Below are 72,089 nucleotides of genomic sequence, written 5' to 3' on the forward strand. Positions count from 1 at the left end.
GAAGCGAGAAATAATGGAGGATGTCAAAACACAGATGAAGGGGTTTACGAAGGAATTGATGAACGAAATGAGACCGCTCATGCAAGCCGCCGCTCCAGCTGTGCGCCCCGCGCCGCCGCCACCACAGCCAGCCTACGTGCCACCGCCGCGCCGTTATGCACCACCACAGAGAAATGAATGGGACAGGGAAGGCAGGCCCATCTGTCGACAGTGTAACCAGCCGGGCCATATAGCTAGATGGTGTGCGAACGGCCAGCCGCCGTTAAACTGAGTTGTCCTGTCGCCGCGGTCCAGTCGACAGGAGGTGAATCATCTGTGCTACGAACCAGGGCCAATGATGTGTTTATTGGGCAATGTCCCACGGTTAATGTGCTAATGGGGAGCGTTCGATTACAAGGGCTGCTTGATACGGGGTCACAAGTCACTTTAATGCAACAGAGTTTATTTACTGAACACTTTTCCCAAACTGATTTAGGGACGGGGCCGCTCGTTTTTAAGTTACGGGCAGCAAACGGGCTGGATATACCCTACACTAATTATGCGGTATTTGATCTAGAATTGGAGGGAGTACGAATCCCGGGGAGGGGGGTCGTCATTGTTAAAGATGAACACTGTACGCAACCGCTCATTATTGGCATGAATGTAATAAGTGCATGCTGGCGTACTCTGTTCAAATGGCCTGGGAGGGTTGCTTTTCCCCCGCGCCAAGCAAATTCTCTATGGAGAGATGCGTTTGCTGCCTGCCAGCGCATTGAAACGGTGACGAATGATGATGGCTCCTTGGGCTATGTGTGGCCTGGTCGCCGTCAGAAGATACGAGTACCTGCTCAAAGTGAAGTGGTTGTATGGGGACGCACGCGCCGGGGCCCGCAAGGGACTGACTACGAGGCGTTGGTGGAGGCCTTGACGGACAGGCACCAGCTGGGGGTGGCGCGCGCCTTGGTCACTGTGCGGGGAGGGCGGGTTCCTATTCGCCTCTGTAATCCCTTTCCCTATAGTGTCACCGTGGGACGGTACCAGAAGCTGGGGAAATTGTATCCGGTCCAGGATGCTGATGTCCGGGGGGACCGGGACCTGAGTCTGTCCATGTCTGCGGATGGCCTGGTGGAGGTCGCCCTGGTGAGTGCCACGGAGGACGGACCCGTGCGCACTCTGTCCCAGGAGCTCCAGGGGCTCACCGATCGAATTGATCTACCCCAGGGGGAACAAGAGGAACTGCAGGCTATGCTGACGAAGTGGGAGAAGGTGTTTGCTGTACATGACGAGGATTTTGGACAGACGGAGGCAGTACAACACCAGATCCATACCGCTGACGCTGCGCCTATACGTGAGCGACACCGGCCGCTGCCGCCCGCCATGTATAAAGAGATGAAGATCTTGCTAAGTGACATGATGGACAAGGGAGTGATCACTGAGAGCTGTAGCCCGTGGGCCGCGCCGATCGTTCTGGTGAAGAAAAAAGATGGCAGCTGGAGGTTCTGTGTCGACTACCGTAAGCTGAATGCAGTAACGCACAAGGACGCGTTTCCCCTGCCGCGCATCGAAGAGACGTTGACGAGCTTGACTAAGGCCCAGTGGTTCTCGACTCTTGACTTAGCCAGTGGATATTGGCAGGTGAGCATGGATCCACGGGATCAAGAAAAAACTGCCTTTACGACCCCTTTGGGGTTATTTGAGTTTAAACGAATGCCCTTTGGGCTGTGTAATGCGCCAGCCACATTTCAGAGACTTATGCAACACTGTTTAAGTGGCCAAGTGGCCGAGTCTTTATTAGTTTATTTAGATGATATTATTATATACTCCCCTGATTTCTCTTCTCATCTACAGCACCTGGATCGCGTGTTCCAGCGGTTATGGAAACACGGGCTTAAACTGCGCCTGGACAAATGTAAGCTGCTACAACGTGAGGTGAAGTTTCTGGGCCACGTCGTGGACCGAGAAGGAGTGCGGCCGGACCCAGACAAATTGGTGGCAGTCCGGGGGTGGGCCACTCCAACGACGGTACGGGAGGTTCGTGCGTTCTTGGGCCTCGCAGGTTATTACCGCCGGTTTGTGGAGGGCTTTGCTGCCATTGCACGGCCACTAAATAACCTGTTAATTGGGATCTCCGTTGATAATAAGTCCTCACAGCAGCTGATTAGGTGGACCACTGAATGTCAAAATTCATTTAATGCGTTAAAGAGTGCCCTCACTCAAGCTCCTGTACTGGCGTATGCGGACTATGATCAACCTTTTGTGGTTTATACAGATGCGAGTAACCAAGGCCTGGGCGCTGTGTTGGCTCAAATGCAAGATGGGAGAGAACGAGTTATTGCTTATGCAAGCCGCAGTTTGCACCCCACTGAACAAAATGATGCTAATTATAGTTCCTTTAAACTAGAATTATTGGCTCTTAAATGGGCTGTCACGGAAAAGTTTAAGGATTATTTGGCTGGAGCTCATTTCACGATTTTCACAGACAATAACCCGGTGGCGCATCTCCAGACAGCTCGACTAGGAGCCATAGAGCAGCGTTGGGCGGCGCAACTGGCGTCGTTCACGTTCGATATCAAGTACCGCCCAGGAAAAAATAATGCTAACGCTGATGCCTTGTCCAGGTTCCCCGTACAGCCTACGACAGTTGCGGCGGTGGAGCTGACGCCTGCAGCCACGAACAGCCTTGGTGAGTGGCAGAGCGCGCAGAGACAGGACAAGGATATCCAAATGGTGATGCGGTGCGTAGAGAGGGGCACGCACCCCACCTTGACGGAGAAGAGGAATTGGACGAGAGGGGCGGTCCAGTTATTACGGCAGTGGACGAGGCTGCGCGTGGAAGGGGGGGTATTGTATCGTCATGTGACTGACCCTTATACCCAAGAAGAATACTTACAGATTGTTTGTCCCAATTCCAGGCAGGAGGAGACGTGGAGAGAGATGCATGTGGCCGCTGCGCACGCTGGTGTGGATAGGACTCTAGCACAGCTCCGCAGACGATTCTATTGGCACGGCATGGAGGGGGAGGCACGTCGCTATCATCAGGGGTGCGTTAATTGTGGCTTACAGAAAACTAGGATGGAGCCTAGGGCTCCTTTACAGCCGTTTGAAGTTTCCTACCCTCTAGAAGTGGTGGCGATTGATTTTCTCACGTTGGGGCGACCAGCAGACCCCTGTCAGAATATCCTTGTAGCAACTGATTTATTCACTAAATATAGTTGGGCTATTCCGACACGTGATCAAATTGCTCAGACCACTGTCCGTGCGCTATGGACCCATGTAATCCAGCCTTTCGGTTGTCCAGCTCGTTTTCACTCGGACAGGGGGGCCAACTTCGAGTCCGCCCTTATGCAACAATTATGTAATAATTATGGTATTACCAAGAGCCGTACGACGCCCTATTATCCGGCCGGAAATGGTGGCGCGGAACGATTTAATCAAACGTTACTTAATCTGTTGCGTTCTTTGGATGCTGACAAGCACGGCCGATGGCCTGAGCATCTCCCCGAACTGGTTCACGCTTATAATAACACTCCCCACAGTGCCACTGGCTATGCCCCAACGTTTCTGATGTTTGGTCGCCATCTGCGACGCCCCGTAGATGTAGAGCTAGGAGTGCAAGCTCAGCAAAATAGGCTTACTGTAGGAGACTGGGTCCATGATCACAGACGGAAACTAAATGACGCTTATCGTACTGCAGGGCATAGGATGGGAGGTATGGCCGAGCAGAGAAAGCGCATGTATGACAAACGGGCGGGTATCCCACCGTTGGTACCGGGTGAGCGAGTGTGGGTGAGGAATCGGAACAGACAAGGCCAAGGGAAGCTGGCTTCATGGTGGGACCCCGAGCCGTTTGTAGTAGTGGGCACGGTAGGAGATGCGGGGGTGGTGTATAGGATTCGGCCAGAGAAGGGAGGGCGGGATCGAACGGTGCACCGAAACGCTTTGAAAGTCTGTATAGCGCCTCGGGAGCTGGGTGGAAGCGTTGAGCCGGTGTCTCAACCACCAGCGACTGGACCAGTCTGGAGGCAGTGTTATGGGTTCTTCCCCACGGCTCTGCGCCGTTCGGGGAGAGTAAATTTGGGACAGCCACCACAGCGGTATAGTCCGGGTTAAGCTATAGCTGCAGGGACTGCCAGCGATTTAAGTAGGGGGGAGTGTGAGGGGGTGGAAGACAGCGTTATTCTTTTTTTCGTTAAAATGTATTTCTTTGGAAACTCTTGTGTTTTATTATTATTTCTGTTAAGTGAATGCTATTTTATATGTTTCCCTTATTATACATTTATTTATTTGCTTGTGTTTAATAACGTTATTTCTCCCTACATGAAACTCCCCTTCTGATATATGTGTGTGTGAAGAGCCTGATAGGTTAACCAGCGGCCGCTACTCGGCCAATGAGAAGAGACTGACGTCATGCCCGGCCAATGAGAGGCTAGTGTCGGGCAGGGGGCGGCCTTTATAAGTGGGACTCTGTCACTCTGTTACTGAACGTGAAAGGAGGAGGACGTGTGTGTGAGGCAGGTGAACAGGCAGAGGTGACCAGTGTTATGAGGGACTGAGGACAGACACAGGAGGGCATGAGCAGTGAGTCCTACCTAGAACTATTGATGATGAACTTGAGTGAGCTCCACAGTGCAACGCAGTGAGTCAGACAACATGGTGGCCCAGCAAAACCGGTGAAGTTCCCGCGGACCATCTATCCTGACCAGGCGAGCCGAGACGAGCCGCTCTATCCGAGCTGACTAGAGGGGTCGCAGTGGTGACAGTGGTGTCGTGCGCAATACCCGCACAGGCAGCCATTGGCTGCCTCCGTGTGAGTAGAGAATCTGTGCACCATTTGTCTCTTCAAGCCACTGACCTGAGTTATGCCAATAAGTTAAAGTATACAAGGATACTGGCCTATTTTCCTTGTTCGCAGATACGAAGGCCTGAGACGTAGATGTTACTGAAGAGTTGCTGTGTCCCTCTACACGTCTTCTACTCACCCTGCTTATTATCATAATTACTATTATTATTATACCTGCCTGCGCCTATTAGTATTATATATATAACACACGTCCTATTTGAGCTAATGATTTGCAATATTCATATTATTATATATACGCCTTAAATTGCTAAGTGGCGAATATTGCACCCGCACTTTAATTGTGCGGTGGGAATTGATAAAGGGAGGAAATTACCCGGGTTGTGATCTTATTGTTGGTTGTTTTTAGGTTTTTTAGTTAGAAGCGCTATTTAGGAGTGTTAGGGTTTTATTTGTGTTTTGAATGGTTTTATGGCGTATAGAAGCCCCTGTATTTTAGATAATAAAGAACTTGTTATACCTTTGGAAATACTGTGTCCGGCTCCTTCTCTCCTGGGTTTATATTGCTCTGAACACCTGGAAAACGTACCTGTGTGTCTTAAAAGGGTTATTATTATATATCTCCTTTTCCTCTTTTATAGAGGTGGCGTTGTCGGAAGTCTTATAATTATATATGGAAATGCTAATGATAATACTGAAATAATACACTTGAATCAAAAGGTGTGTACTATAATTATTTATTTGCAAATCCAAGAAAATAAGGTGTTGACAAAGAGTACCAGTTTATTCTGGTTGTTAATGTGAGTCTGGCCACTCTTACATATAGAGTGAAAGGTCAAGTTTTAGAAGTATTGACAGTGGTTAAATATCTGAAAACACAAATTGACATGAATCCAAAATACACTGATGATTGTGCTGTCAAACGATGAAACTATATGGCATCTATTAACAGGTTGTGGGGGCCCCTGCTTCATCTCTCTCTGAACTAAGGGGTCCTTGGCCTGAAAACGTTGAAGAGCCCTGGCATATGCCATTCATGCAGAAGGTTGGGATAGCGATCAGCAAGGGCTTGCGGTCGCAGCGGGTTCCTAACGCCAAATCAAATGGCTTCAGGTCTCTGAGCCAAGTCTCCTGAGGAGGCGTGTCCCAGACCTCTCCTGGACAGGTGTCACCGGACGTAAAAAACAACAACAGACAGAGCCATATGAATGTTTTTGGAGCATTAAAAATCAAGAAACCCGTTAAGACAAATACATGTGACGGCAGACTGCTTATTTTAATTGACAACAATGCAGTGGAGATTGTGCATACTGTATTACCACCCGATACACGTGTTATCTTTCTATTGAATGGCCTCCTTTTCAAAATTGTCATACCTTAGACATCAGCCAGTAGCCAGCTACTGGACTACCAGTATTCCTCAGTAGTCCGTTTTCACCCACTGATTTGGGTGATACAATACATAGGACGGTTGTATTTGGCGCATGCGCAATGGAACGAGACGAGATGACCAAGAGACGAGACCAAAAATATATAAAAAGTGATTTGTCTGAATTGTCTCAGATCCGATTTCAAAATGTAACTTGTGTTAACTGTTGGTCATAGTTAAGAAAATGTGAAGGGATATAACTTGAGGAAAAGCATTTATCCGACAGCAATAGATTACCCAGCATGCACCGCGCATATGCTGGCCAATCGAGTAGCTGGATTGATGTTGACATTTTTATAACATGTCCTACAATTGTGTTTGATAAAACCCTCATGTGGAAAAAATAACGCGATTTTATACTTTTAAATGGTGTACAATACAAGAGCCAAAGTTATATTTTGAGTGGATAAAGTAAGCAAAACGATAATATTTTATTTACTATTTTGAAGACTGACGTCACAGGGCTAGCATCACGTGGAAGCGATCACCAATAGTGACGATCTTCACAATGTACACAGAAGGGAGAGTATTTTTTGCAGGTCTTTCAGTCCGAGTGTATACAAACAGCATCTTAGTCACGAGCCCCGGGCTGCCTTAACCCAGTTGCTTTTTTGATACACTCAGACTGAACCACCCGGGACCAACCAGGAGGCTAAAACAAAGGCTCGTGGATTGTTGTTTAACTCGTTTCACAAGAGAAAAGAAGCGTCGCTTTCGTGGATATCTTCATATAGCGACTCCATTCAGGTAAGAGACAATAGGCATCATCTAGAATGACTCAATGGGGGTTTATTGTTAAAATGTTAGGCTGTTCTACAGTAGGTCTGTAATGTTTTTTCTTTACCTTGCAACACATGCTAACTCTCATGCTAACTGAAAGCTATTAAAGCTAACAACAACAACAGCTCCCTCCCTCAGCCAGGGACCCCTTCTTAGCTGAGAGAGAGATGAAGCAGGGACCCCTTAGCTGAGAGAGAGATGAAGCAGGGACCCCTTAGTTGAGAGAGAGATGAAGCAGGGACCCCTTAGCTGAGAGAGAGATGAAGCAGGGACCCCTTAGCTGAGAGAGAGAGATGAAGCAGGGACCCCTTAGCTGAGAGAGATGAAGCAGGGACCCCTTAGCTGAGAGAGATGAAGCAGGGACCCCTTAGCTGAGAGAGAGATGAAGCAGGGACCCCTTAGCTGAGAGAGAGATGAAGCAGGGACCCCTTAGCTGAGAGAGAGATGAAGCAGGGACCCCTTAGCTGAGAGAGATGAAGCAGGGACCCCTTAGCTGAGAGAGAGATGAAGCAGGGACCCCTTAGCTGAGAGAGATGAAGCAGGGACCCCTTAGCTGAGAGAGAGATGAAGCAGGGACCCCTTAGCTGAGAGAGATGAAGCAGGGACCCCTTAGCTGAGAGAGAGATGAAGCAGGGACCCCTTAGCTGAGAGAGAGATGAAGCAGTGACCCCTTAGCTGAGAGAGATGAAGCAGGGACCCCTTAGCTGAGAGAGAGATGAAGCAGGGACCCCTTAGCTGAGAGAGATGAAGCAGGGACCCCTTAGCTGAGAGAGATGAAGCAGGGACCCCCTTAGCTGAGAGAGAGATGAAGCAGGGACCCCTTAGCTGAGAGAGAGATGAAGCAGGGACCCCTTAGCTGAGAGAGATGAAGCAGGGACCCCTTAGCTGAGAGAGATAAAGCAGGGACCCCTTAGCTGAGAGAGAGATGAAGCAGGGACCCCTTAGCTGAGAGAGAGATGAAGCAGGGACCCCTTAGCTGAGAGAGATGAAGCAGGGACCCCTTAGCTGAGAGAGAGATGAAGCAGGGACCCCTTAGCTGAGAGAGAGATGAAGCAGGGACCCCTTAGCTGAGAGAGAGATGAAGCAGGGACCCCTTAGCTGAGAGAGAGATGAAGCAGGGACCCCTTAGCTGAGAGAGAGATGAAGCAGGGACCCCTTAGCTGAGAAAGATGAAGCAGGGACCCCTTAGCTGAGAGAGAGATGAAGCAGGGACCCCTTAGCTGAGAGAGATGAAGCAGGGACCCCTTAGCTGAGAGAGAGATGAAGCAGGGACCCCTTAGCTGAGAGAGATGAAGCAGGGACCCCTTAGCTGAGAGAGAGATGAAGCAGGGACCCCTTAGCTGAGAGAGAGATGAAGCAGTGACCCCTTAGCTGAGAGAGATGAAGCAGGGACCCCTTAGCTGAGAGAGAGATGAAGCAGGGACCCCTTAGCTGAGAGAGATGAAGCAGGGACCCCTTAGCTGAGAGAGATGAAGCAGGGACCCCTTCGCTGAGAGAGAGATGAAGCAGGGACCCCCTTAGCTGAGAGAGAGATGAAGCAGGGACCCCTTAGCTGAGAGAGAGATGAAGCAGGGACCCCTTAGCTGAGAGAGATGAAGCAGGGACCCCTTAGCTGAGAGAGATAAAGCAGGGACCCCTTAGCTGAGAGAGAGATGAAGCAGGGACCCCTTAGCTGAGAGAGAGATGAAGCAGGGACCCCTTAGCTGAGAGAGAGATGAAGCAGGGACCCCTTAGCTGAGAGAGATGAAGCAGGGACCCCTTAGCTGAGAGAGAGATGAAGCAGGGACCCCTTAGCTGAGGGAGAGATGAAGCAGGGACCCCTTAGCTGAGAGAGAGATGAAGCAGGGACCCCTTAGCTGAGAGAGAGATGAAGCAGGGACCCCTTAGCTGAGAAAGCACTGTTCTTTACTTCAACAGAGGTCCGGGACCCCTAGGGGGTCCCCGGAGTTACTACTGGGGGTCCTCCAAATCTTTGAGTGATATAAACTTTTTTTCTACTCCTTTTTTATATTAACTACTTGAACCCTAGTGTCCATATTCTGAGAACTGTAGCCCAAAATAGCAGATCTACAAGCTCACAACGCCTCAATCGGCTGTTTTTGGCAAAGACCTTTGGTGTAGAGGGGAAAAAGAGCAGACCAAGTACAGAGTGAAAGGTCAAGTTTATTAAGTATTGACAGTTCAAGTGGTTAAATATCTGAAAACACAAATTGACATGAAAATATACATATATACATATATGGAGATCCATCTACTGTATATAGTACATGCCTTTTATGCCCATACATCCTGTTAGATATGGGCTTGCTTAATATCGGATCTCCATATATGGACATAAAATGGTTTCTGTTAGAGTGGTTCCCATGACATCACAGCATACAATAATTTGTTATGCCCATAGGAGATCCCTATCTGAACCAGCCACACAGAGAGGGGCCATGTCTTGGCCATCTGGCCAGTGATATATATATCAATGACAACAGGGATCTTCATATATGGGCATAAAAGGGATTCTGGGTTATACCCATATATAGACTTTTACATAGGTTATGTCACCCGTGATATCACCTGTGATCAGGGGTGTCGCACCAAATTCTGGGCTCTGGGTACAAGGATTCACTGCGGGCCCCCCATGAATGTTCTAGGGGGAGGGGGTTTAACCCATTTAGACTGGGAACGCATTATTTTGCGCTTTAACAAAAATATCATAATATCTACACTATTACAGTATCTACAAGCTCACAGCGCAGCACCGAGTGCCGCGCTGCGAGCTTGTAGATCTGTTATTTTTTCGTGAAAATGGGACTTCTAAGGTTTTTTGAAAAAACTATGTTTCTATGTCAGTGGTGCTCAAATTGTTTTGATGTGAAGGACCTCCAAAATGATACGTTTTTGGCCACGGACCCCCATCTCAAAATATTAAGTTCCAGGGATCCCCCAGAAGCCAAATTTGAGTTACAAATGTTCGCTTAAAAAATACATACCGGTATATTCAAAGATTTGCAAACATATAAAATAGCAGATCTACAAGCTCGCAGCGCGGCACCGAGTGCCGCGCTGTGAGCTTGTACATCTGCTATTTTATAATAGCTAAACTATAAAATAATTAAGGCCCCTCCACCTTGGGCCCTAGTAACTCAGTCCCACTTTCCCCCCCCCCTTGTGACGCCCCTGCCTGTGATGCCACAGTGATTTGAAAAGTAAACTAAAAAAAAACTAAACTAAAACTGTGTACACACACGTCTACACAGAGACGAGCTGTGGCATTTTTCATGGTCAAATTTGCGACCGAAATTCAGAATGAATTCACACACTAGTCTGAATCTTCACACACGTTCTGTTTTTCTCCACAGCTGAATACCCCCACATGCCAGGAAGGGAAGGTCAACACTGCGACAACAGGACCATACCCGCCCGGCTGCCTGAAGCCCACCCTCGTGTTCCAGGAATTGCTACGTCCGAGCCCTCCGACGCGACCATATCCTGAATAATACGCTTGGATTAACAGAATTTGGTGTTGATTTGTGGACAACGTGGAGTATTTATCTGCTACTACGGACAATGAAAGAAAATGGACAGAACGTGATCACCAACGTCTACCGCTCTTGAGCCTCAAAGTTCCTTAAGGGGGGGTTCCCAAATTATTTTGAGGGGTCCTCAGATGATTGGCTTCAATGGCTTGATGTGCAACACTGTTTTCTCACTCAACCGTAAAAAAAAGGGGAAAAAAATGTATAGAGGTATATGCACATTTCTAAAGTGACAATTTAAGGAATTTTGAATACCTCTAAAATGACAAATTAAACATTGGCCAAATTGTCAAATATTCAGAAGAGTCAGAAATTGTGAAAATAGCAGATCTATCTACATGCTCACAACACCTTGCGTTGCGAGGTGTTGTGAGCTTGTAGATTTGCTATTCTGACAATAGAACTGTGTTATATAAAATGTAATGCCTCAATTCTTACTGCTTGTCAGGGTGGGGGTTCCCCAGTTAAAATGATTATTTTGGGGGTCACAGCCTGAAAAAGGTTGAGAACCACTGTTCTAACCAATCAGCGTAGCAAAACATCTGACGTCATCACAGTGCAGCCAGTCGGAAGCATGGCAAACACATCTTTTCGGCCGATGAACTCCGCTAGCACATATTCCTGTTCCTTTTTAATTGTTAATTGATTCCAACTCTGAAATAACTTCACGTATTGCTTGTTTTATCGTTACACTTGTCGTTGCATTGTGATGTTGCATTATGTTGCTTTATATATCTATTTTTGTCTGTCATGTGGATGAATACATGGAAAATATTTGGAAAATATGATATCATGATATATTTCCAAGCTGTATTACGATACACAATCTTATCAAGATTCTTTTTCATGTTGGTTTTTATGGTATTTATTTAGGGGAGACCTTGACATTTTAAAGTTTGAGAATGTTTTCCCTCTCTCTGCAGTTGTAGGATACGTTGTGTGATTATTGCCTTATTATCTGTCATCTGTTTCAAGAACAATAAATTCTAAGAATCTGTATCTTGTCTTTGTTGATTGTCTGAAGTGAAAAGTGATGTTTTTTACAGTAACACAGCCAGTTATAGTGTTGTAATAGTGTTATTATTACATAGTAATAGTGATACCTATCTTTCTGAACAGTTAATATAAGCAGGTAACTGGAGTGCACCTCATGGTAGAGCAAGGGTCTTCAGCCGGGGGTCCGGGACCCCTAGGGGGTCCTCAGAATTACTACAGGGGGTCTTCCAAATCTCTGAGTGATAGGGGGATCTTTTTTTTTTATATGAACCACTTGAACCCGAGTGTCCATATTCGGAGAACTTTAGCCAAACATAGCAGATCTACAAGCTCAGCTGTGAGCTTGTAGATCGGCTATATTCGGCAAAGAGGTTTGGTGTAGAGGGGAAAAAGAGCAGACTAAGTACAGAGTGAAAGGTCAGGTTTGTGAAGTATCGTCATTTCAAGTTGTTGAATATCTAAAAACACAAATTGACATGAATCCAAAATACACTGATGGTTGTTAATAAAAATCTAATTACAAATCAGTCAGACTTTTCTTTCTCTCTGTGAGTTTCATAAAGTTTAATGTATATGATAAGATGTCATTATACAGTATGAACTTCATTATAACTTCATAAAGCTCACATACAGTTAAATGGTAAATGGTGCATTTATATAGCACTTTTATCCAAAGCGCTTTACAGAGATTGTGCATTACATTCACCCATTCACACACACATTCATACACCGGTGGCGGAGGAAAACAAGCAAGGCACCAACCAGCTCACCGGGAGCAATGTGGGGTTCAGAGTCTTGCCCAAGGACTCTTCGACATTAACTCAGGGGGAGTCCGGATTCGAACTGGGAACCCTTCGGGAACCCTGTGTGCTCTAATAACGGTTTCTCTACCCCTGAGCTATGCCGCCCCAGTTCTGCAATACCCATTGTATCCTTCTGTCTGTCTGTGTTAGGGTTAGGGTTAGGGCTAGGGCTAGGGTTAGGGCTAGGGTTAGGGTTATGTTTAGGGTTAGGGTTAGGGTTAGGGTTAGGTTTAGGGTTAGGGTTAGAATTCACCAGGTTAGCATTCACCGGTTTCGGAGTAATGGGATGTAGGACCAATACCCTAACCCTAACCCTAACCCCTTCACACCGTTGCGATTTTATCATTTAGAGAAGACGAGACCCTCTGCAGCAGGTCTAGAGTGCATTTTACCCACCTGCCCCTCTGCCAATATGCTCATCCCCCACATCCAGCGGGTGGACTATAGAGTGAGTGGCCTGTTACAAGCGAGCAGCTGAGCCAATCTTGTGGGGGCCTAAACCTATGACAAAGGTCAGGGGTGGCAGAAGACGGAAGGAGGGATTTTGGAGCCTGTCTGGTCTTGTGGGCCAATTCTTCCCCAATCTCTCATTGACCTGTTGGCTGTCCTCAGTGATGATAATGATGATAAGGAAGAGGATGAGGTGGAGTTTGATGAGATGGAAGACATGACCAGTGAAATTGTTCTTTGATAACTTACGGACATTGATTCAAAATGGTCTGAGCGCATTCCACATACAGTAGGCTTTGTGTAGCCTGCAGTGGGTCGCTGGTTCAGATTTGCTGTGTGTCACTCCCCATCTCTCTCCCCGTTTCCTGTCAGTCTACAAAAAAGCCCAAAAACATGAACCCCATGGGACATGAGTTGGGAAACAATACTAAACAAGTGATGTGACCTTATAAATATTGTACAAAGAGAAATATAGATGTGATTTGAACATTTCTGGTCGTTTTTCGCTGTTTCTGTCCTGAAATAGGGTCAAGATGTGCTTTAATGTTAAAAATGATGCCGGAAATTAATTCCTTGTGTCAAAATCATATAGAAAAATGGGTTTATTTGTCCCTGTACGTTGTTTACTTCAAGAGGTATGGTATTTTTATGTCCATTGTATGGTTCAGATTGGGGATAGATGTAAGAAAAGTTTAAAAATGAACCCCATGGGACATTAGTTGACCACGGCAACAAGCAGAAATCATAACTAGACATAATAAGGGTCCTAAAAAAACTGGTTTCGAAAACAGGTCATTGGGGTGCTGGTAGACCCCTCTCTCCTGCCCTACTAATAGAGGGTATGCATGTGACACACTATTCTACCTGGAAGTTATGCATGAATTACTGAGTGGCAAAAAAAGGAGAGGAGCCATGAGGAGTCAGCAGGAGTGAGGACTGAGGAGTCCGAAGGAGTTTCCAGATGAGCGAATTCCAATGCTGCTTCGTGTTTTGTCTGGATGAGTGGCATATGATAGGTCTATTACACTATTACAACGCATTACAGTACATTTCTTGCTAAGCATTTGCAGGTTTGTAACAATAACATGAGAATCAGTGTTATCGGCATGTTCTAGGTTATATACATGACTATTATTAGGAGGAAAGATAATTTGTCCAGAGGCAGCACTGCACAGCTAGCAGTTACAAGATGACCGATATACACATACTGTACTGTCTGATACAGCAATACAGAGATGAATACATTACAGACAATTCCACCCAATATAAGAAGGAAACACGAGCAACACGATAGGTTAAGTTGACTTTTATTTAAGTTTCAGAGTACATTTACAAATAGAACATCATTCTGTGTGAATCACAACTTCATGTCCAGAAACCCCATAATAAACAAGTACTGTACATATACCCTGGCTGCCTGTACTTGTTAACTTATCATCCAGGTACCTTGGAATTCACAAACACACTTTAGTGCAAACAGAACACATTGAAATAAAATACAGTACATGACATAGGTCTGGACATTATTCTCTCAAACATCAAACTGCGTAAATATATGAAGCAGTCAGTATGTCACCGTGTATGTCACCGTGTCCAGTGATTCTCAACCGTTTCAGGGCACGACCCCCCAAAATAATAACCTTCTAACTTGGGACCCCCCCACCCTGCCGAGCTCTGACAAGCTCTAAGAGTTGAGACATTACGTTTTGTATAACACGGTTCTATTGTGAGAATAGCCCATCTACTACATGCTTCATGTACACATGAGTATTTGGGTCCCCATTCGGAATTAATGGGGGTACATTTATTGTAATTATTGCCTTAGGAATGCGACAAATACAAACTAATATTATTGAACTCAAGTCTCCATGGGGTGAGTAATCAATAGAAAAAAAGTATTTTTGCGGGTGAACTGCTCCTTTAAGGTTACAAGATACAATGAAGTAAGAAAAAGAAAAAGAGTACTGTTGTGTACAGTCAAAAAAAGCAAGGCACATTAAAGTGTCAAAAAGCTGTCACAATAAAAGAATAATCGATGCATAAAGTGTCCAAGAAACATTCAAGGCTCATAGGAGTCATGTCACACACAAAAAAGCAATACTCAAACAGGTATTGACACTAAGGCTAGGTCCTTTTCTCTTTGCACTCTATTCATGTGATCATTGACCCTGTTGTTTATTGACTAGAGTCTGTGCCATTTAATACTCTCATTATGCACTTTGCAATGATGTTCTCCTCTTCTTTTTTCTTTTTCTTTTTATTTAGGCTAAGCATTATTATTATTGTCTTGGTGCAAAAACCTTTGCATACTGTATGTGTATATATATATTTTTGGCACTACGTTGAAAAGTAGTTCCTAAGGTTTGTGCTGTCAGTGCTGGTCACAAATATATGTTTTACTTATTTTAAGCTTATTTAAATAAAGGTATAATAAATATAATTCGGTTCGATGTTGTGACAGATAATATACCACATTATGAATAAAACATGTCACAACCATTACATTACTGTACCACTGCTATGTTACAAACAATTTACCACATGCTATAAAATAAATAAAATGACCTCGCGAACTCATTATAAATTAGCCCTTGAACCATTTATTTTTTGATATTGTTGTTTGCAGTATAAACTACTTAATTCAAATACAATATAAGGTAAAGGTAAACCACTAAGGCTAATTGCCCACCTGCCCCCGGCAGGTAAATAAAACCTTTGGGCAGGTGAAGTTTGCTTTCAGGTTGCTGCTCATTTGAGAGGGGACGCAACAGTCTATAAACACAACATGAGATATCTGTCTTAACACCTGAACATGGCCAGAGTGCTCTGTCTTCTGGTCTGCGGAATGTAAAATAAGAGCACTGATTACCTATAATGTGCTATTTTTACTGTTGCTACAATTGAAAATGTAAAATAACAAGTGTGAAACCATAGTCATGTTTAATCATATAGCTATGTAGGTATTTGGTATTTGGATTTGTTAAGTATTGAGATATAGTATGACATTGTTATCGCACAGCAAATAAGTGTCCTTAGTCAGTGCAAATAAATCAAAATAAAACAAGCAACCCTCTCTGGGAAAGTACTTAGAGCTCAGAGTCAGTACAACCATTATGGGTCTTGTTGTATTGCTTGCGAGCGACCGGCACAAATGGACTTTCTTAGTCTCTCGCACATCCATCCTGGGTAGCAGAAACGGTTGTTTCCTCTCTTACTCCAGTAACCGAAGGTCTCAGGTTAGAGGGGATGGGAGGAGTTATTCAAGATGGCAACCAGCCTCCTAGCAGTACGCGCCATGGCAACTTCCTCCACCCCCCCCTGTGAGGAGTACGGACCCAGCGACAGAGCCCGCCTTCCTCACCAGTCTGATGTTATTTCCCCTGAGGGGATGTATAGTCTCTGCTGGGCCTTTTTCAACAGCACAGAGGTGTTCACAGTCCAGGTCAAGAACACCTCGATGTGGACTCCCAGGAAACGGAAAGAGGACACCCTCTCCACACAGTCCTTGTTGATGATCATCAGTGGTGGAATGTCCGTTTTAGCATGCAGCCCTGAGCCGAGACTGAGGGATGTCGACGTGTGAGGCCCCACTCTCACCCTCAGGATGCGACCTGACAAAACGCTCTTAATCCACATACACAACCCAGGTACCCCAGTCCACCAGTCTGTAAGGTGTTGAAAGCAGAGTCAAAGTCCACGAAGAGCATCCGCACATAGCTCCACCGGCTGCTCCAGGTGGGACAGTGAAGCATGGAGATCTGTTGGCGCACTGCGTCCTCCGTGGATCTGTGAAAAGGGGCACAATGTGTATGAATGACGCTGTCTCTCTCTTCCAAACAAAAAGTCTACTTTATATAAAGCTTCACCAGTGTAACAACACATTTACAATCTGACATTCATCATTAGGGTTGGGTATCGTCGGCGATACTTTAAATGGTTTCGATTCACTGACGTCGATACTATCGAGTATCGGTTCACGTAAAAACGAACGATACCTTGTTTCGATACTTTTGAATGCACCCCTTGCCGGTCGCATCTGTAACAGTTGGGCTACTGAAAGTTTAATGACTGCTTTAGTAGGCTACACTTGTTACTGTGAAAATAGCCGAGAATAGCCTATAATGTTTATTATTATGATAATGATCCAACGTCTCTAAAATAGCCCATCGAAAAAGGCAAATAATAATTATAATAATAATAATAAATAAAAAGTATATATATATCGAAAATGGTATAGAAAAAGGTATCGAATCGATTAAAAGGTGAACGATACCCATCCCTATTCATCATTACTCCAATAACCCCGTCACCTGGCCACAAATTGCAACTCCAGATTATTACTTTTATTTTTAATATGTTGAATTTAGGGTTGATATACCACTCATTGAACAGGATTTCTTGACAGAAAGCAGCTCATAACTACGGTGGATCTACAAGCTTTCATGTCAAGGACCCCCACAATTTAATGTACTTGGCCGCGGACCCCCCCCCCCCCACCACCCCCCCCTTCTGCTGCGAGCTCGCAGATCTACAAGCTTGCAGCACTCTGTGTGAAAAGATTGTTCCTTTAGATTAACAACTTGAACCCTCGCATCCCTATTCTGACAAGAACTTTGGCCTAAAATAGCAGATCTACAAGCTCTCAACGCCTCGCGCTGCGAGACATTGAGAGCTTGTAGATCAGCCATTTTTGGCAAATAGGTTTGGTGTAGCAGTCTGAAAAAACACATGAACACGATCCCAACATAAAGTAGACTGACAACAGTGCCAATAAATAATAGTCTCAAGAGTAGGTGTACTGTATATCTCTAAGTGGACATTGAACATTTGTGAACAGAGGATGTTCACAAATGTAAAAGTATAAATAAAGTAATGACTAGTTAGGGATACAGTATAGAATTATAGTACTTAAATAGGGTGTACAGTAACTGATATCATTACATATTGTACAGCAGGGGTCTTCAACGTTTTCAGGCCGGGGACCCCCAAACTGATGGGGAGATGGAGCAGGGACCCCCTAGCCCCTACCACCTCGTAGGGTGGGGGGGGGGGGGGGGGGGGGTCAGGGCTACGACATATTTTTTATTTTAAACATGTACAAGTTACAGCGAGCAGGGTGGGCCGTACCACTACCATTTCTCTACTACTTATTAACTGAGAACCAATGTCAATAATATCAACAATCTGTCAATTGCAGAGTAATCATGTATTCAAGCTATTCAAAATGGATATAATCATGATTTATTTTTTAACATAAATGTGAAAATAAAATCTTTTTTTTAAAAGAAATAATTTCGCCCCCTGCAGTACCTCCGCGGACCCCCTAGGGGTCGCGGACCCCCTGTTGAAGACCCCCAGTTGTACAGAGTATAGTACAAGGTTGTGATGTATATGCTAAGGGGTCCCTGCTTCATGTCTCTCTGCTAAGGGGTCCTCGCATCTCTCTCTCTCAGCTAAGGGGTCCCTGCTTCATCTCTCTCTCTCTCTCTCTCTCAGCTAAGTGGTCCCTGCTTCATCTCTCTCTATAAGCTAGGGGGTCCCTGGCCTGAAAACGTTGAAGACCCCTGGTTTAGCTCGTAGGTTTTAGCTTAGCAGATAGCCTAGTTTAGAGTTATGAATATATGTCCCTTTGCTACAGTACCTACACAATACACATCCTAACATTAGTGGTGGTGCTGGTGAAGAATAAGATGATGTAACGTATTTATTATCTTACCTGAATGGACTTTTCAATTGAAGAAAAGACGTAATCCGTGTGAGTTTGCAGCCTGTGTGTGTACATGTTTACATCTGACTGTCGCCAAAGAAAACTGAACGTCGCGTGATGATGACGAAGATCGTCACTATTGGTGGTCGCTTCCACGTGATGCTAGCCCTGTGACGTCAGTCTTCAAAATGGGAAATAAAATATTATCGTTTTGCTTACTTTATCCACTCAAAATATAACTTTGGCTCTTGTATTGTACACCATTTAAAAGTGTAAAATCGCGTTATTTTTTCCACATAGACAAGAGATGAGGGTTTTATCAAACACAATTGTAGGACATGTTATAAAAAATATCAACATCAATCCAGCCACTCGATTGGCCAGCATATGCGCGGTGCATGCTGGGTAATCTATTGCTGTCGGATAAATGCTTTTTCCCAAGTTATCCCTTCACATTTTCTTAACTAAGACCGAAATTTAACAGAAGTTACATTTTGAAATCGGATCTGAGACAATTCAGACAAACCACTTTTTATATATTTTTGGTCTGTCTCTTGGTCTCGTCTCGTTCCATTGCGCATGCGCCAAATACAACCGTCCTATGTTAACATTGTATCAGCGAAATCAGTGGGTGATAAGGGTCTACTGGAGTCTCCTGGTAGTCCAGTAGCTAGCTATTGGCCGATGTGTAAGGTATGACAATTTTGAAAAGGCGGCCATTCAATAGAAAGATAACACCTGTATCGGGTGGTATTACAGTTCTGTAGTCAGCATATAATTAACAACTCACCTACAGTGTTGGGGTCAAAAGAGAGCACACTTTCAAAGTTTGTATATTGTGTCGGTCACAAGAGCATGGTTTTCATATTGTATATTACGTTTTGCCTAAATCTTGCCTTTAATCCTTGTCTGTTGTTTTGTTTACTTTCGACCAGTGTCAAGATGGCTTCAATAGAAATCGGATATCCTCTAAAAACTGGCCAGTTTTCAAAGTAAGAGACACTTTTTTTATTTACCTCATGCTGCTCAACACTACTGGACGATTTCCTGTGTGTGTGTGTGTGTGTGTGTGTGTGTGTGTGTGTGTGTGTGCGCGCGCGCACGCACGTGCAGTGGTTTTCTGCACGGTGGAGTGAAGTCTTAAGGTGCACGCACATGCACATGCGTGCATCAAACTCACAGTCAATCAATGACAACCCATTCACAGTTCTGGTAAGCGGTTGGCGCCAAGCGTCAGAATGAACAGGAATGAGCGACCTGGCTGGATGGGGGACTGCTCCATGGTTCCAACTCCCGTTGGTCCCAACAGGTTCAAATTCACCAAGCCCAAGCATTTGGGCTTGTCGTTGAGCCTGTTATCGAGCATAGCCGCCCTTTATTTCATGTTTAAATAATCAAGACGAGTCGGTGAAGAACTAATCACCCACGCTGGCACAAACATGTCGGCCTAAAAGTGTATTGATACCTGACAACCAGGTCTGTTAGAAAAGTACTGTATTTAGAAGGCCCTGAAATGTGATGCAAGTGATATTATTTTTTAGTTAAAATAAATATGCATTTTCTATTTATAAAGAACTGAAAATACATGGAGATTCTCTAGTAATTATTACAGTACTATTTATCACTGCCTTAGGGTACCTCGGTCAATGAAGTCTCTCTCTCTCTCTTCCTCTCTCTCTCTCTCTCTCTCTTTCTCAGTCTTCATGTTCGCTGAGCACGTCTCCTGTGGTAAACAACTTTTATCATTTAAACATTTCGTCAAAATGCGATGACAGATTGACAGCTACTGCTAAATGTGTTTTCTTTAGTAGTCTGATTTTGAGTTTACTTCCTTGTGTCTTCACCGTTCACATGCGACCAAACGATATCATTTGCCAGGTGGTAGTACATGACATTTCTCACCTACCGCTGTGTCACGTGGCTGTAAGTGACATTCCTCATTTGGCTGTGTATCAAATTCCTGAAACTAGAGTCACTGATAGAGATGAGGAAGGAGGAGGTCAAATGACCCAGATAGTTTGTCAGGCCTGCCGTAGCCAGCTCCAGGAAGAAGCACAACATTACATTTAAGTACCCTAAGTACAAGCTGGTTGGGTACATAAACAAAGGTCAAGTTCACCAAGTATTTAGCTTTTAATCTATAGATCTGTAAACACACAGAAATGAATTAAACATGATATCAAACATAATAATTATGTAACAATATTAAATAATCATGGATCCAGTCACACACAATTTGAGAGGACCTGTGTTTTCATGCTATACTTTTTGGGTCATTAAAGTAGAATTTCAGACTAGATCTTTCTTTCTTTCTTTCTTTCTTTCTTTCTTTCTTTCTTTCTTTCTTTCTTTCCTTCTTTTATTTTTATTACCTTTAGTTGGTGTTCTTCTAGGCTTTTCCCAAAACGTTGTACATACATTCATTCACAGAACACACATAGCAAACAACAGCTGAATAAGTGAAACAAAGTACCATGACTGAAAGGGATGAGGTTTTTAATGGAAAAAATGTTTCAAATGCTTTTTCAACGGATTCTGGTACCTCAGAACATGCTTGAGAACATACTAAAGATTTACCTTTACACCTTCCAGAAAGGCTTCATTTTCAAGATGGCGCGTCCATGATGGTTGCTGGTAGCTTATAATGCTCATAACCTGGGATTTATATGTAAAAAATCATAACAATTATGCACTTGGTGACTAGTTTTAGATTGTTGGCATGGTGTTAGGTATGGGCATAAGGCCTTCAAAAAAGATAGCAAACAAGTTGGGCTCACCCCCTAGTCGTCTGTTTGCAATGAATCCAATATTAAATAGGTCAGTATATGGTTGAAACCCCAAATAATTGATGGAAGAGAATTTTCAATGGATTCTCTTACTAGTGAGTATGCTAAATCACATACTAAAAGCTGAGGGGAAAAAAAACTACTGGAAATGCATACTTTTCAAGATGGCACATATTCCCTCCCAATTTATATGCATTTTAAGCTCCCATGGACGCCATCGTGAAGATTATGCCTTTTCAGTGGTTTGTTTGTCTTAAGCTTTTAGGATGTTATTTAGCATACCTAATAGTAACAGAATCAATTGAAAAATCTCTTCCATCAATTATTTGGGGTTTCAACCATGTATAGACCTATTTAATAATAGATTAATTTCAAACAGACCACTAGGGGGCTAGCCCAAATTGTTGCCGATCGTTTTTGAAAACCTTATGTCCGTACCCAACACCATGCCAAAAGTCAAAAACGTGTCACCAAGTGCATAATTGTTATGATTTTTTACATATTAAATCCCAGTTTATAGGCATTTAAAGCTCCTGCAGCCACCGTGGACGCCAGTCACACGCCATCTTGAAAATGAAGCCTTTCTGAATGGAATATTTTCCTCTATTTTTAGTATGCTCTAAAGAATGTCCAGAGGTACCAGAATCAGTTGACAAAATATTAGCAAAATCTTTTCTATTCGAGATATAGCCATTTTAAGCTCCCCATAGTCAACTCGGACGCCATCTTGAAAATGGCGGCTTTCGGGGAGGTAGATTTTGGTAGATTTTGAGTATGTTATTTAGCACACCCAATACTATCAGAATCCATTGAAAAACCTTTTGTATAAATTTTTTGGGGGTTAAACCTTATAATGACTCACCTACATACAGACATGTGCGCCAATGGTTCCACAGTCTAGATGAGAACCTGACAGCACTGCGTGTGGGGTACGTTATAACAGCAATGATGTCATTAACTGACTCAGATGCCCTACACATAAACCTGTACATAAGGTTGCGTAGTACAGCAGAGCAGGTGGGAACCCCCACACTGACAAACATCTGGCTCGCACTGGAGCTTCTCGGAGCTCTTAACAGCAGCCTCATACAGTCATTATAGGCCACTGTGAGACATCTGATGCTGCCTTGTCTGTAGCGACACCAAAGCTGGGCAGTATACAGTGGTGTACAAAAGGATCTAAAAAGAGATATCTTCACAGGTACAGAGCGCATGCTAAATTTGCGACACAGCATGTTGGCTTGGGCATACAGCTTCCGCCGCTGTCTATAGATGTCCTTGTCATCTGACAGGTCATTGGAGATAATATGACCCAAATAAGTAATCTCGCTACATACATTTAGGGTAGAGCCAGCTAGATTGAAGTCAGGGAAGGTAGATTGTCTGTCTTCCCTACTTCTGTACTTCTGATAATCATGATTTGACTCTTTTTAGCATTCTATTTAATATCAAAATCAAGGCCATACTGTGAGCATACACTCAGAAGCTGTTGGAGACCCGCACTGTACGGACTAAATATGACCAAATCATCTGCATATATCAAGTGATTAATTAGTGAGTCGCCAATCCTACACCCAGTTCTACATGCATTTAACATCAGTGATAGATCATTCATATAAACATTAAAAAGAAAAGGGGACAGCATTCCTCCTTGACGGACTCCATTAGTTACATGAAAGGAAGGAGAGATTGACTTCCCCCATTTTACACTCATCGTCTGGTGAGCATAACAGAACACCAAAATTCTGACTAAGTAACTAGGGACCCCTCTTTGTGTCAATTTCAAAAACAACTTCTCGTGATTAATGCGATCAAACGCCCGAGAAGCATCAATAAAAGATACAAACATAGTAGAGTTCTGTCTACTGTATTTTTCTAGAATCTCTTTGAGAGCAAAAATACACAAATCAGTGCCATGTTTCCTTTTAAATCCAAATTGGTTATCAGCAGACGAAATCAACCTCTCAAGTCTGCTCAGTACAATTGACTCCAACACTTTGGACAAAACACTGGCCAAAGCAATTGGCCTATAATTATCTGAGCTGTTGAGCTTTCCCCACTTTATCTTTAATGACCGGCACTAACAGAACAGTGAGCATAGACTCTGGTAAAAACCCATGTACAAAAAATCCTGTAAAATCCATAGCAACCAAAGGACACAGTTTCTTACTGGCAAGTTTAAGATGTTTTGCTGTAATATTGTCCAGACCACAGGCCTTGTTATCCCCTAGCTTCAACAGAGCTTCGTGTACTTCAGCAGGGGTAACAATCACCTCATCATTAAAAATCTACCTTTTTAACTACAAACCGATTACTTTTTACACAGTTGAACAGATCAGAATACTGTTTCTGCCACAACTGTGAAATTTCATCAGACCCACTTACACCGTCTATATTTGATGGAAGGGATGTTTTGCAATTATTTATCATTTTAATTTCTTTCCAAAAGTCATTTACATTATTCTTTTGCAGTTTCTTTGCCAGTGAATCCGACCTCATTATATTCTCATTTCTTTTAATATACCGGAGGGCATATTTAAAATTGGCATTAGTCTGCTTTTTATCCTCAAACAGAGGGCCATGTCTAACCTTACCAGACTCCGCCCACAACCTAAAAGCACTTCTAGCCTCAGAGTGAAGTATGTGTACGTGATCATCATTCCATCCTGGCTTATAGTAGAGGAGCCTATCAATTTCCGTAATTTTGGAATGTTAATTTTTGGAGACATGTATATCTTGATTCTTGGGGTTCTCAGAATGCCAAAAAAACATGTCTCCAATTTTTATTTTGGGGTTTAGCATGTGTAATTAGCATAATTAGCCAATTCATTGCCCAAAACAGGAAATGGCAATAACTTTGCTTCTAGGTAACTTATAAAGGTGATCTAAGAGTCTAAGTCCATGCTTGTGAGGTCCATAAATTCATCTGTTACCATTGTGAAGTCATACAACCTTTCCTAATTATCATACATTATTCAAAAACGGGTGAAAATAAGTAAATTGCTGCATTTTTTAAGTTTTAGTCAACTTTGAAAGCTTCTCACAAACTCTAAGATGTATGTTTACAAGTCATCAATTATCATCATCCTAAAAATAAATCATGCAACCCTTTGTCTGTGTAATAATTATGTAATAATCACACCCAAACGAGAAATAGCTATATTTCTTTGCTTTAAGTTAATTAATAAAGATGATCTTACAGACAGTGTAAGTCTGTTTGCACGTCTAGAAAATATTCTCTTTCCATAGGATATCTAACCTTTCATTATTAGCGTAATTTGCATATATATTGTTACGACCCTGCAAGAGATTGGGCCGTAACTCGCCATGCCAAGCGAGCTGCTTGCCTTGTCTGCTGAGTGGGGGGCTGGGGTTCGCTTCCCGGTTTGGGAGCGAACTGCCTCACTCAGTCTGCAAAACGTTACAATATATATAGGCCTATATATATGGGTGGGTGACGTGACGTAACGTTTTCGCTGTCCTCGGTGTCAAACATGTATAAATAAAAAATATATTTGTCAAAAACCTTCTGAATATTGTGCAGGACATTAAGCTTTATGTGAACTTACTCAAGATTAAAACATTTCATTCCTCATTTCTTCAGAATCTTCAACCAAACATGGCAAAACTCATATGGTGTGACTGTCCTGACCTTGTTTCTCAAAGTGGGAACTTGAATAAAACTAAGAAAAAGAATTGCTAAAAATCATTTGAAAATGAATTTAGGCTAAAAAAAATGTCTATTTTGAGCCTATATCTTTTCAAAGTCAAAGCATAATGTTTTCAGTCATTTCTGATCAAAAACATTTTGTCCCCCAACCCAAAATCATTTGGTGTGACACTAGTTTGGAAAAATTAAACAGGCAATTATTTGGACACCTATTGGCTAGAGAGGTCCTTCTTCTGTAAGGCTATTCAGCACTCCCAGCACAACTGCAAGACAGGTGTCTGAGGTGAGTTATGATTTTAACATTTTCATGAAATGCCATCTTGTTGAAACGTTGACAAACTCACCATTCTGGATGTCTTTTGGTGTGACACCTTTTCTTTAAAAAAAGCTTAAGTTATTTGAAGTTTTGGTCATATTTCCATGTAGATCTAGGCTGCTTTGTTATAGCTAGCATGCTGTTAGCATGCTAATGTGTACATAGTAGCCTCAAGGTAAACCTAAATGGAGAAAACAGTAATATGGTGTGACACTTAATCATATGGTGTGACATGTCTGCTTGTCACACCATATGACTTGACTGTCACACCATATGATTTATACTGTATTTAACTACAGATATAACAACAAATAACAAAGTTCCATGTTTCTTTTGTACATTTAAACATTTGTTTTAAACATTTTTACATAAAATGTAATTTAGCTTCATTCAGTGATACTTCAAATTCATCAGACAGAGCAGAAACCCCTTCACAGAAACCTTAACATATTGTTTCAATCTAAACAATATTTTCTCTTTGTCTTAAACTATACATTCCATTTTCTTTTGTCAGCTGGAAAATGACAAGTGCTGAGAGAACGAGAAAGTACAGGGAGAAACTAAACAATGACCCAGCAAGGAGAGAGGAGCCAAAGGGGCGAGACTGCATTTTCTACGAAGAGCAGGAGGTTGTCTGTGGCATAGCTGAACCGCAACAAGGCAGCCGGTTTGCTACCCTCACCAAATACGACTGGCTGATGTACACTACAGTCTAAATGTATAATCTAATCTGATCTAATACTTTTGTACTTTCACTCACTGGACTGGACAGTGGACAGTGTTAAGGTAGGACCCGAGACAAAACTAGCGAAAATAGCTGATCTACAAGCTCTCAACACGTTGTGCTGCGAGAGCTTGTAGATCAGCTATTTTCGGAGTTGCGCAACCCAGCACTCTTTAGCTAGTGGAGATGTGGTGTAATGTCATGATTCCTAATTACATTTGTTCAACACAAAATGCTGTGTTCAAGTTCAGGAGACTTCGGAAAAAAGCAATTTACCTGAATGCTGAGTTCTGTTTCCACTAATTGGTGTTAATAAAATGTTGCCTTCAATGCCTTGGCTCCAAGTGTGGCTATGCGCCTTATTGTCCCTTTAGGGCCGGCAGAAGACTTAGGTGTGCGTAGCATTCCTGTGCACATCCTCATCATCCATCTACTACTACAATTCTTTCTTATCCCATGTTAAAGCCCTACAATAATATCCTGTTCAGAAATATTAAGGCCATGTTATCCTGGGTAATTGTTTAATCAATCAGTAAAGTTCAGTACTCACTAATAGGTAGGTTAAAACACAGTTTGCTTTGACACATGAAGATATGATCATACGGTGTGACACTAAATCATTTGGTGTGACATTCCAAATAGTGAGAAATCATACCTTTATTAATGATTAAACCAAAAAAATGTTTATGGATTACATAGAGAATATTATCAGGAAGAGTCACAAATATTTGTGTAATTTTAGAGAAAGTTTTGACAGAATACATTTAAAATATGTTGTAAGATCATGAACATGGGCCTCACACAGAGTGTCGATTATGAAAAAATATACAGATATAATTAATTTTCAAAAAACTATAGTGGATCACTGGTTAGTTATGATAAAGGACTTTGATAAAGTGAGTAACTTAAGAAAGATGTACTCCATTTTCATTTTATGAACAATTATTTTCATGTCACACCATATGACGATTTTAGGCACAAGTACAACAAACTGCTGAATAAAGTCTGATTCCAATAAAATATCTAAAAACAAAATGTATTTCCATAAGGTTGAGAGTGAGTAGAACAAAAGTAAATAACTTTTATGCCTGCAATTTAAAGTTTTTTTAAAAACACATTTTTTGGGGCGTCACGTCACTGACCCATATATCCCTCATATAAAATAAAGAACAATATGAGAAATGGTCACAGATTGATTGTTTGTTCTAATATTTACAGAAAGTTTTGTAAACACATTTAAATAGAAGGGTCTCCATCTTTGTTGTCATCATCATCAATCCCCAACAGATGTGCCTTGCTTACATTACAACACACCTATTCATCTGCCCCACACATGCATATCTGAGAGCAGTTACACGTTTGAGAGAACAATGTGACATGCAATGGGATTTCAGTTGGGTAATGGTGGCTGGAGCTGGGGGATCATGTGTTGTGACTAGCACCAGTTGATTTCCCTCAGCCTCCCATCCATATTCAATTGCTGGTGGTATCTGTGGGTTATGTACGTGGTCCTGACTCCTCATACCATACCATTGCCTGGTAATGGGCACGGGCAATGGCTTGATGTAATGCTCCTTGTGTAGGTTGCAGCTTCTCTGCTTCTAATTGTTTCTTTGTGAATAACCTCCACCTGAGCTCACCAACATCCACAAGATTTGTACCGGGATTGTATTTGTAGCTGGCAAACAAATGCTTCAATCTTTTTTTCTGTGTCAGAACTGAGCTTGTTTGCAGTACCTAGAGTAGCAAATGCAGATACCACCTCCACAGGACACGGGTGTAGGGCTTGCCAATAGGTTAACTTCCCCTTGCCAGCAAAATGGCCTGGCTGGTCAGCTCCAGAAATGGCATGTAACCCTGGTAAGGCTGAAGTCCTTGTTTTACCCAGTGCACTACTGGCTCCAGTGAGATGATACGTTTTTTGTTCCCCACACCGGTGATGAAATAGGTGTCCTTGTACAGCTGATGGTGACCCACACACAGCAGGCTGTGCAGGATTATCCTTGTGTCAGCCTCTTCCTGTGAGCTGTGGAGATGTTTTACATTGATAGAGTTTGAGTGGACATGTTGCCTTGACGTGATTATGAAAATGTTGGTTTTCCCCTGGAAGTGTTGGAGGGCTTTCTTAGCCAGATAGACAGTCAGCTCATCTTTGGTGTGGATACCTGACAGTTTTTCTGACACCTTCCCTATTGGTGTGTTGTCTTCCACATGATAAGTGGTAGGGGGCTTGCCACCCTGGCATCGCTTACATGTGGCCTCCCTCAGTGAAGATGCAATGTCATGGCGGTCAAATACTACATGGGTCTCACTATGTTCTTTGGTCTTCCTGTCCAGTGTGGCTATGAAGTGGTCAGCCCACTGGGAACATCTCTTGATCCATGATGGCTTTCCCATTTGCATTTGCTACTCTAGGTACTACAAAAAAGCTCAGTTCTGACACAGAAAACAAGATTGAAGCATTTGTTTGCCAGCTGTACGAGCCCGGTACAAATCTTGTGGATGTTGGTGAGCTCAGGTGGAGGTTATTCACAAAGAAACAATTAGAAGCCGAGAAGCTGCAACCTACACAAGGAGCATTACATCAAGCCATTGCCCGTGCCCATTACCAGGCAATGGTATGGTATGAGGAGTCAGGACCACGTACATAACCCACAGATACCACTAGCAACTGAATATGGATGGAGATCAATTGGTGCTAGTCACAACACATGATCCCCCAGCTCCAGCCACCATTACCCAACTGATCAAATGTGGCTGCAAAAAATCCCAGTGCATGTCACATTGTTCTTGTCGATCTCAACATTTTAACTGCTCTGAGATGTGCATGTGTGGGGCAGATGAATAGGTGTGTTGTAATGTAAGCAAGGCACATCTGTTGGGGATTGATGATGACAACGACGAAGTTGGAGACCCTTCTATTTAAATGTGTTTACAGAACTTTCTGAGAATAAACAATCAGATAATTCTGTGACCATTTCTCGTATTGTTCTTTATTTTATATCACTTCACTGCCCACGGCCGAGTCCCTCACGGCCCTCATACAAAGGCATGCTCCACGGGCCAGCCCGTCTGACACTAATGTAACGTTTTGCAGACTGAGTGAGGCAGTTCGCTCCCAAACCGGGAAGCGAACCCCAGCCCCCCACTCAGCAGACAAGGCAAGCAGCTCGCTTGGCATGGCGAGTTATGGCCCAATCTCTTGCAGGGTCGTAACAATATATATGCAAATTAAGCTAATAAGGAAAAGTTAGACTTACACTGTCTGTAAGATTATCGTTATTAATTAACTTAAAGCAAAGAAATATAGCTATTTCTCGTTTGGGTGTGATTATTACATAATTATTACACAGACAAAGGGTTGCATGATTTATTTTTAGGATGATGATAATTGATGACTTGTAAACATACATCTTAGAGTTTGTGAGAAACTTTCAAAGTTGACTAAAACTAAAGAAATGCAGCAATTTGCTTATTTTCGCCTAGTTTTTGCATCATTTATGCTAATTACGCTAACTAGGAAAGGTTGTATGACTTCACAATGGTAACAGATGAATTTCTGGACCTCACAAACATGGACTTAGACTCTTAAATCACCTTTATAAGTTACCTAGAAGCAAAGTTATTGCCAATTACTGTTTTTGGCAATTAATTGGCTAATTATGCTAATTACACAAGCTAAACCCAAAAAGAAAAATTGGAGACATGTTTTTTTGACATTCTGAGAACCCCAAGAATCAAGATATACATGTCTCCAAAAATTAACATTCCAAAATTACGACCAACAGAATCTGCTCGATTGGCTCCCCCACTATTAGCATTACATACTTTTGCTCTGTGTTTATGGAGTGGCTTGCTGGAACTACAGAGAGCCTCCACAATTCTCTCATTTGCAAATCCCGCCCCATTCTGCCCTGTTACTATGGTGCAGAGTTGTAGAAGAGAGAGTTACGTCACTTACGTCGACTCCCATAGTAAGCGTGGAAAGCTAGCTAGCTTAGTTTACTGGAGCCTGTTCTCATTCTTATCGAGCCTCTGCTGCTCTCCTGCCCGTCCGCCCCTAGCCTGACACTTCAGTCCGCACATCACCCCCCCCTGTTGGTGGGTGGTTTGTAGTGTGGACTGAAGCTGCACATATTTTAATCTATTTCAAACGCGCCTGAAGAGCGGGCGCATTGAATGGGCCAATCAGGGTTGTATGCTTGGGGCACGTGAACTCTATGCTCCGGTCCCAGCCCCCTCCAAACAGAGCTCTTGAGCTCACGTGAGACTCGCTTGTGGACTCTGATTGGTGTCCTCTGCCCACTTGAGAGTCTAGTGGACTCTGATTGGTCCGTGAAAACTGTCATGGCGGAGTCAGACTCGACTCGTATTATTAATAAACTATGAAATAGTGCCGTTTCCTCACGTTTTAATACCATTTTGCACTAACGTAAACATGCAGACATATAATATGTTATGAGAAATAACGTATTTTTGCAATGTCACGCCACGTCGCGCGTGTGTGTGTGTGTGTATGTGTGTGTGTGTGTGTGTGACGTCAATAGGCTTTAGCCCGCCCACACCGAAATAGAATCTGCCCTGGTAATCTCAGACTCTCCCGGAGTGAAACGTAGTGAACGTAGTGTGAGATGTCTGGCGCTCGCAGTCAGGCAAGTCCGCCCCCACTATAGCCGAGGTATTTTCAATCACTGGTAAGTAGACGAAATCACGTCTTTTTCACCCTTTTAACGCATTCACGGGCCTCTCCACGGTAGACAACGTTATTATTTCACGTAATCGGCTCAAGTTAATGTTTCTCGTAAGAAAAATTACCATAAATCTAATCTCTCGAGACAGCCTCAGAACGCTACGAAGAGAGACAGACCGATAGGTGTCGCCCTTTCTTCTTTGACGATGGGTTCCCAGATTGCCATAAATCTGATGGAAGCGCTGATGGAATGAAGCTCCTCTTCATCAACAATAGTGGAGGATAACACAATACCACTCAAAGTAATCGCAGTTATTGGTGTGCGTTCATAAAAATAATATAAGTCACTAATGTTATAGTTGTTAGCTTTGCTCCAGTAGTTTTATTTATGCATGTAATCTTTAATTTACGGTGCATGCATGGTATATTTATTTGTGTTTTATTGACAGCTCATGGTAGGCTAGTTTGACTTGTTCGCCCTGTAAAACAAGCGTGTTTATTCATGTGTTTGTTTACATCTCGTAGTTAAAATGGTTGAATTGAGCACTTGGCATGCTCTGTCTGTAGTGTGTCTGCAGGACTTGTAGGTTGAGTTACGAGTTTAGATTAGATGCCAATGCAACAAATGCAGCCCTGGATATTTAACAAACTTTTCTTATCAAACTTGGTAGCCCAGTGACAATACAAACTGGCTTAAGGGGAGTCTACTCTGCATGCAAATATTGTCATCTACAACTATTTCAAATAACAAAATATGGTTTCTAACAATCTAGTCTAAATCTAGTTTGCAATCATGGGTATACAAGTATAATGTATGGGTCACATACAGATTGTTTAATTAGATGTTAATTAATAGATGTCTGTGAGTGAGGTTCATTTTATGTTTGACATTCGATAGGGTCAGAGGTTAGTGCGTTTGGTGTTTTACAACTTAGTCTGGTATGATGTTTGATTACATTTAACCATTGTTTATGAAATGTTTGTGTTGGCTTTAAAAATAGAACCACACCCTGTGTAAAGTGAGAAAGTTGCCACAACAAAGAACATTTCTGCTCCACAAAGCCTGACATTCCAATGTCAATCCTACAATGCAAACCATAATCATACGTGACTTGTAATATTTGATTTCGGTATACATTTATTCACATCACATTACATTTCTGCTCCATACAACTTGTTTGTCAATATATAGACATTTGTGGGATGAGGCTATAAGATTAGGATGTTTGAAATTAGTCAAGAGTTTAAAGCTACCATTATATATATAAAAAAAAAATGGTGGTTTGCGTTACCTTTTTGTCCAGGAGCGGTGGAAAGGATGGCCGAGTGATGGACAGACTGGCCCAGAGACGCTGGTGCTGTGATGACAAAGGTCTTTAGTGGAGCACCAGAAACACTGGGGTGCTGCTGCTGCACTTGTTGTGATGAGGCTATGATTAGAATGGGATAGAATTTCTGCAATTAGTCATTGTTAAAGCTAACATTAACAGGGATGTTATGTATATGTATGGCGTGCGTGCACACAAAGATGCTGACTGCTTTACCTTTCTGTCCAGGAGTGGAGACCCTGGCGGAGCGGTGGACAGACTGGCTGAGAGACGCAGAGGCTGGGGCTGCGATGACAAAGGTCTTTAGTGGAGCACCAGAAACACTGGGTTGCTGCTGAACTTGGTGGTGTGATGAGGCTATAAGAATATTTGAAATTGGTCAAGAGTCATTGTTTTAAGCTACATAATAAACAAGGCAAAATATTCTTTGTTATTTGTTCCCCCCGACACGTTCTCTGCTTTACCCTTCTGTCCAGGAGTGGAGACCCTGGCGGCGCGATGGACAGACTGGCTGAGAGACGCAGAGGCGGGGGCTGCGATGACAAAGGTATGTTGTGGTGCACCAGAAACACTGGGGTGCTGCTGCTGCACTTGGTGTGATGAGGCTATGATTAGAATGGGATCGAATTTTTGCAATTAGTCATTGCTAAAGCTAACATTAACAAAGCAACGTTATTTTGCTACGTGCCACATTTGATTGGCATGTCCATATATTTATATAATGTTTAAGGCAGTTTAATTTATATCATTAATGCAGTTTATGCAACTTTATTTTAACTGCTTTGAGGTTACATGACAAAGACTACAAGTACACCTTTTTGTCCAGGAGTGATGGAGAGGCTGGCGGGGTACTGGCGTGATGGAGGCACTGGCACAACGGAGAGACTGGTGGAGCAAGAGAGAGGCTGGCTGGTTGATGTAGAGGCTGGTGCAGCATTGATAGAGCTGGGCACTGTAGCTACTGAAACGGTGAGTGGTTGAGTTGATGGGGAGATGAAGTAGCTGTATGATTAGAATGTTGTTAACTGGCACCTGGCAAAGATTTTCTGAATTATTTTTTTATACACACACATACCTACTGATTCCATCCTTGGTGCTGGGGTATTTGTTGGAGCTAAGTTCAGACCAAATTCCTGCATAACAACCATCCAGGTTTTTGATGGGAGCCTGCTTGTTGTAGGCATAGATGTTGCATGGCCTGGCTGATCTTTTTTTGCCTTCTTTGTCTGGCTTTTGCTCCCAAGGTGACTGCCAGACGACACTTTTCTTTCAGTCCTGACTTGCTTTGCAGCGATTCTAAGCCTCAGTCTGATGTATCTGTTGGTCATTTTTGTCTTTACATCGTGGCATAGGGGAAGCCTGCTCTCCAGGAGACTAGCCTCTCTCTGCAGCAAATCCACAGCATTTGGGAGTTCCATCAGCGAGGCACTGGTCTTGGTTCGGAACAGCTGTTCAGTTTGCTGAACTAGATCAAAGGCATCTTGCTGTGTGTGTGTAGGCGGGGGGGGGGGGGGGGGGTGTCTGGCCCGGCCCTGTTACAGATGTTGTCCAAAAATCATGCAGATCGGTACACTATCTCTGTAGCCATTAAACGAAACGGGTATTTCTTAGATTGATGCTCCAACATAATTATCATGCAAGCACCAGTTAAAGTTACTTTCCATCCCTCATATAGGTCTACTGTGTGCACAGTGCATCCCATAACCCACACACTGCACATCATTTCGGAGCTCATATCTTTGAACGGGTAAGGCCTAGTATATATATATATATATAGAGAGAGAGAGAGAGAGCTATATATATAGAGAGAGCTATATATATATATATATATATATATATATATATTGTGTGTGTGTGTGTGTGTGTGTGTGTGTGTGTGTGTGTGTGTGTGTGTGTGTGTGTGTGTGTGTGTGTGTGTAGAATAAATAAAATAGCTGTGCATGCATGTGCACACACATAGCCTCTCTCTATATATATTTATATATAGGCTAGAGAGGTGTATTACGTGTTCTTCATTTGTGTCTTACTTCATTACCAGACCCCAGACCTCTCTGCTCAGCAGTGCTGATGATTACCATTTATTTACATTACATGTTTAAGTATCAATTTAGATGACATTTCACTTGACGAGCAAACATGGCTTTAACATTGGAGGACACTGTCCTCAGGACAGAATGGACAATCATGTTACAAAAGACTTGCCTCTAAGTGTTATATTTAATATTTGAATTTTATATTTATCATCATTTTGTCACTTTACCTTAGATCAGGGGTCAGCAACCTTTTTGAAAAGTGCCATGTTTTCATTTTCTAGGTAGATATTGTGTCATGTCAACATACATTTTAATGACACCCCATCAACATTTCTGCCATATGTTGATTGTCAGGACATAGTTATAACGATCATTAGACTCAAAGCAATAATCCACCTATCCCTCCCTAGTCAAAGTTCAGAATTTAATTAATGTAGAATAATGTGCAGGATGTAATTTGCAGCAAATTTGGCGATTGAATTGATCACACTTTTTGATTTTAAAATATATCTTCCGCCCCTGTGCCAATGTTGTCTAACCCTGCCTTAAAATTTCAAATTCTAAAACTCCATTTGTTCCAGTTATATAAGTAATAATTCATGTACTGTTCTACTGTAATGATCACAGGGATGACACATTCAAGACCCAATTCAGCACGTGCAGGTCCTGTACCCTTCAAGCAATCCAGAAAGGTGTGCCTAGCTACCATGTATTCAATTTATATACTATATACATATTACACTGTACTGACTATTGACACCCATCTTGACAAGTGTGCATCCAACTGCTTGTACAGTACTGCCATCTACAGGTCAATATGGCAAACAGAATGTTTTAAACTGCTATCAATCATGTCAGCAATTGCTCCAACAAAACATTTGGTAAATAGTTCAGAGTATATAAGGAAACCACCAGCATCGAATGCAACATTTTATTCATTGTTAAAGACACACAATCACACACACACACACACACACACACACACACACACACACACACACACACACACACACACACACACACACACACACAAAACAAGCTCCTGATAGCGCCAGCAATCCAGCATTTCACCCTAGAAGGAAGAAAATAGACAATTTGAGTAGATCGCCATTGAATTTGTTATTGTGATATCAACAAACAATTAGTCAAGAGCTTTTTAACATTTCTAAATATGTCCCATTTTAGTTAATTACATCAGACCCCATTTTTATAGATATAGATGCATAGATAGTGTGAGAAACTTGGCATAACATCTTTATCTATTGCTTTTCTAGATCATATTATACCATTCAGATGTCCAAGTCGTTCCGAAAAGGGCATCCGTCCGTTCCCAAAGGACCAGCAGCGGCGAACCACCGAGGAGAAACCTGACAATAAAAACAAAGTTCAACCAGCTAAAACTTTGAGGCAGTTGTTTGTCAACTCCACATTTAGATAATTTAATTGTGAATCAAGGTTCAACATACAGCACATTAACTGTACAGTCTGGAGTGTATGGAAATTAAACACAAATGTGAATCTGCTGGCACATTTTAAGGATACTGCATACACACACACACACACACACGGAAAACTAAAATTAAAAGAGGATGCTGTGTCTACCCTCTTCACACATCGCCCTATGCCCAAGAGGAGGAAGGCGAACCATCACCTCCTGTCCATGTAGTGACTGGTGACCACACTTGTGTTAAAATGAACTTTGGTATGAACATGTCATAATGTAGTTAACATTTCTAATTTCAGTGACTGGAATGATAACATGGCATTGTTAGTGTTACAGGGGGAGTAGGCAGGGAGAAAGTGAGGATGCAGTCTGAGAGGGGGGCCTACCAGAAGCCAGTGAGCCAGGCAGCCAGCAGTTCTCACCAGTGACCCAAGGGAGGAGTTGGAACTGGAACAAGAGCACTGAGACAAGGGCATTAAAAGCAGCCATAAATAGGCAGAATAATAATAATAAATAAAATCTGTCATGAAAACTAAGCTGGATAGGGTTATCATAGAAGACCAGTTAAAGGCCCTTTAGGTGAAGAGGCAAAAGCAATGGGTAAAAGAAACTGAAAAGGCCATTCACCTCCGTTTTGCCACTGGCTCAATAGACTACAGGCTGCTACAGGCCATGATTTTGCCTCTGCCGCATATCCGAACACTGCAAAGGCGGCTTCAACACATCAAAATGGAACCAGGAGTGTTAAGAGCAGGTGTTCGGTTTGCTTGAGCTGAAGGTAGCCAGCCTGATGGAGAGGGAGTGAGTGCCGACGCTGGATGAGATGGCCAGGCGTGGAGCTTCACCTACGAACAGGGAGCTGCAACACTGCCCGGCCACACATGCCTGTATCTTCATGTTTGCAGGAAACACTACACGGTGGAAACAAGTTGTGGCTTACCACTACAGCAGCAATGACACCAATGGGAAGGTTTACAAACCACTCTTCCTTGACATCATCTATAGGGCAGCTTCCATAGGGCTGCATGAGAGTAATGTCACATTTGGAGTTGGCCCAGCACTGAATGTCTTCAGCAAGGTAACGAGTGCTGGCCTGAAATACATGGAGTATGAACAACAACCCTCCCCCTTTCTGAACAGCGTGGCTTACTGCAGCAGGTGGACCATTGGTTCGACCTCATGTCCTCTCGTCACCCAGTAATGGCACGGAGCAAGCACAAGATGGAGCGAACAGGCCATCAAGTTCCTGCACCAAATGATCCAGCTCTACAGTGGGCAGACAATTGGCCAAGAGGGTAACAGGAAGCCTGTGCAAACGGTGATGGCAACAAAAACAATATTGTCAATGCAGGAATAGATGCTAGACAGAGGACAGCAGGTTCACTGAAGACTGTATTGAAAACCTGTTCAGCTGCATCAGACAGAGGAATCCAGCCCCAACTCCAGTGAGTTTCAGCAGTGCCTAAGGTCTATATCGGTGGGACAATTTCTCACAACAGTCAAATCAGGAAGCTACTAGGATAACCACAACATATGCAAAGGAGACGATTCCCACTCCTGGCCTCAGAATAGGCCGCTGTTGGAGTGCTGCGCTCTCTACCACATTGTAAATAGGATAGTCAGACATTCTAAGATTTCTGATTAATGCCGAAAGTCAATAAAACACAATGACAGCCCTGAGGGAGAGCACAGTTTCTTGCTGAGATTAAGGATTTCAAGCCAGGTGCACTTTGCCGGCCATCGCAAGATGCCTTTGATCTAGATCAGCAAACTGAATAGCTGTTCCAAACTAAGACCAGTGCTCCCAAATGCTGTGGATTTGTCTTTTTATATATATATATATATATATATGTATATATATATATATATATATGTGGGTCAGTGACGTGACGCCCCAAAAAATGTGTTTTTAAAAAAACTTTAAATTGCAGGCATAAAAGTTATTTACTTTTGTTCTACTCACTCTCAACCTTATGGAAATACATTTTGTTTTTAGATATTTTATTGGAATCAGACTTTATTCAGCAGTTTGTTGTACTTGTGCCTAAAATCGTCATATGGTGTGACATGAAAATAATTGTTCATAAAATGAAAATGGAGTACATCTTTCTTAAGTTACTCACTTTATCAAAGTCCTTTATCATAACTAACCAGTGATCCACTATAGTTTTTTGAAAATTAATTATATCTGTATATTTTTTTCATAATCGACACTCTGTGTGAGGCCCATGTTCATGATCTTACAACATATTTTAAATGTATTCTGTCAAAACTTTCTCTAAAATTACACAAATATTTGTGACTCTTCCTGATAATATTCTCTATGTAATCCATAAACATTTTTTTGGTTTAATCATTAATAAAGGTATGATTTTTCACTATTTGGAATGTCACACCAAATGATTTAGTGTCACACCGTATGATCATATCTTCATGTGTCAAAGCAAACTGTGTTTTAACCTACCTATTAGTGAGTACTGAACTTTACTGATTGATTAAACAATTACCCAGGATAACATGGCCTTAATATTTCTGAACAGGATATTATTGTAGGGCTTTAACATGGGATAAGAAAGAATTGTAGTAGTAGATGGATGATGAGGATGTGCACAGGAATGCTACGCACACCTAAGTCTTCTGCCGGCCCACGGCAGAAGGATCTTAAAGAGACAATAAGGCGCATAGCCACACTTGGAGCCAAGGCAACATTTTATTAACACCAATTAGTGGAAACAGAACTCAGCATTCAGGTAAATTGCTTTTTTCCGAAGTCTCCTGAACTTGAACACAGCATTTTGTGTTGAACAAATGTAATTAGGAATCATGACATTACACCACATCTCCACTAGCTAAAGAGTGCTGGGTTGCGCAACTCCGAAAATAGCTGATCTACAAGCTCTCGCAGCACAACGTGTTGAGAGCTTGTAGATCAGCTATTTTCGCTAGTTTTGTCTCGGGTCCTACCTTAACACTGTCCACTGTCCAGTCCAGTGAGTGAAAGTACAAAAGTATTAGATCAGATTAGATTATACATTTAGACTGTATTGTACATCAGCCAGTCGTATTTGGTGAGGGTAGCAAACCGGCTGCCTTGTTGCGGTTCTGCTATGCCACAGACAACCTCCTGCTCTTCGTAGAAAATGCAGTCTCGCCCCTTTGGCTCCTCTCTCCTTGCTGGGTCATTGTTTAGTTTCTCCCTGTACTTTCTCGTTCTCTCAGCACTTGTCATTTTCCAGCTGACAAAAGAAAATGGAATGTATAGTTTAAGACAAAGAGAAAATATTGTTTAGATTGAAACAATATGTTAAGGTTTCTGTGAAGGGGTTTCTGCTCTGTCTGATGAATTTGAAGTATCACTGAATGAAGCTAAATTACATTTTATGTAAAAATGTTTAAAACAAATGTTTAAATGTACAAAAGAAACATGGAACTTTGTTATTTATTGTTATATCTGTAGTTAAATACAGTATAAATCATATGGTGTGACAATCAAGTCATATGGCGTGACAAGCAGACATGTCACACCATTATGATTAAGTGTCACACCATATTACGTTTTCTGCATTTAGGTTTACCTTGAGGCTACTATGTACACATTAGCATGCTAACAGCATGCTAGCTATAACAAAGCAACCTAGATCTACATGGAAATATGACCAAAACTTCAAATAACTTAAGCTTTTTTTAATGAAAAGGTGTCACACCAACAGACATCCAAAGTGGTGAGTTTGTCAAAGTTTCAACAAGATGGCATTTCATGAAAATGTTAAAATCATAACTCACCTCAGACACCTGTCTTGCAGTTGTGCTGGGAGTGCTGAATAGCCTTACAGAAGAAGGACCTCTCTAGCCAATAGGTGTCCAAATAATTGCCTGTTTAATTTGTCCAAACTAGTGTCACACCAAATGATTTTGGTTTGGGGGACAAAATGTTTTTGATCAGAAATGACTGAAAACATTATGCTTTGACTTTGAAAAGATATAGGCTCACAAATAGACATTTTTTTTTAGCCTAAATTCATTTTCAAATGATTTTTAGCAATTCTTTTTCTTAGTTTTATTCAAGTTCCCACTTTGAGAAACAAGGTCAGGACAGTCACACCATATGAGTTTTGCCATGTTTGGTTGAAAATTCTGAAGAAATGAGGAATGAAATGTTTTAATCTTGAGTAAGTTCACATAAAGCTTAATGTCCTGCACAATATTCAGAAGGTTTTTGACAAATATATTTTTTATTTATACATGTTTGACACCGAGGACAGCGAAAACGTTACGTCACGTCACCCACCCATATATATATATATATATATATACACAAAAATAAAAAGTACTGTCGTGTCAGAAAATCTTTGCCAGGTGCCAGTTACAACATTCTAATCTTACAGCTACTTCATTTCCCCATCAACTCAACCACTCCACCGTTTCAGTAGCTACAGTGCCCAGCTCTGTCAATGCATCAACCAGCCAGCCTCTCTCTTGCTCCACCAGTCTCTCCGTTGTGCCAGTGCCTCCATCACGCCAGTACCCCGCCAGCCTCTCCATCACTCCTGGACAAAAAGGTGTACTTCAAATTGTAGTCTTCGTCCTGCAACCTGAAAGCAGTTAAATCAGATTAATCAGCATTAAACAACATGACTAATTTCAAACATTCTATCCCATTTTAATCTTATAGCCTCTCACACTACCAACTGCAGCAGCACCCCAGTGATTGTGGTGCCCCCATAGACCGTAAAAGGCCATGATCACAAGCCCATCCTACAGCATATCCTGCTTTAACATAAATTTTAACATATATTGGACCATATTTTCACAAAACGCATATCATGGTGATAGAAACAAGGCTTTAAACTAGCGACAGGAACCATTAAGTATTTATGACAATGTTTATTAACACGTTGCAAGCCGCGGCAGAACCCTCTGAACAGAGGTAGCGCCGAAGAAATAAGCCATTTATTTACAAACATGTTTTAAAAAAACAAAGCCCACATGATAACAACACGTACTGGAGTGCTCGACACAGCGTACATATTCATCCTGCAGAGGTCGGCGATCTTACTTTGGCGAGGCGGAGGGGAGATCAATTCCATTCGTTTACGTGCGGCGAAGCAGGGAAAGGAGCGATAGAGAAGCGGCGCCCGAACGTGATTGAAACCGCGATCCACGAACAGAGACAAAGACCAGCCATCTTGTTTGAGCTTCTTGCTGAGTTTCAACACTGGGGAGAGGATGAGGCTCCTCCTGGCCAGCCATCCATCCAGAATGTGAGTCAACGGCGTGGCCTGCTGGATATTAGGAGTATCACACCCAGCACCAGAAAATGACTGTCAGAGCATATTAACCCTTTCAGATCGCTCCAAAAAGACACAGAGAAGAATTTCCGATGTTTTTTTTTTTTTTATTATAATTTATATCAAAAGTCCGGGAATAGACGGCGTGGCTGATGGGACCCAGTAGGAAGTCCGAGGGAGTACGGCCAGGCTTAGAAGGTGTTAAGGTAAGAAAATCAAAGGTCAAAGTTCAGGGGAAATTAATGGAATGCTAGGGAGAACATCCTTTGGTACCAGAAAAGTGCAACTAGTGGCCAATCATACAAACTTATAGTTCCATGTTTGCTTCATTTAAAATCCGGACAACTGGACCCCTGGGTGCCCCACAAAATACCTTTGTCATCGCAGCACCAGCCTCTGCATCTCCCAGTCAGTCTCTCCATCGCTCCGCCAGCGTCTCCACTCCTGGACAGAAAGGTAAAGCAGAGTGAGGTTTGTGTGTGTGTGTGTCCCTGTTAATGGTAGCTTTAACAATGACTATTTCAAACCTTAGCCTCATCGTCACACCACCAAGTGCAGCAGCACTCCACTGTTTCCAGGGGGTCGTCACAGCACCAGACTGTCTGGTGCTCTCCTTCACCGCACAAGTGTCTCCAATGCTCCTAAACAAATATAAGAATATGGGGTAAACAAGTTGTAGGGATGTGAGGAAATGTGAGGAGATCAACAAACATTGTATATAATATAAGAATACGCTACTGTACCTTGGCAGCAGAGGACCTGTGACACTGACATTTCAGCTCAACTGAACTCTTGGCATCTTGTTGCTGAGACGGGATGGCTTTTTTTCTCTGGGACGGCACTTTATAGGACAGATAAACACGATTTAGCCAAGTTATAAACCACTTTTTTCAAAGCAGAATTTGTCTACAGGGGGCTATTGTTCTGATTTAAGCCCATTGGAGATATATATATATATATATATATATATATATATATATATATATATATATATATATAATATATATCAAATATTACAAGTCACGTATGATTATGGTTTGCATTGTAGGATTGACATTGGAATGTCAGGCTTTGTGGAGCAGAAATGTTCTTTGTTGTGGCAACTTTCTCACTTTACACAGGGTGTGGTTCTATTTTTAAAGCCAACACAAACATTTCATAAACAATGGTTAAATGTAATCAGACTAAGTTGTAAAACACCAAACGCACTAACCTCTGACCCTATCGAATGTCAAACATAAAATGAACCTCACTCACAGACATCTATTAATTAACATCTAATTAAACGATCTGTATGTGACCCATACATTATACTTGTATACCCATGATTGCAAACTAGATTTAGACTAGATTGTTAGAAACCATATTTTGTTATTTGAAATAGTTGTAGATGACAATATTTGCATGCAGAGTAGACTCCCCTTAAGCCAGTTTGTATTGTCACTGGGCTACCAAGTTTGATAAGAAAAGTTTGTTAAATATCCAGGGCTGCATTTGTTGCATTGGCATCTAATCTAAACTCGTAACTCAACCTACAAGTCCTGCAGACACACTACAGACAGAGCATGCCAAGTGCTCAATTCAACCATTTTAACTACTAGATGTAAACAAACACATGAATAAACACGCTTGTTTTACAGGGCGAACAAGTCAAACTAGCCTACCATGAGCTGTCAATAAAACACAAATAAATATACCATGCATGCACCGTAAATTAAAGATTACATGCATAAATAAAACTACTGGAGCAAAGCTAACAACTATAACATTAGTGACTTATATTATTTTTATGAACGCACACCAATAACTGCGATTACTTTGAGTGGTATTGTGTTATCCTCCACTATTGTTGATGAAGAGGAGCTTCATTCCATCAGCGCTTCCATCAGATTTATGGCAATCTGGGAACCCATCGTCAAAGAAGAAAGGGCGACACCTATCGGTCTGTCTCTCTTCGTAGCGTTCTGAGGCCGTCTCGAGAGATTAGATTTATGGTCATTTTTCTTACGAGAAACATTAACTTGAGCCGATTACGTGAAATAATAACGTTGTCTACCGTGGAGAGGCCCGTGAATGCGTTAAAAGGGTGAAAAAGACGTGATTTCGTCTACTTACCAGTGATTGAAAATACCTCGGCTATAGTGGGGGCGGACGGGCAGGAGAGCAGCAGAGGCTCGATAAGAATGAGAACAGGCTCCATGCGACGCCACTTCCGGTCTGCGGCGAGTTCAAAGCGTGACGCCACTCTCTTATATATCGCTCTGCTATGGTGGTACAGATGACCCTGGGCAGATTGTTTTTATAGGTGCAGTGAATGGGGGGAGAGGGTATTTTAATTGCCTCATTATTGCAATTTAAAGTACCAAAGGAAAAACATCTAGGTGATATTAATAAAAAGGGAAGACAAAGGTACAGTAGTTACATTGCAAAACAGGGGATTTCCCCCGAAAATATATGTTTTAATTAGTTTAATCCTCTGGAGAGAGGAGAAATAGAAAGAGAAAGCGCAGTGCATCTTGGGTAGGAAAATGACAACCAGATTATAGTTCTACTCACATAATAGGCTGGCTGTTTTTTTAAATTTCCGCTGACTCTAATTAATACATTGATTTGGGGAGCTTCCAGACAGTGTGCGGACCTTCTCTTCTTTTCTACTGTTCTGTTTTTTGGTTCAGCACCTGTCGCAGTCTTTTTGGATGTTTATTGTTAAATGAATCAAGTAGGCTTAATAGGGAGAGAGAGAGAGAGAGAGGGAGAGAGAGAGAGAGAGAGAGAGAGAGAGAGAGAGAGAGAGAGAGAAAGAGATTCCTCAGTCCATCCATCGCTAATTGCTGCCAGAAATGTGTGAGTTTCGATTCTAAAAAAAAAGAAAGAAAAAAAGCTGCTGCTACTCAAAGATTTGTCATTTCAGATCATGACAAGTGACAAGCCAGTGAGACAATTACATGAGTTATATTTTGTTGTTGTCGGGTGGAAATCTTGTTGGGTCCAAAACCATTTGTATTGTATTTATCATTTTTCAAAATGATTTAAACTAGTGAAAACAGCCGATCTACAAGCACACAACGCCTCGCACCGCGAGGCGTTGTGTGCTTCCGCGAGGCGTTGTGTGCTTGTAGATCGGCTGTTTTCACTACTTTTGTGCGACGGCCTTGTATGATGAAGCAGGGCTTTGCTTTGCGAAAAGAATTACAAATTTGAAACTTGGAGATACAAGGTTTCTGCCCGACAGTGACGATTTACTTTGTTGGCCACCCCAGCCCCCAAAATGGATCCAAGGCCGACATTTTATTTTTTTATTTTTTTCCTAATGGACCGGCCGGGAATGAACCGGCCGTTCGGGAGTTGTCCCGCTTTTCCCAATGGCCAGCATGTCCCTGGTCCTGGGATCCTCTCTGTACTGAGTGCACAGCGTCTGCAGCACAGAGATAAACAGGCATGCACACACACACACACACATTCAGTAAACACACAGTAGATCAGTCGGTGGTTCTCAAACTTTTTTTCATCTCAAGGAACCCCACATTGATATGTATTGTATTTGTCTGCAGACCCTCATCAAGAAAAGGTCTTGTGCCAGGGACCCCGGAAGAGAATATCGTTGTCGGGTGGAAACCTTGTATGTCCAAAACATTCCTTTTTGTTATTATGTTTTAAAACGATTTCAAATAGTGAAAATAGCTGATACAAGGTTTCTGCCTGACAGTGACGATATGCATGTTAAATAATTCAACATATTCCAGACATTTTCAATATTTTTCAAAATCTTTCTAAAAATGGCAGATCTACAAGCTTGCAGTGACGTGCACGAAGTGACGTGCTGCAAGGAAACCCTCTGCTATTTTCAAATAACTGGCATATAAATATTATATTAACTAAATGAGCTAGGGACCCCCTGGAACTCCTGGGGTCCCCAGACCCCACTGTGAGAATTTATACAAATTACGTTTTCCTTTTAGATTGTATTCCTTCAATTTCCAAATGAATTGGATCCTGCTTCCACTGAATAACCAGCATCAGTCTTGAAAACCCTGAGCATTCATTCACCCATCCAGACAGAATGTCCTGCAATGCACCCACAGACCACTTGGTGGCAGTGTTTGTCTACCATGCTCTACTGCTGATTGAAACTGAAACTCTTGCTTGTGTTTTTTATACCTCAAATGTCACAGCACTGCACAAATGACGCCCGCGACCCATCCATAAACTGGAGCTGTAGCACGGTATAAATGTATTATAAACACTTAATGGGGAAATCTAAATTAGAGTCATCTACTGCCTGATGACACCCAGGGCCACCGCGTATCCTGACATTTTATTTCAATTAGAAGTCCTAATCGTGTAACAAAGCCAATGGACTGGATGTATCATTTCAGTTTTACAACAGGTGAAGTGATGAGACCATCGTGAATCTCATGATCTTTAATCCCCCAGGTTGATCTACATTGAGGCCACAGACACCCATGTAATGCCATTCTCATCTCCGCTGTATCCAGTGGTGTAAAGTAACTCAAATACTGTACTTTATTTATTTTTTTTAAATTGTTTTAATATACTTTACTGCAGTATTTCCAATTTCCAGTACATCTCAGAGGCAAATAGGCTATTGTACTTTTACTCCACTACAACTATTTGAAAACTTGGGAGTGGGACCCCTTGGGACCCCTTGGACCCAAAAGTCCAAGGGGTCCCAAAGGTGTCACCATCTAAATGTGTTAATACACCATCACAATCATTTTAAACATGACATCTTTGTAGTAGTCTCAGAAGTAATGTTCAGAAGAAGTAATTATGTTCTCCCAAATCTTTATATAGTAAGGTTATTCTCCTCAAAACTGGCTAACAGAACAAAGGCAGGGTGCAATGAGGAGCAGCGTTCTTGGTGACATCATCACCACCAACAAGTGCAACCTGATCTAAATAGCAACACCCACACTTTAAGCACTCAATGCATTTCCAATGGGAAATGAGAGGAAGAGAGACCCATTCAATCCCTCAGTATCTACTAGCATGGCCTCTTGGCAGAGAGTGTAGCGCTGGGGGGGGATCCCCCAAACTGTTCCATGCCAAGGACCCTGAAATAGCTCTAGCCTCTGGCCTCAGCCCCCCTGTTCCAAACTGGCTTTTTAAAAAGCCCCGCAAATCTACAAGCTAACAACGCGGTGCTTTGCATTGTTCTAAATGTTATGTTTACACCAATGACATGCCCTCAACAGGGACGCTCGGTTGAAATGGTTTAAATTGGACCGTGGCCCCCACTTTGAACAGCTGTGCTGTAGCATTAATCATTTTAACCCCGTTATCCACTTATATGTTAGCTATTCAAAAACAGCAGACCTACAAGCTCACAGCAAGCTTGCACATCTGCAAGATTTTTGAAGATTTTTGAAAAATATCGAAACTGCTTGGAAACTTTAGAAGAATGTTTAGATTTATTTAGCCTATTATAAATCTTCTCATCTAGTATCTAGTAGGCCTCATTATCTGTGAAAGTGGCAGATGGATAAACTCACAAAACAAATCACAATTCGTCACATTATGAGCTTAGATCTGTTAGATCTATTTTCTTCTTTTTTTCCACCACTTTTTTACAGCCTTTTTTACAGGTCATGGCTAGCCTGGGATCATGTTGGCGTTTCTGATCCGAGTCGGAGCAGAAATGTCTTTACGTCTGGCCGGAACCACGGTGCCGTGCATCTCCAAAATGATTCCCCTAGTTTACTGTAAAATTAAGTTAAATCGTTATCATCGTTTTGTTTCTTTTGGTATAATAATGGTTTGGATATGTCCATCTTTTATTCTAACTTGTAGTACGACTAGCATGAATAATCAAATTGATTCGCATTATGTGGGGAACAAAAATGATGCGACGCCAACCGGATACCACCACCTTCGTTTTTCTTTTCGAATACAAGGCTTTCTACCACCATGGAAAGTCTGGTGATGCAAGGCTGGGCGAAGGCTATTTGGTGGTCCTTGGCATGGCAGCATTTGGTGTTAACTGATTGATAGTAAAATATGTTATTGTTGTTTAACATGGTATAGATATCATTCTCAGTGTTAAAAGTCAATGCCATGATGTTTTGATCTGATAACTAATGCACGAGACGAGAATCTGCCCCACTCCAGGGACAGAAAGATTGACCAGCGAAATGTCAAAGTGTACAGGACACGGGATAATAAAAACGCCAAAACATTCTACAGCCTTGGCTTCTGAGTCCACGAGACTCAGTCACAACAACATCCCATCCATGTTATGTTTAATTGTCCAATCAGAATGTGACTAATGTATTCTGTAAACTCCATATATCTGTGAATCATTATGCTTTGTACTCAGAGAGCTACGATGGGTGATTTTGCTCTTACTTTGAACTCTGACTAAACTTCACCAAAAAACGCATATTCTCCGGTGTGGTCTCATTCATTGTGTGGAGTATTTTATTATGATTGGGGAAAACTGTTTATCCATATGGAATATGATCCAAAATTCCATCAAATGGCCCATTCGATTGCCGGATTAGCTCCGAGGAGATATTGGGGCTCAACTTTGTTGGACTCATTTTGTCTTCTCCGCTGCTAGAACCAGTTACGGATTTCTACTGATTTGACGTTTATGGATTCGATACAGCTGGACAGTTTGTTTTGGAATCCCACTTCGTTCATCTCTGCTAGTAACAACCAGCCGAGGATATTATCAGACGTTTCCCCTGACTCCCACGGAAAGGACTATCTCCCACACGTTTTTTCCTCCTGCGCGAGGAGAAATTACCTTGGGACGCCCCGAGCACAGGGAGGCAGAAAACACCTGCCGAAATCTAAACAACCTTTTTACAAACGGAACAATTGCACCATTTTTGAGCTTGAAGCCTCTCTCCAAAGCTTGGAGAATGAACTGATAACAGCCGTAACGGCTAAGATAGACAATGAGGAAATGAAACAGTTGTTTCTAGGTGCCCCACAATTGCACCATTTTTGCCCATATGGAGAAAGGAATTCGGATATGATGACTCTCTCCCACATCAACATATCGATAAAACCTCACAACGGTCTGAAGAAAGCCGAAATGGAGGCGGCCAGGTTTGGCTCTGGCACAACGTTCCACACCAGGAGCCGTTCACGGACGGTCTCTCTCCCCTCATCTCTCCGCACAAGAGACTTGAGAGGCGGGCTCCATTCTCACACGCTAAGTCCTAATTCACCACAATCCGGGGTTCAGACGTTTGTACCTGCTAAGTTAGAGACTAGCTATCTTTAGCCCAAGCTGCGTTTTTATTGTTTAATGTTTTGTAGTCTATTGTTTTTGTCGCTTTTTGTTACATGTTTTGAGGACATAGCAGCCGTTTGGCCACGGAGATTGCTTGTCTAAGGTTGGGTTTGTATCAGTACGAGACTTCAATATAGATTTCATTTTATGCTCTAGAACGGCTGTTTCAAGAAGTTCTGAGAAGAAATCTTTTTATTTGGGGCCAGAACATATTTTGTTCTGAAGGAATGTCTCTTCGGCCAGTACGATAACCCAATACGGCTGATTAGAGCCACTTAATCACATAAGAAATAGCGTGGTTATTTTAATTAGGAGATTTCACTTTATGCTCCAGAACAGAACGTTCTGACGGAAATCTTCATGCTTTACGCTTACACGTCTTTGTTTTCGTCTCAGTCTTATCTTATTTTATTTTATTTTATTTCCGTCTCAGGCGACTCTGAGATGTTGAATACAGGAGCTTTTTATCTCAGCGCTCCTAAGAACATTTTTAAGAAACATGACCATTCAAGCTAAAAAAGCCCCCTGCTCCGAGAAGCAGTGTTTTTATCGTGTAAAACCTGGACCCACACGGATGAAAGGTTACAATCTAAACCCAGAACCTCTTTTTAACCCGGACCTCAAGTCATTCTGGAAGATCATCGGGGACTCCCAGTTATCAACACTGCCTAAAACTTTTCCTGGAACATGTCAATGGATATGTGCGGAGCTGTGGAGAAATCGGACATTATTTGCCACTGGATGTTCGAACCTCATCAGGAAGGAACAGAGGACGCAAGCAATGTTTTCAAGATGCTGAAGGGCTTGACAGAGCCCCCCCCCCCCCCAGCCGAACCTGGCTGGCCTTTCACTCACAACGCGATGGGACGCGTTGTGAGCTTGTCGATCTGCTACGTGACTTTCATGGATTACAATGTCCCGAAAAGAACAAACACTCTTGACCCTTGGGACGCCCCGAGATAATGGTACTATATATTTTGTTTACTTTTGACTAAGAACGACTTCTGAAAAGAAAAAAAAAAGAAAAATCAAGTTCTGACTGACAAACCTGTGTGTTAAATGTTTTTGATAATCTATGTCTGTCTAATCCTCTCTAATCCCATTTTCCTCCCGTGGTTACATTTTGGCCTGTCTATTATGAAAGCAGGAAAATCAAACCAAGTATAAAGTGAGCGGTGCTACTTCTGTGTACAATAAGGTACAATATGTGCTTGGCTTATGCTGCTTGCTTGCTCAATGCCTGCTGCTTGCGTGAGCTGCTTACGCTGCTTATAGGCTGGCACGGCCTATGTGTTATTTTATTGTTTTATTTTGAAAAAAAATATGAGGGGATTGCTGGAATTGTTTTTTATTTCATTTTTCTTATTTTTACCTTGAGAGGCCACGAGCCGTTTCAGTTTCTGTGTGACCTTGCTCTCTCTTTCTCTCTCAAAAATGGGTTTCATTCGCTCTTGTTCTGTATAATCTACTGTTTACATTCTAATACAGGGCTTGATAACAATGTGCTGGGGTTATATTTGAATCTGTCTTATTTGAATCTGTCTTGGGTTTTTCTCCCTCTGTTGGTGTTCTAACTCACTTGCCTGGTTTGCAAAACTAGGAATTATTTACACATATGACTGTCTCTCTCTCTCTCTCTAAAAAGGGATCTCATTCACTCTTGTTATGACTACACTCGTACTGATAACAACCAACGCTTGGGTTTATTTGAATGTTGCTATGTGATGCCCCTAACGTCTTAATAATTTTTTTTTCCCATCAATGACAGGTGGGCTTTATTTTATTTTAGGGGACAGGACGGACTAATGACATGGCAGAACAGGTATAGTGGAACTAACTCCACTAACTCGCTACCAACTTAACTGACTGATTATCAGTGACTGACTGACTGACTGACTGACTGTTTTATTTCAATTTTATTTTAACCAGTTTTCTCCTGTCCTCCTGTTTTGTCGTGAAAAACACTATTTCCTGTGTAACAACTGAACCTTGTTCTTTCAAACCACACCTTATGGACATGAACCAAAAACATTTACTTTTACCATTCTTAACACATAAACTGCAGTATGGGTTAAGGATGGAAGAGGCCTAGCCCTGCTTTACTCAACCTTTAATTTCTCATGTTGGTTTATTTTTGGTAATACTTTATCCTCTTTACTTGAGTAAAAGCAGGCTGAGACGGTTCCAAAAACAATTTAGATGGCTGGGCTCCATTCAAACCCGTTCAGTCAAATTCCACAATTATTACAACCCTACTGGGCTTATACGGGATTACACATTATGGGGAAAAAAAAAAAAAATGACATTATGATTATGTTATGTATTTTTATTATTATTATTTTACTTCTTTAAAGTCTCTCTCTCTGGGACACTTTCAGTAGAGAGCCTTTCAGCAGGCCTCGCTAACTATTGTTTTGGGAAAACCTTATCTTGTTATGATACACTTCCCCCCTCACAGGCCTGGAAGCTCACTAACTCTGACAGTGAGCAGAATCACTGTCCATCCACAAGGTTTACTGTACCTCTGGACCATCTGTTTCTCATTTAACCATATTGCCTCCAAACATCAACAAAACAATTTTTGTCACACCCAATATTTTTGGCTGTGGCAAACGGGAGGGAATGTGTTTGGAGAATTAATATTTAGAATTAATATTTTTTCATTTAATTTTATTTCTTTCATATTTTCATTTTCTGAATTCATATTCCATTTTCTGATTTCATATTTACATATTTCATTAGGTTTTCATCTCATTTTATTCCAGAATATATATATATCTCATTTTGCTTAACCATGTTTAAATCTGTTTACCCCTAACAGAACAAACTTAATACAATTTGACACAAATGGTGTCCCGTGGTGATGTATATCTAAAACAAATCAAACCTTTCTATACATAAATACACACAATGGTCTTAACTTCCATGTAATTCTGATGTTTATTCTATTTTTCAGACTTATCTATTTGATAGACGGTCCATATCTCTTCCCATGATCTGTGAGGAAGGATCATTTTTCGTGAGTACGAGGATTCAAGTCACCTGAGTTCCTATATCATTTTTGTTAATATTTACAGTTGTCTTGTCCCAAAATGCAACTCTCTTCTTTTGATAAGATCTCATAGCCTCGTCCTGGAAATGTTAAATACTGTCATATTAAGTGTATAAAACCTTACTGAAGTGATGAGGACAGAGGTCCTATACCTTACTGTTGTGGAGTCAAAAAAGGTCCACCCTGGCTGGGACATATCGTGAAGGTCATAGGTCAAGCAAGGGAATGGACCATGACGCTCCACCACACTAATCAAATTTTCAAAATTCTACATTCGTCAATCTCAGGTGATGACTTCACCAAATAAATCTAAACTTCAAAAGAAAAAAGATATATCCTTCTCTTTCATTAAATGCACCCTTTGTAAGTGCACCCCACCAAATCCAGAGTGAGGCTGCGAAGAAACTTTGGAAAGATTCTAAATTTAGTGATAAAGTTTGTCATGGTGCGACAGGACAATGTTTGTTATTGATGGATCAAAGGTTTCCTTTTCCTATCAATATATTTTAAGGAACGTGTGATTTTCTCCTCTCTCTCATAAAAATATTCGAACTCATGTTATCTAAACTTAAACAGGCCCCAAATTAAACAGGCCTTATTTGAGAAAATATCCTTGGTTTAATCTCAGACTGCCCTTTGACGCACTCCCCCTAATGATTCCAAAATATACAGTTCTTTTGACTCTCCTCTTTAAAAAACTTAAAGCTATCGAAATGTTTTGACTTAAATTGTTCAATTATTATGTTCTGTTTCAAATACCTTAAAAAAAGTTTAACCCATGTTTTCTTCCCTTGTTGTTTATGCTGCCTTGACATTTAACACTTCAAATGCTATCTCAGGAGGGAATTGATAGTAAAATATGTTATTGTTGTTTAACATGGTATAGATATCATTCTCAGTGTTAAAAGTCAATGCCATGATGTTTTGATCTGATAACTAATGCACGAGACGAGAATCTGCCCCACTCCAGGGACAGAAAGATTGACCAGCGAAATGTCAAAGTGTACAGGACACGGGATAATAAAAACGCCAAAACATTCTACAGCCTTGGCTTCTGAGTCCACGAGACTCAGTCACAACAACATCCCATCCATGTTATGTTTAATTGTCCAATCAGAATGTGACTAATGTATTCTGTAAACTCCATATATCTGTGAATCATTATGCTTTGTACTCAGAGAGCTACGATGGGTGATTTTGCTCTTACTATTTTGCTCTGACTAAACTTCACCAAAAAACGCATATTCTCCGGTGTGGTCTCATTCATTGTGTGGAGTATTTTATTATGATTGGGGAAAACTGTTTATCCATATGGAATATGATCCAAAATTCCATCACTGATAAGGGGGAGACAGGGGGTGAGAAAGAGCTGCTGGTGAAAAATAAACATGAGAAGCTGAGAGAGAGAGAGAGAGAGAGAGAGAGAGAGAGAGAGAGAGAGAGAGAGAAAGAGAGAGAGAGATAAAGAGAGAGAGAGAGAGAGAGAGAGATGTCATGTACTGTCTGGTGTATACTCTTATTTTGTAGTGATGTCCCAGTGTTTCCTGTTTGCCTTGCATTGTCGCTACCTGTCTAACCTGTGATTAGAAAATGTGTACACCTTGTTTAAGCTGTAGCCAATCATGTGCTAGCTGTGCCTATTTAAACCTCCCTGTGTTCAATGTTCCATTGCCAGATAATAGTTGTGGTCATGCCATGACCACACCATGACCATGACCGTCATGGTGTGTTCCTGTCCTGCTTGTATTGTGAGTTTGTAAATAAATCATCATTGATCTAACTTGAGCTCCTGCCTGCCTGCCTGCCTGCCTGCCTGCCTGCGTCCTTCTGCACCTCAGTCCAACACTTGTCTCATACGTGATACTAGCTCCTCCTATCAGAGCACAGAGAGAGACGGTGGGTCTGAGGGGACTGAAAGACAGCCTATCAGAGGACAGAGAGAGACGGTGGGTCTGAGGGGACTGAAGGACAGCCTATCAGAGGACAGAGAGAGACGGTGGGTCTGAGGGGACTGAAGGACGGCCTATCAGAGGACAGAGAGAGACGGTGGGTCTGAGGGGACTGAAGGACGGCCTATCAGAGGACAGAGAGAGACGGTGGGTCTGAGGGGACTGAAGGACAGCCTATCAGAGGACAGAGAGAGACGGTAGGTCTGAGGGGACTGAAGGACAGCCTATCAGAGGACAGAGAGAGACGGTGGGTCTGAGGGGACTGAAGGACAGGTGGTGTGTTGTTCTGGACAGATGTTAGCCAGCAGGACAGGACAGATGTGTGTGTTTAGCGCTCTGTCTCCCAGCTGCTGGACAAATTCCTCCCCCCAACCCCATCTTCACTTAATGTGGCCGCAGGTTAATATTGAAATACTGATATAGTATTGATTTCAGCTGTTACAATGCCAACCATGCAAACATGACTCACTTTAATTACGTTTACAGTCTATATTAGTAGCTTAATGACATAGCAGCAATAGTTTTGTCCAATATATTTGTATTTAAGTTCACAAAGTTAACATAAGAACATATAAATGCATTTGAAATTAAATAACATTTTTACTTTTCAGGATTCCAATTAAAAAATATCTAAAATGTATTCCGGATTCCATTTCAAAAATAGCAAACATAGCAGATCTACAAGCACAAAACACGTGGCAAGTGCTCAAAACGTGTCGCACTGTGACGTGTTTTGAGCTTGTAGATCTACTATTTTTTTTGCTATGTTTGACTACATATGCTTTGTGGCCCTCTGGAGTGAATGTGAAAATATAGTGGCCCTTTCCATCATCAAAGTTGCCCACCCATGCGCTATAGTAGACTATAGGGCCACAACCCTTCCCTAAGTGATGTGATCTTGCAGCGTCCCTCGCACCCTGACTTGTTGCTGTATCAGTGTGCACTGGTGCTCAAACCTTTTCATGTCAAGGACGCCCCAAAATTATATACATTTGACCCCCCACCATCTCAAAATATTTTTTCCAGGATTTCCAGATGTTTTTTTCATGGTTTTAATGGCTTATAAAACAGCAGCACAGTGGGAAGGCAGACACTGTACCAACCATGATATGTTGTGTAATGTTCTTTTTAGATTAGCATGCACAGAGAGCTAACATGTAGGATGTTTTCCTCCTTCCCCCTCTATTTCTTCGTTCGAGTTGCGGAGACACGAGGAGGGAGGGAGGAAGGGAGGGTGGGTGTCGCACAGGCGGCATGCAGTGACACTTGACATTTTCTAATCTTGTTTGGGGCATCGCTCCAGTTGATCTCCTAACCCTAATGATAGCCTGTGTAGGAACGTGAACCTTTTAAAGGGATCCCTGGCTAATACGACAAATATGCCTTAATACATTATAATTGTCCTCTATAACTACAATGTAAAATTAAAAACACCTTAATTATTTTATTTCTTCTAGAAATAGCTAATCTTTCACTCAACAGGGGATATGCCCGTCGCAAGTTGATGAGGTCATAAATGTCATGTGTGATGTATCCCAATGGAATTTATGGCATACATGTGAAAATAAAAACAAACGTAATACTTCCTATGGTTAATATGAGCATCAAATCAATATTTCAAAAGTGTTTTTTGACTGGTTTATTTTTCTCCAATAATAATAACAATACAAAAATAAATACACATTTCTTCAATCTGATCCCAAAAATGTAACCTTTTCCAGAATTAATGTATACTATAAATAAATACAAAATCTAACAAATGGCATCAATTGAAGTGTTGCAACGTGTAATAAGTGATGAATCAAAAATAAAAGACTGCCATTGAATATTTTATAGCACCGCCATTAGGGTTGGGACTCGTTAGGATTTTAACGATTCCGAGTCCTTAGCGATTCCCTCTTAACGATTCCGGTTCCTAACGGTTCTCTTAACGGTTCCAATATATATATATATTCATATTTTCTGACACTGACGCTTCTGTATGTCCTATAGAAAAATAAAACATGAACGATTGAGACCATTTAACAGTAGTTGTTTACATAAGCCTAATGGGCGTACAAATAAATAATAATTTAGGTATAGTTGTTGTAATACACATTTATATTGTAATATAATCACAGTTCAGGGTCAATTTGTTTCTTACCAATAGGGCTACTTTTGTGTGATTGAAAATGTAGATATATTCATGTGGTGTGGTGTGGTGTGGTACTAAAGCTGCAGTGGAAAAGGGGCTATTGTGAAGTCAGGTTTCTAAACGTCGCGCCCATCTGTATGTTTAAGGCTTTAAGCGTTGGTTAAAATAGCTGATCTACAAGCTCACGTTGTCTTGTGGATGCGACGCGTTGTGAGCTTGCAGATCAGCTATTTTCGGCATGCAACACAGCGAAGTAGTCAGGCTTTACTTGCGTTGCAACTTGCAAGACGTAACAAGGAAGAAGAGAAGCACCCAGGCAGTCAGGCAGACGGCACAGAGGAGCGCCTCAGTCCGCTCACATATCAACTTTCGCTGCGGGTGTTATTTGGAGCATAATGTGAAATGTGAATGAAAAGAAAGACGCGAGGAGAGAAGACCGCGGACCGAACGAGCCGACGAGCGCCGCTCATGGACGTCAGAATGAACGCGCTTCCAGTGAGCTGAAGTAGCCTACAGCCAAACTTGGAAGACTTCTGTCTCTTCTGCACCATGCTGTTTGTTTATCACGCTGCTTGTTGGTGTGTTCAGTTGTCGTCGCTCTCACTCGCGCTGCTCAGTGACACGGACATTCCCAGCATTCTTTCTGTAGAGGTGGCCTGACGTCACCACAGCTGCTTGCAATGGAATGCACATTAAATGCGCGCTGATCAGACCCGTTAAGAGAATCGGACCGGCAAAAATGATTGACCCGGTTCTGGACCCGCCATCATGGAACCGGGTCCTAAAAAGAACCGGTTTCGGGTCCCAACCCTAACCGCCATGCGGCCGACTTAAAACACATTGTTTGATATTATTCCTTCAGATTATATCAAAAAAGCATGCAAATTGGTACACAGTATCTCTATATTGTTGTGATAAAGATGCATTTGTCCGATATTTCATATATTCTAACTTAATTGGCTAACATTGTCTTCAAAAGTTAGCAGGATTGTATCGTTTTGAACAAAAAGACTCAAATCATGAACGCAGTGTGCGATTTACGTGAAACTTTGCAGACACATTCCCATTAGGTCAAGGAACAAATGCAACACTTTTCACATTGGCCTGTTATAGCGGTACAAGCAGGTTGACTTTTGCAAAACTTATTTTTGGAACAAAATGCCTCAAATCATACATGCAGGGTCTGAATGCAATGAAAGGCCCAAGATGACATCGCACCCATTTCATATTGGCCTATTATAGCGCCACCAGGAGGCCACAATAACATACCTGACCTGGTGGAGACGTGATCGGAAGAGCATTGCTTCTAGTTTATTTGTGTCATCCCTTCACATTTCATTTGTTGGATTCACCAGCCGAAGACATGGGGAGACTATGTTTTGTACCTGTCTGTCCAGCCGTGTGTCTGTGTGTCCGTCCGTCCGTTACCTGCTAATCCCCGGCGCTGTTAGCCCGGCCTCTGCACACACACTCCCTGAATGCCAACTCAGAATCTTTGCAAAACATTTTTTGTCAGTACTCCTAATAATTTTGTCCAAAAATCATACAAATCTGTATTCAATATCTTTACAGTCATGTGATCGCCATGGATCTGTCCGATTTTCTATATTCCATCCTGAATGGCTAAGATTGCTTTCCAAAGTTTGCAGGATTAGTCCGTTATGAACACAAAGCGTGTGATTTCAGTGAAACTTTGCACACACATTCCCACTAGGTCAAGGAACAAATGCCATCCTTTTTACATTGGTCTGTTATAGCGCCAGCAGCAGGTCCACTTTTTCACAACGCGTCTCAAATCATGCATGGAGCGTCCGATCGCTGGGAAAGGCCGAAGAAGACATGGCACCCTTTTCACATTGGCCTATTCTAGTGCCACCAGGAGGCCACAATAACATAGCTGACCTGGTGGAGACCTGTGCTTGGAACAGCACTGCTTCTAGTTTAATTGAGATCCTGTCTGCCTACTGTCTCACTGTCGCTGTCAGTGTCGCTCCATTTCTCTGCCGCGCGCAGGGCAGTGTGTATTATGTACTGGAGTCTGGCCCTCTTTTTGTCACTCAGCCGCTCCATGCGCTGGCCCACAAAAGCCAGAAAATGTTCTGTGTCTGACAGCTCTCTCCTCTCCTCCCTCAGCTCCTGTATAAGGTTCTGCTCAAACACAGACTGCTCCGGTGGCTCTTGGTCCTGGCTGGTCTGCTCCTGACTGGATCCTATTTAGTAAGGTTCAACCAATTATTACATTTAGCTAAAATGGATTTTATTGCGACCGTCAGGTCGCATTTACTACCAAAACCTCCACCGGCTGTCTGTCAGTCAGTCAGTCTGTCCGTCATGTCACACTTTTCCCCAACTCATATCTCCGCCACCGTTGCCCCAAGACATGCCAAACTTTGCACACACACTCCTTGCCTGCCAATCCACAACCTCCACCTCTCACGTCATACGGGCAGCCATAGTTACACCTGGAATGTTGAATCTCCATATATGGAGATAACCTACGCACAAAGTCTGACCTCACCAGCCCATACTTGGGCATGGACGACTTATATCTCCATATACGGAGATGGCCATATATGGAGATACACAAACAAGCCCTATATAAAGGGGCAATTCTCACCAGGGAAGAGAGCATTCCTCGACTCAGACCCAGACTGACTGACTGACGAGTATCTTAAGATGGTTGGATGTGATGATAAGCTATAAGCTTAGTTGATCCTGGCGATAAGGTCTGAGTCGAGGAATGCTCTCTTCCCTGGTGAGAATTTCCCCTTTATATAGGGCTTGTTTGTGTATTGTATGACATCACGCCACATCATCAGCTGTGGACTCTGTATTGTCATCGTATCTCCATATATGGCCATCTCCGTATATGGAGATATAAGTCGTCCACAAACGAGTGGGCGCGCTTCCAGAAGATCAACAACAACAAGAAGCACCAAGACCGCAAAGCCATTGACAAGGCCCTGCAGCGAATGCATGCCACGCTGCTGCGCCACACTCTGCAACCCTAAATCTCACTGCTTCATTAGTTAGTCTACGCCATTCTGTTGCTCTGACTCTGCGCCTGTACAAATTCTCCTCTTCACTCTCCCACAAATTAGACACATCCTGCTCTCCTCTGTCTCTCTGCCTGCCTATATGTCTACTTTAACATGAACATTTGGTTTCACAAACTTGCACAACTGCGAGCCATATTAATGTGAGACACTCTGTCACACCTTGCAAGTGTTTAACTTATGTCTTTGCTGTCTTCTTTGCTACATGTCACTGCACTGTCAAGCTGACTCTTCTACAATAAATGCCATCTAAATGAATACGCCTGTCTGCTTTTTCATCACTCAGCCACTGTGCTCCCCACAACATAATCTGTGCTTGTCATATTTCAACACAACACCTATGTTACACATTTGCACCACCTACATAATGACATATCTCTGCCGACAGAAACACAACCATGTCACTGCTAAACCACACATTCTCTGGCCCAAACAATGCAATACATTTGCCACACACATCCCCCTACACGCAGGAACCAATGCCACTTACAGCCCTCTTTTACATGTGACCTGACGGTCGCTTACCTCCCGATTAGGGAGTCTTACTGGTAATATATTAGCAGTGAGGTAATATATCAATGACCATACATGAAGCTAGTTAACATTTGTTTGTTAGGTTTCTTTAGAACTTGATTATATTGTGTTTTTCTCTAGATAGATATCCATTTACATTGTTATATTGTTGTTAATGTACTGACCTATTATCTTGTTTATTATTGCGATGTTGTATCTGCTTATTGTAAGTCGCTTTGGATTAAAAGCGTCTGCTAAATGCCTAAACTGTAAACTGTAAACTGCAGTGAACGATCATGTCAAATATCTTACATATGTCACTATCTTACCACTTGCAGCTGGCGATGGCCCTGGAGCAGAGGACTGACCAGCCACTGCAATCCTGGTCCCTGTCCCAGGTTGGCTCCTGCCAGTGGGTCTGCTCTCATCGGCCGCTATAAAGTAAGTTTAAATAATATATTACATTAAGCTTTAGTTGTTTTTGTCTTATGTTAATGACTGTCTGAATATACCTACCACTTCCAGCACCTGATGACATCTGTCCAGCAACACTGGCTGGTGGTGTCCAGGCCTGATGGCGCCTGACTCCAGGGTGCCAGTTCTTCAGACTGGACTGACTGGCCACTAAGTACAGTAAGGTTTAATGTATTATAAAGAGCTTTAATTATTTTTCTGATGGATTTGAAAAAAATGATGACTTCTGAATATGTCTGATTATCTTACCAGTACCAGCACCTGATGGCAGCACAGGCACAGAGGGTGACGGTCTTGCCTGACTGCCCCCCCCCCCTCATCCTGCAGCCCCCTGTCCCTCTCCTTGGTAGGCTTCTGGTGTGACTGGCCGCTGTGAAGTAATGTTTAATCAATCGTACATTTTATTGTCCGTAAATTGTTCCTGTGTCCAATTTGTCTATGCTAATGACTTGTCTGAATGCCTTACCAGTTTCAGCAGCAGGGGACATATACGGGTGGCCAGTCGTCCTGTATCTAGCCGTTTGGAACCTCTGGCCTGCTGACACCAGCCCCTGGCTGTACCCTGCCCCTGGAGGGTAGTTGCCAGCATGTCTGCTGTGACTGGCCACTATTAAGTAAGGTTGAATCATGAATTATATAGAGCTTGAATTGTTTTTGGGATGATTTGAAAATGTCAAGGACATGACTGAATAGCTTACCCGTTCCAGCAGCTGAGGGCAGCACATGCATCTCTTCAACCACATTGCGTGGCCGCTGTCTTGGCTGACTGGCCCCTATTCCCTTCGCCTTCCCTCTCCCTCTCCCTCTCCCCGTCTCTGGTGGGCAGCTGGTGCCAGTGTAGCTGCTGTGACTGTCCACTGTGAAGTAAGGTTTAGTCATATATTTACCTTGAATTATTCTTGTGTCTAATTTGTAAATGCTAATGACTTGTCTGAATACTTTACCAGTGTCAGCAGTTGGAGACATCAAGTACTGATGTCCAACCCAACCTGTGTATCCAGGTGGGGTTGGAGATCTGTGTCCTGCTGGCAGAAGCCCCTGTCTGGACACGGTACCAGCACTGTGGCGAATGGCTGCTATGAAGTAAGGTTTCGTCATAAATAATGCGCTTGAATTGTTATTGTTAGGATTTTTAAACATCAATTACTAAACATCGATTACTTGTCTGAATAGCTTACCCCTGATAGCAGGCTGGTGACCAGGCTCCGTGGATGACAGCAGAGATGGACTCAACTCTATTAGGTAATGTTACACAAATGTCAGTAGACTTATCGGTTGGATTTATAAACCTTAAAGCACAACTACATTTTGGTGAAAGTCCAAAACATGGCAGGATATCTTTTGGAGGTTCGAAATTGGATAGATTGGTGGAATGTGTTTGGCGTTTGCTGGTGTTATAAGCAGTGTTGGGAAAGTTCACTTTAAAAAACGAACTAGTTCAAGTTCAAGTTCAGAACTTCATAGTTCATAATTCTATATTTTGAACTGAAGTTCATGGTTCCCCAAAATGAACTAACATAGTTCTTTTTTGTTCTTTTTTTAACCATATTTTTGTTATACTTTTAGCTATTCAAAAAAGAAATATATATACATATATATATATATATTTATATATATATATATATATATATATATATATATATATATATATATATATAGGTCTATAAATATATATAAATGTTTCGACGTTGCTTCATGCTATTATTTGTCAAAATTATTGACACAGCCCATATAGAACCACACACAGCAATAATTTCATCCAACTTAACATTGAGGTGCCCACAATATTTATGTGCCCACTGCCCAGTGCCCAGTCTTCCTGCACCCTTATTGTGAAGGGCTGAAGGCAGACGTTTCTAAACCTTGCGCACAGTATGTTTCCGCGTTGGTTAAAATAGCTGATCTACAAGCTCACGTTGTCTTGTGGATGCGACACGTTGTGAGCTTGCAGATCAGCTATTTTCGTCGTGCAACACACATAGGACAAAGTATAATCAGGCTTGCGAGATGTAACGAGGAGGAGATTCACGGTGCAGTTGCTGAGTGCAGACAGCACCGCATATCAACGTTCACGAGGAGCTGCGTGCAGTGCGTACTATTGGAGCATGTGAATGAAAAGAGAGACGAGAGGACAGACGACCGCCGCATGAACGGCCGACGAACGCCGACGAACGCCGTTCACGGGCGTCAGAATGACCGCGTTCGACAATATCGTTCATCTAGCGAAAACAATTACGTTCAGTTCACGTTCGCCCAAAATATGAACGTGTTCATGAACGATCGTTCTTTGAACGCGTTCGGGTACATCACTGGTTATAATTGTACATTTGAGACCTCGTTCTGTAAATGCGGAGAAATGCTATTCTTGATTCTCTAGCTACAAAGCAACTCTTTAAGATATCCCACAAATGTTTGGAGTTGGATCATGGCTATGTTACTACACAACCTAAACCTAGCAAAGTGTGATTTTGCTTGGATGACATATCACAATATCTTACCTGGTGCATTCAGGAAGCCAAACTGGACAAGCATCTGCTGATCGTCCGGCCCTGCTGCTGACTCTGCGTTTCTGCCACTGGTTCCACGGCAGCTGCTCTGTGTCTCTAAGTGGCCCCTGAAATGGGATGCTGCTGATTGGTCTCTGTAAGTTAGGCATCTACATTCTTTTTTCTAGTATTGTGTCATATGTCTTACCACTTGGAGCACCTGAGACCTCTTGGCTAGGCCGCTGCGGTGTTCTTTCTATGAAGTAACGTTCAAAAATGTATTGTTTACAGTTGTATAATTAGTGTTGTATTTGTAAATAGTTATTCTGATTAATATGCATGTCTTAATCTTACCACTTTCACCAGTGACCGGGTCCTGGCTGGAGGCTGTTAAGTAAGGTTCATAAAGTTATTCTGTGTACTTTATGGGTTGATGATGAAGTTATAAACATTCTTAGTAATATGCATAATCGTCTTACCACTGTCATGAAAGATTTGATGCAGATGTCTTTCTATGATGTAATGTTGAAACATATGTTGTGTAAAGCTATCTGGGTTAGTGTTGTTTGTAAAGAGTGTTGATGATTGTGCATATCTTACCTCTTCCTACAGGAAACACCTGGCCAGACACAGGATATAGCTGCTGACTTGCATCTATTAATTCATTGTATACCAGGCCCGATAGTCCCGAGATTATTTCAATGTCTTTACCTGCCAGGCCCGATAGTCCAGAGAATTTCACGTTTTTGAAAAAAATAAATAAAAAATAATAATTCAAAAACCCCCAAAAATGTAGTAGGCATGATAGCAATCGCGAAATTGCATGTTTAACCCCCATAGCAACCCCATCTTTCAAACATGGCAGCCATCTTTGTTTACATTTTAGGAAAACATAATGGCTGCTATCTAATGAATGCCTGAACGGATTTCCATTCTGATTTTTTTGTTTGAAAGCTGTGAGCAATGTGGACACACGTGGTGCATTATCTAGGCATGGGTGTGCATGATCCGTGCACTATGAATTACATGGAAGTCTATGGAGACGAATGGGAGTACGAAGGTATTCTTAAAAGACTGTAGAGGGTTAAAAGTGAATGTGTTAAGACCAGGTCTATCTCCACCAAAACTGTAACCGCTGCTACCCTCTCCTCCCTCACCACCTGCCTTACTGAGCTCAAAACATGGATACAAAAAAGTTTACTCAAACTTAATGGCAATACATCTGAAATTCTCATCATCGGCCCAGATTCCCTCACCCGCTCCACCCAGAACGATACTCTCAGCATTGATGGCTCCACTGTAACTACCTCCTCTCACATCCGTAACCTTGGTGTCATATTTGATTCCACCCTCTCATTCCGCCCCCACATAAACCAGATAATTAAAACTGCCTTCTTTCACCTCAAGAATATTGCCCGCCTCACTGACATTCACAACTGCCAAAACACTCATCCATGCATTTGTCACATCCTGGTTTGACTACTGCAATAGCATCCTCAACGCCAAAATTCTCAACAAACTCCAATACGTTCAAAACTCCGCCGCCCGCCTTCTTACCAGAACCCACTCCAGAGACCATATCACTCCTGTCCTCCACGATCTGCACTGGCTCCCTGTCAATCAAAGAATCCACTACAAAATCCTGCTAACCACCTTCAAGGCACTCAATAACCTGGCTCCCTCCTACCTTTCTGATCTCATCGACCCCTACATCCCCACACGATCCCTCAGGTCCAGTGAAGCCAACCTCCTGGATGTCCGCACAGCCACATACCGCACCTGGGGGGACAGGGCTTTCTCTGTCTCTGCCCCCACTCTTTGGAACGCTCTCCCCAACCACCTCAGAAGCGCTCCCTCCCTCCCCTCATTCAAAGCCTCACTCAAAACTCACCTCTTCAGGATTGCATATCCCAGCTGAGGTCTGGCAAATTCTAGGATTAAAAGGAAGGATATAATACGGGGGCGTGTCCCAGCATGGTACCAGGGTATTGCACATGTGCAGTCAATCTGGCCTGCACCTACACTTTGGCTCAGTAGATGGCGGCGTGTAAACATTAAATGGTAGTGTTAGTTTTGTATCACTTTAATTGCCCGCTGGGGACTTGGCCTTCATTTGCTCATAATTATGTTCTTATGCCACAAAACAAGTAGGCATATTTGGTGCTCTAATAGGCACCACTATGTGTTGCATATTCCTGAATTAGCCCAAAGTTATAATTTATTATTTTATATGCAGTGTGATTGTTAAAAAAAAAAAAAAAAAACAGTAGAGACAAACAAACACAATAAATACTAATAGCTAGGCAGATAAAGTGCATATTACAGGTGAATCGTTCACTTGCGGATACAAGCACCAAAATTTGCACACATAATCCTTAGGCATTGCTCTTTTCAGAAAACCATCTGGCCAAAAAAAAAATCAAGATGGCGGCCAATTTTCATGATGGCCGCCATTGAATATACAGTAATATTGCATTCCGCAATAAAATCCCATAGACTTGTCCTATTTGAATGATTTTGGTGTCAAATCATACATTTATCACTATGTAGAATCCAAATTTGTACCCATGGACTTACTCAATGGCTTCCTTGTACCGTATATCAGTCCCGGAATCTTAATATTCTGCTAAATTAGAGGTTTGTGTTATGTCTGACTCGGGTAAAATAGGTCGTAGTGTATATCTTAGTATTGTGTGTGAGGGGGGGAGGGGGGGGGGGTGTAATGTAATAACTCAACAGAGCGGATGTCAATGCACAGCCAGGGCACACTGGTGGCACCGCTGCTGTGAAACTCAGCATGGGGTTCAGTATCAGCTGAGTAATTAGTTTAGTGTAGCTAAATAATTTTTTCAGTGTCCCAAATGTTGTCTAATAAGCCCCACATCAGTTAGCTAGTGTAGATTACATGTAGTTTAACACATATGATGTTTAGTTAGACAGCCGCGCCTGAATTGACAGGGTGTGCCAGCGCGGGAGAGCCGAGCCAAGGGGGCTAACGTGACTTATTCATGGACTTACCCAGATGGTGTACAGATCGCACGGGAATTAAATGATGCTGGATGAACGATCGGGCTAGGTGTAGATCATATATTGTATTGTCGAACCTAGTTGTATCCCATACATTATTGTGCATGACGGCGGTAAAAGGATAACCCCTCGGCCTTTATTCACAAAATACAGATACCGATAATTATCATACTGTGATACTTTGATTTCATTCACCAATATGGCAAATTTAGATCCAGGACTGCCTAAATGCAAGACTGACTGGAGCAAGTGTTGTCTTTGCCAAGAAAATAGTAAAGAGCTTTCATCACCACATGAACAACGAACACAACAACATGATGGCTATACTATGCTTGCAACGAATATTCCCCTCTTTCACGCAATGAATGAGATGCCAATTAAACTGGATCCAGCCAGACTTGATGATGGTGGTGGCATTGAAGAAACTCTGAGGAGGAACAAGGCGCAATATCACGAAAGTTGTCGCATTATGTTCAACAACACGAAACTGGAGAGAGTGAGAACCACAAAACGAAAAGCAGAGAGTGCTCAGCCAGTGGAATGCCAGACCAAGCTGAGTAGAACCAGCATTAAAAGCAACAGCACATGTTTCCTATGTGACAAAGAAATCACATCCTCTAAAGAAAAAAGAGAAGCTATGACGATGAGTCACAATAAGAGAGTTAATGAATGTGCCCGAACTTTAAATGACGGAAAACTTCTTGCCAGACTCAGCGGTGGAGATGTTATTGCACAGGAGCTCCAATACCATCCGGCATGCTTGGCAAACCTGTACAATAGAGAGAGGTCGCATCTCAGAGCCAACAAAAGACTGGAAAAGGAACATGCAATTGAAGAGGATGCCCATCCACAGGCATTCTCAGAGTTAGTCACATATGTAGTGGAGACCACCAGATCTGGTGAGGGTCCTTCAGTCTTCCGACTTGCAGACATAGTTCACCTGTACACCCAGCGCCTGGAACAGCTGGGTGTTGATGCTCCTGCTGTCAACTCTACAAGATTGAAGGAAAAACTGTTGTCAGAAATACCCGAGTTGGAGGCTCACAAGCAAGGAAGGGATGTTCTTCTGGCTTTCAAGAAAGATGTAGGCTTTGCCTTGTCAGAAGCCTCTGACTATTATAGTGAAGCTATTATCCTTAGCAAAGCAGCAAACATCTTGCGAAGACATATGTTGGAACACAAGTCCACATTTGATGGAACCTTCCATGAGAGGTGCATCGAGGAGGCCATTCCACAGACACTTCTTCAGTTTGTGGCCATGCTTGAACACGGAGCAGACATTGAATCTCAGCTGATGTTTGGTGCATCAAAGACCGATCAAGCAATTGCTCAGCTGCTTCAGTACAACTGCTACGCGGGGTTCAAAGAAGGAGCTGCAACTCACAGACACTCCAAAAATAGAGAGACCCCATTCCCTGTTTACATGGGGATGGCCGTCTACGCAAAGACCAGAAAGCGAAAGTTGGTGGAAATGCTTAACGAGCATGGCATAAGCATTTCATATGACAGAGTGCTAGAGATATCTGCACAGCTGGGAGATGCAACAATCAGTAAGTACGTGGAGGATGGGGTGGTCTGTCCACCAGTTCTACGAAAAGGGCTCTTCACCACATCAGCCATGGACAACATAGACCACAACCCCACTGCAACGACAGCGATTACTTCTTTCCATGGAACCAGCATCTCTGTTTTTCAGCATCCAACCAGAGAAGACAAAGGTGAAGGACGTGGACAGCTGAAGTTCAGAGAAGAGAAAGTGAAGAAAGTCCCAGAACTTCCAGACTCCTTCACCAATGTCCGGCCGGCCTTCTTCACCAAGATGAAACCCTCTCCTCCCCAGAGTGTTGTGACACTCCCAGACACCAGTCTGCTGAGGCCACATCCGGTAATGGAGTATGAGTGGCTGGAGAAAGTGACTTTGACAGATGGGCCGGTGGATGTGAGTTGGTCAGCCCACCATGCTTCACAGAAGAGAGGAATGCCATTTGAGGTCAGCATTACATCGCTTTTGCCTCTGCTGCGAGATCAGGCCCACTCTGTTGCTACAGTCAAGCATGTGATGGACAAGATCAAGGACATAGTGACATTACTGAACCCCGGCCAGGTGCCAGTCATTGCTGCTGACCAGCCAATATATGCAGTAGCCAAGCAGGTCCAGTGGCATTGGCCTGACATCTATGGTGAGGACAAGTTCGTCATAATGTTTGGAGGCTTGCATATAGAGATGGCGGCACTAAAGTCCATTGGAACTCTACTCCAGGACAGTGGTTGGACAGGAGCCCTTTTGGAGGCAGGGATAGCATCTCCTGGAACAGCAGATTCATTTCTGACAGCTTCGAGCATCACTAGGACACGACAGATGCACCAGGTAACAGCATGCAGTCTGTACAAGCTTCTGAAGGCAGCCTACATGGACTACTCGAAAGAGATAGATGAACAAGATGAGGTGCCTAGCTTCGAAGCTTGGTGTGAGCAGCGCAAACAGGAAAGTCCCCAGTTTAATTTCTGGTATATGGTGCTGTCAATGGAACTGGTGATACTCTCGTTGATTCGATCATTCCGAGAAGCCAACTTCTTGCTGTACTGTCAGTCACTGGCTGAGCTGATACCATACTTCTTCGCAAATAACAATGTTCACTATGCACGTTGGCTTCCGATCCACTACAGAGACATGGTGACCCTGGGACAGAAGCATCCTCAGCTGGCTCAGGAGTTTGAGAGCGGGAAATTTGTTGTTCATAAATCGAGCCGACAGTTCTCAGCAATGGCTATTGACCAAGCTCACGAGCAGGCCAACGCTGTCATCAAGGCAGATGGCGGTGCGATTGGCGTGACTGAAGACCCATCAGCACTGAGAAGATGGATGATAGCTGGTCCTGAAGTCAGCCACTTGGTTTCACAGTATGAGGCAGCATGTGGGGCCAAAGAGGGTACTAAACACACCAGCCATCATGAGGAGACAGAACGAGAACAAAGAGGGTTCCTTGAGAAAGTAGAAAAGCTCTCACAAGCCATGAAAGATATGGGCAATCCTTTCCAGGAGGAGAGTCAGGACCTGCTTTCGCTTGATACAAAGGATATTGCTCACCCCACTGCTGCGGAGCTGATTGGCACACACCTTGAGAAAGGCAAGGTCCTTTTCCAGAAGTTTATGAAGGGACTGGAGGGGAAAGAAGAATCCATCTTCTATGAAACAATCAAGAGGAATAGGGTTGACTTCTTTCGACAGGTACCAGCCACTGTTGACTCTTCAAAGCAAAAAGTGCTGAAGGCAGACTGTCAACTGTTCTCCAAGCTGTTCATATCATGCCAGAGTAGAGAGTGTGACTTGAAGGAGTTCTTCCGTCATGAGAACCAGTCACATCCTGCTGCCCTCAGTGATGGTGGAAAACTCCACACATGTCAGAAATCCCACCTCACTACCATTCTTGAGAGCCAAGTTACAATCCCTGAGGCAGAGCCATATGCTGACACAATCATCATTGATGGGGCAGCGTTGGTGAACAGTCTGCCTCCAAGGAGTTCAAAGACGTTTGAAGAGTATGCAATGCTTGATGTCCTTCCTACAATAAAAGCATACTCTACCAAGTACAAGAGAACAGACATTGTGTTTGATGTTTACCGGCCATCTAGTCTGAAAGCTGAAACTAGATCGAAGCGTGGACGTGGGGTGAGACGCAGGGTGACAGGCTTGGGCAAAATTCCTTCAAAATGGCAAAGCTTTATGAGAGAAAATGACAACAAAGCTGAGCTATTCAACTTTCTGGCTGATAAGATAGCATGTATGGCCTCACCAAATGTGGTCATTGTGACCAAGGAAGAAGATGCTCTCAGCAACAGCACTATCAATCTGGCTGGGGTGGCACCATGCAGTCACGAAGAAGCGGACACACGGATCTTTGTGCATGCCAGGCATGCCACAGAAGCTGGCAGCAAGGTCATCATGGTCAAAGCCAACGACACAGATGTTGTTGTCATCGCAGTCAGTGTTCTGCAGGCACTTCAGGAGCTCGGTCTGCAGCAGTTGTGGGTTGCCTTTGGCCAAAGACAGAACTTAAAGTGGATTCCTGTTCATGACCTGTGTTGCACTCTTGCAGAAAAGAGCAAAGGGATGCTCTTCTTCCATGCCTTCACTGGCTGCGATGTTGTTTCAGCATTCCGCGGAAAGGGGAAGAAGTCTGCGTGGCAAACCTGGAATGTTTGTGATGAGGCTTCCGGTGTCTTCAGCAAACTCAGCCATTACCCACCTGTAGTGGATGATGAAGACCTGAAAACCTTGGAGAAGTTTGTGGTCATGATGTACGACCGATCCAGCACAGCTGAAGGTGTCAATGATGCGAGGTTGGACTTGTTTGCTCGGAAGCAGAGGCCATACGAAGCCATTCCTCCAACGCAAGCAGCACTGAAGCAACATGTGAAGCGCGCTTCCTATCAAGCGGCCTGCATCTGGAGTCAGTCAACAGTATGTCAACCAGAAATGCAGACTCCTGACAACTGGGGCTGGACCAAGGAAGGAGATATGTGGCAGATTGATTGGACTGAGCTCCCACCCATTGCAGAGAGTTGCCAGCAGCTGACCAAGTGTGGATGCAAGTTGGAATGCTGCAGTCGATGCAAATGCTACCGCTTTGGTCTGACCTGCACGGCACTGTGCAGCTGCAGGTGCGAGGTTTAGAAGCGTTGTAGTCTAGGCCTACTATACTATTGTACTATACTACCTAGGCCCTAGATAGAAAAAAAAACTAAAAACAAAAAAAAAACTAAAACAAAAAGAAAAAGACAAAAAAAAAAAACTACCTCCTGCCTCGACGGGATCATCACCTTATCGTGGTGAGGCAGTTTGCGTGTCTCCATGACTCCCAGAGCTATGTCGGCAGGAGTCTTGTACTCCTGGCAGGGTTACCCAAGTCGAAAAGGTCGAAGAATAGAGACTAGACAAAGAGTGATCCCACGGCGCTATTATATCTACCATGCATTTTAGCGTCAGCCGCTGTGCATTGAAATCCGCTCTGTTGAGTTACTACATTACTACATTACCCCCCCCCCCCCCCCCCCCCACACACACACACACACACACACACACACACACACACACTATAAACCTCTAACAATACTAAGATATACACTACCACCCATTTTACCTGAGTCAGACATAACACAAACCTCTTATTTAGCAGAATATTAGGATTCCGGGACTGATATATGGTACAAGGAAGCCAGTGAGTAAGTCCATGGGTCCAAATTTGGATTCTACATAGTGAAAAATGTATGATTTGACACCAAGATCATTCAAATAGGACAGGTCTATGGTATTTTATTGCGGAATGCAGGATTACTGTATATTCAATGGTGGCCATCTTGAAAAATGGCCGCCATCTTGAAATTTTATTTGGCCAGATGGTTTTATGAAAAGAGCAATCCCTAAGGAGTATGTGTGCCAATTTTGGTGCTTGTATCCGCAAGTGAACGATTATTTCTGTTATCTGCCTGGCTATAAGCCTAATAACTTGTGGGTGTTTGTGTCACTTTCACTGTTCCTTATTTACTATGTCAATTAGTCTGTGTTGTGGATGAGAATTACAAACCTGCAGGTGTTTAGGTGAGTGGAGAGAGAACCAGGAGAAAACCAAAGAAACAAGCACACACCTCGCTCTACTGAGAACGGATCATGATCTTTTTTATCTAGCGCCTCTGCTGGAACACTCCACCATGGCAGCTCCAGTTACACTGCGCATGTGCAATACCCCGTTACCACACTGGGACACGCCCCTGTATTATATCCTTCCTTTTAATCCTAGGGCAAAGTATGCCTCCCTAGTCCTTGACCTACTTTTAACTCATTATTAGTGGCCAGCCACACAGTGGCAAAGGCCACTCATTGATATTGTACTTCATCATCATCATTACTATTCTTCCGCCACTTTTTCTCTAGTGGCTTGACCGTGCAGTCGCTATTTACGAAACTCTGCAGTATGGCAGAGGACTATGGGGAAATCTCGCTTTTTCGACGTGTCAAATGTTCGACGGCCCGCAACTTCGACGCGCCGATAGTTCGACTTAGGGTTCGCGAGATTTCGGCGCCGCTGTTTCGACGGCACGTTTTTTCGAAAAAACTGACGCCGGTCTTTCGACAGGGCGGCACGGTCTTTCGACTGGCCGGCACGGTCTTTCGACAAGGCTGCACGTATTTCGACAAAAAAAGAAAAAAAAAAGTCTCTCTCACACACACGCTCACCGCTCCTAACCCAGCCTTACCTCCCCCGACCCTCCCTCCCTCCCTCTCTCTCTCTCTCTCTCTCTCTCTCTCTCTCTCTCTCTCTCTCTCAACATTACCTGAGGACGTGGGATAAAGTAATCTTTACGGGATAAGCAGGGCCGTGCTTAGGGCCTAGGAGGACCCAGGCAAACCCCAGTTTGAGGCCCCTGGGTCGGGACCCATGTGTGTGTGGGTTGCGGACCAATTTCTAGGAGTCGCAAGTAAATGCCTGTTTACATTTGGTTTCCTTTTAATTATTGTCTCCACCAGCCGAAGGCTGAGGGAGAGTATGTTTTCCCCTCCGTCCGTCCGTCCGTCCGTGCGTCCGTGCGTCCTCGCAGTTTGTGAACAGCTAATCTCAGTCACCGTTGGCCCGATCGCTGCCAAACTGAGCACACACACTCCCTGGATGCCAATCTAGAACCTCTGCCCCACATTTTTCAAATCAGCCTCATGGTGGCGCTATAACAGGCCGATTTGTGTAGCCTGGTTGTTACCAGCTAATCTCCGGCGCCGTTGGCCCCATCGCTGCCAAACTGAGCACACACACTCCCTGGATGCTAATTCAGAACCTCTGCCCCACATTTTTTAAATCAGCCTCATGGTGGCGCTATAACAGACCGATTTGTGTGGCCTGGTGGAGACCTGTGCTCGTTTGAAAATATTTTCAAATAATTAAGATATGAGAAAATAAATCATGAGTTTAATGCAAACTAGCATTTTTTCAAAAATAATTCCATATAAACAAAATAAGAAAAAGCAATTGTGCTTCACTCTCACATGAATTTTTATAGCTACAAGATAACATAATGGGAATATCAGAGTTATTACCTACAAATAACTAACTACCTTAATGATAATAAGAACAAGAATAACTTTTAAGTGCCTGTTTTGCAGTGGTTCTCAACCTTTGTCTCACAATAAATGCATGTAAATGGATGTGTGTCCACAGGCAGCCTGTTAATTATATTTCAATTCATAGCTACTTCAATTATTGCCTTTATGCAGACAAATACATTTACTGCACCCAGCATTTAGCTTGTCAGAGTGGTCTTGTTGGAGTGCCTCTGTGCGGCTGCAGAGTTCATGTGCAACTTCTTCCAGATAGATTGATTGATTGATTGATT

The sequence above is a fragment of the Nannobrachium achirus genome (assembly GCF_963921795.1).
Source record: "Nannobrachium achirus genome assembly, chromosome: 7".
NCBI classification, from domain to species: domain Eukaryota; kingdom Metazoa; phylum Chordata; class Actinopteri; order Myctophiformes; family Myctophidae; genus Nannobrachium; species Nannobrachium achirus.